The following is a 60,948-nucleotide window of genomic DNA, read 5'->3' on the forward strand; positions in this document are numbered from 1 at the left end:
AAACAAACAAATTGGGGTTCGCTAGACAGAATGGATGGGTTATGGCCTGCTCTGGATGGGATTACACTCCTGCTGAAGGAGCAGGTACGTAGCTTGGGGGCCCTTCTGGATCCATTACTGTTGCTGGAGGCTCAAGTGGTTTCAGTGGCACAGAGTGCCTTCCACCAGCTTCAGCTGGTGGCCCAGCTGCCCCCATATCTGGACAGGTATAGCCTAACAACATGTTCTGGTAAATTCTAGGTTAGACTACTGCAATGTGTCATACATGGGGCTGCTGTTGAAGACAGTTTGGAAAGGGCTAGTGCAGAACCCGGTGGTCAGATTGCTGACGGGTAAGTCGATTCACATATATAACTCCTATTCTGGCACGGCTGCACTGGCTAATGATTAGTTTCTGGACTCAATTCAAAGCGCTGGTTTTGACCTCTAAACCATTCATCTTAGGACCTCAGTATCTCAAGTATGACCTCTCTCTGTATGAACCAACCTGGGCCCTGCGTTCATCATTTGAGGTCCTTCTTTGTGTGCCCCCTCCACGGGAGGTTTGGACAAGGTGACAGCACAAGAATGGGTCTTTTCAATGCTGTACAAGAAAGAATGCTTGTAGTGTGAAATGATTGTCAGTCAATACACAAACCTTGCTTCATGACACAAAAACATACAGGAGAGAAACCATTTAAATATATGGAGATCTTAGTAAATATTGGGGAACACATGAGAAGGCCAACCAGAGTGGAAAACTGGATGTTGCCAGTGGGTCAGATCCAGAACAGGCCCATCTTACATAGACCAATTCTGACACATAGATTTGGGTCAGAGACCTGTCATTCAGCTGATCACCAGGTCCAGGTGACATCCACACAAGAGTTCTTGAAGAACTCAAATGTGAAATTGCTGATCTATCAAAAATATGTAACGTCACTAAGATCACAGAAGACTGGTGTAATGGTTAAGGTGTTGGACTACGACCTGGGAGACCAGGGTTCGAATCTCCACATAGCCATGAAGCTCATTGGGTGACCTTGGGCCAGTCACTGCCTCCCAGCCTCAAGAAAACCCTAGTCATAAGGTCACCATAAGGCGGAATCGACTTGAAGGCAGTACATACATACATACATAAGACCCCTGAGGACTACCCCCCTGGGTGAGAAGAAATGTCTCCCTCGTCTGAGAGGAAAGGGCCAGAGAAGGTGTCGAAGGACATTAGAAAGGGAGAGAAAAGGTGAATACAATTATAATTTGTTTTTAAAAAGCTGGGAGTAATAAATAAATAAACAAACAAAGTGGGGATAGAAAAGAGGGCGATAGGAGAGGACAGGTGTTCTAGGAGGAAAAAGTGAATGACAAAGGACCAGGAAGAAGGGATGAAAAACTGGCAAACTGAGCTGGGTTGGACTTAAGAACAAAGAAATTAGGGGAGATGGATGAAATACTTTGGGCTTAATCAAATGTGGCACTAAGCAGGGTCCCCTCAGTGCCAGGATTCCTGCTTGTGGAACAGGATTTTCCCCTTCTCTCACGTGCCCCTAGCTCTGTTCTAGACTATGGGCTTCCCAACCCTCTGGAGAGGGCATGGAGTGCACAAGGGGAAGGAGAGGGGAAAATGTCCCGTCGCAGAAATCCTTGCGCTGACCAAACAAGAGAGGCACGTGGGTTCAGAAGGGGGATATCTAAAAGTAAAAAGTTTCTCCACTTCGAGCCGCTGGAGGAGCAAATACTGCAGAAAATGGGAAATCAGTGGAAAATCCTCTAGAGCACCTGTCTGTGCTTAAGCTTCAGCAAAGTTAAGCTATGGAACTCCTTGCCACAAGGAAGACTCTGTGGGAAAGCACACAGCAATTTCCAAAAATGGATGAGATCTCAGTTGAAAGCGATGTCAGTAATCGTTAACGGATGCTGCCAAACTCTGCCTCCATCCGCCACCAATTTCAGTGCAGTCAAAAGGTTGGTCTACCGGGAGGGAGGGAGGGAGAGAAAAGCCGCTTCCGGCACTCAGTCCTCCCAACGTGAAATGAACAAAGCTCGGGTTCCTAGAGAGGCAGGAAGTTGTACATCTGGGTGGAGAAAAGAGGGAACGCCCCCTCCTTCCTAGGAGCCTGGGAGGCAAATCGGCCTGGGGAGATTCCATGGCGAGGCTGGAGAGGTAAAAGAGAGAGGTAAAAGTTCCGCGTGGGGAAAAGACGAAAGATGTGCTTTGGGGGCAGAATGGGGGGAAAGGAGGGACAAGCCCCCCAACTCCCCTTTAGGAGTCTTGGGGGTTTATGCATGCCAAGTGGGGCTCAAAGAGCTGCATGATGTGCGTTGCAGGGGTCCTCTCTGAAGTCCCCCCCTTGAAAATCAACCCAGTCCCTGGGGGCAGACAAGGGGCGCCTTGAGGCGGAGGAGCCGGCCTTTGTTTCCTGGCGAGGCAGCGCCCTCTGTCGGTGCCCCAAGGAAACACAAAGAGGCAGGGATTCTTTCCCCCTTTCTCTTACCATTCTCCTACCAGTGGCACTTTCGGCTTTAGCCGAGAAACGGGGATATCTAGGAGGAAGGCATGTTTGCTAGATTTATCTATAGTACTTATGCCCACTCCTCGTTGATTAACTTCAACCCCAGAGCGGGGAACAAAATAATTAAACATAAGCGGGAAAATGTTCAAAAAGTGACAAAATCATATAAACGGGTCCGGCGAACAAATGGAACTATTTTGTCATAAAGCACGCCAGGCAAACTACGGTGAGGACCAGGGTGACGAGCGGGGTTACCGCAGGGCTGGGTCCTGGGCCCAGTACTCATCCACATTTTTATTCATGCCTTGGATGAGGAGGTGCAGGAGAATGCTTATCAAATTTGCAGATGATACAAAATTGGAAGGGATAGCTAATACCGTGGAAGACAGAAACAAAATTCAAACGTATCGTGATAGGCTGGAGCATTGGGCTGCAAACAACAGAATGAAATTTAACAGGGACAAGTACAAAGTTGAACACTTAGGAGAAAGAAATCAGATGCACAGTTATAAGATGGGGGATACTTGGGTCAGCAATACTCCATGTGAGAAGGATCTTGCGATTGTTGTTGATCACAAGTTGAATATGAACCAACAGTGCGATGTGGCTGCAAAAAAAGCAAATGCTATTTTAGGCTGCATTAGCAGAAGTATAGTTTGCAAATGGCATGACATATTGGTTCCCCTCTATTCACCAGTGGTTAGGCCTCATCTTGAGCACTGCATCCAGTTCTGGACACTGCACTTTTAAGAAAAATACAGACAAACGAACAGATTCAGAGGAGGGCAATGAGAATGATCAGGGGACTGGAAAAGCCCTGTGAGGAGAGACTGAAAGAACTGGGCATGTTTAGCCTTGGGAAGAGAAGGTTGAGGGGAGATATGATAGCATTGTTAAAGTACTTGAAAGGTTGTCAAGAGGGCCAGGATCTTTTCTTGATCATCCCAGAGTGCAGGACACGAAGTAATGGGCTCAAGTTAGAGGAAGCCAGATATCTACTGAACATCAGGAAAAATGTCCTGTTAGAGCAGTATGACAATGGAATGAATGACCTAGGGAGGTGGTGGCTTCTCCATCACTGGAGGCCTTCAAGAGGCAGCTGGATAGGCATCGGTCACGGATGCTTTAATTTGGATTCCTGCATTGAGCAGGGGGTTGGACTCGATGGCCTTATAGGTCTCTCTCCTGGTCGGTCACCGCCAGTTCAGACCCCATGAGCGTATATGTGAAATTCAGATTTTTTGCTCCAATATGCATAATTTTACACTTGTTTATATTGAATTGCATTTGCCATTTTTCTGCCCATTCACTCAGTTTGGAGAGGTCTTTTTGGAGCTCTTCGCAATCCCTTTTTGTTTTAACAACCCTGAACAATTTAGTGTCATCAGCAAACTTGGCCACTTCACTGCTCACTCCTAATTCTAGGTCGTTAATGAACAAGTTGAAAAGTACAGGTCCCAATACCGATCCTTGAGGGACTCCACTTTTTACAGCCCTCCATTGGGAGAACTGTCCATTTATTCCTACTCTCTGCTTTCTGCTTCTTAACCAATTCCTTATCCACAAGAGGACCTCTCCTCTTATTCTATGACTGCTAAGCTTCCTCAGAAGTCTTTGGTGAGGTACCTTGTCAAACGCTTTTTGAAAGTCTAAGTATACTATGTCCACTGGATCACCTCTATCTATATGCTTGTTGACACTCTCAAAGAATTCTAGTAGGTTACTGAGACAGGACTTTCCCTTGCAGAAGCCATGCTGGCTCTGCTTCAGCAAGGCTTGTTCTTCTATGTGCTTAGTTAATCTAGCTTTAGTCATACTTTCTACCAGTTTTCCAGGGACAGAAGTTAAGCTAACTGGCCTGTAATTTCCGGGATCCCCTCTGGATCCTTTTTTGAATATTGGCGTTACATTTGCCACTTTCCAGTCCTCAGGCACAGAGGGGGACCCGAGGGACAAGTTACATATTTTAGTTAGCAGATCAGCAATTTCACATTTGAGTTCTTTGAGAACTCTCGGGTGGATGCCATCCGGGCCTGGTGATTTGTCAGTTTTTATATTGTCCATTAAGCCTAGAACTTCCTCTCTCATCTGCCTCTGGGAGGGCCACAGGTGCCTGATGCCTGATGTCTGCTCCTGCCCCTTCCACAATTAAGTGCTTGAAGAGCAGGCTGTTTACACTTTGAGGTTCCTGGAATTTCCATGAATGACTCTCTTGACCCATTCCCGGGTGTCCCAGGGCTGTAAGAATGGGGACTTTGGTGTTTCATGGCTACACTAAGCATGTCTGGTGCCAGCAGTCAGCCAAAGTTGAGCACTGGCTGAGGCCCCAGGACTCAAAAGGGCCCTTAACCAGCCCGACCTTCTGCTTGCTCACTCAAGCGGCAGGAGGAGGGGGGAACTCCACTGTGCTAGCGTTAACTCTAGTGCTGGCACAAAGCATGAGCTAAATACTTATTTCATTTTATTTATTTATTTATTATATTATTTATATCCCGCCCTTCCTCCCAGCAGGAGACCAGGGCGGCAAACAAAAGCACTAAAAACACTTTAAAACATCATAAAAACAGACTTTAAAACACATTAAAACAAAACAACTTTAAAAACATTTTTTTAAAAAAGCTTTGAAGACATCTTTAAAAAAAAAGGTTAAAAACATATTGTTTAAATGAAAAGGTTTAAAAACCTATTAAAAGCAGTTCCAACACAGATGCAGACTGTAAAATCACATGTCGGCAAGAGTAAAAAGGATTAATCCTACCTTACCCCACTACAAGATGAACACCAAAAGAGGCCAGAATCATACCACATTGCCATCAAATTAAGATAAAGTAAAGCCCCATTAAACAGGATAGCTCCCTCCAGACTGGTGTTTTTTGGAAGGTGTATCCTGCAACATGTACTTGACATAATAATAATACATTATTAGGGGTGGATTTATACTGGATAGTGTGACCTATATTACTTGTTCTGCGATGCTTCCTCAATGTTTCTGCGTGACTGCTGTCCAGAATGTCTGTTGTGCAACAAGAGCGGGACAGAAAACAAACAACCCAAGAACTATGGGATTTCAAGTTACAAAAAGTTCCTGATTGGAACAAAGGAGTGTGATTGCCCCAAAACTTTTGCAGGTCGAAATATGGTTCAAAGTGGGATCATGTGTCACCACCCCGATATAATCATGAGCACAAATCCTCATGAATGAACAATAAAAACTTTCCTCTTTCAACAAACCTTTTAGGTTGAAACCTATCCCAGTCTGTGGCTGTGTTAGAATTGCTTAATATGTTTTTTAATAATGTTTTTAACCTTTTTTTAAAGTTGTCTTTTTAAAATGTTTTTAACGCTGTTTTGTTTTAATGTATTTTAAGATCTGTTTTTATGATGTTTTAAAGTGTTTTTAGCACTTTGTTTGCCGCCCTGGGCTCCTGCTGGGAGGAAGGGCCGGATACAAATTAAATAATAAACAAATAAATAAATAAATAATAAAGAGGTCCCAATGGAGGGCCCAATGTTGTGTGTTTTCAAGTAACTTCCCTTCAATCCATTTGCCTTTTGGTTGGGATGGGAAAGAGGGATGTTGTGAATTTCTCAGAATTTTTCCAATCAGAGGTGCCATGAATGACAGTTATGGTGTTTTGTTTTGTTTTTAATCTCATGAAGAAGAGTTTCTCATGCTTTGACATCATCTCCTGGCTTGAAGAAAAAGAAAAACTGTCTGTCTGGGAGAGATTGACAGGTATGTCCTTCAAGATACACCACGGGCCCCTCCAGAGGACCTGTCTATTGAGCACTTATCCTGATTTGCTGGCACAAATCTTACAGGGACTTTAGATGACAAGAACATAGGGACAGCCTGCAGGTTCAGGCCAGTGGCCCATCTAGTCCAGCATCGTGTTCTCACAGTGGCCAACCAGATGCCCATGGGAAGCCCGCAGCAGGACCTGAGTACAAGAGCACCCTCTTTCCTGTGGTTTCCAGCAGCTGGTATTTGGACTCCAACTATGGAGGCAGAGCATAGCCATCGTGGCTAGTCTTAAGTCTTGATAGTCTTATCCCCCGTGAATTTGTCTAATCCTCTTTTGAAGCTATCCATGTTGGTGGCCATCACTGCCTCTTATGGGAGCGGATTCAACAGTTTAACTATGCGCTGTGAGAAGAAGTAATTTGTTTTGTCCGTCTTGAATCTTCCAACATTCAGCTTCATTGGAAGTCCACAACTTCTAGTGTTATGAGAGGAGAAAACCTTTTCTCTATCCACTTCCTCCATTTTATGCATAATTTTATACATGTCATGTCACCTCTGACTCGACCTCCAAGAGATCTTCTGTATCTTTAAAAGTTGTGCAGGGGGAAGGGAGAATTCCACCTTGTGGTTTTTCCCGTTACGGTGTTGCAAGAACACCTGCGCTTGGCTGACTTTCTCTTCTCCTAAAGATACAGGATCAGTCTCAGGCCCTGAGCCTGACAACCCTAGTTGGAATTGCTTTTTAATATGTTTTGAAAGACTTTTTTAAAAAAAGTTTTTAACCTTTTAAAAAAAAGATGTTTTGAAAGCTTTTTTAAAAAAAATGTTTTTAAAGCTTTTATTTTAATGTATTTTAAAGTCTGTTTTATGATGTTTTAAAGTGTTTTTAGAGAGCCAGTGTGGTATAGTGGTTAAGGTGCTGGCAATGAAGCTCACTGGGTGACCTTGGGCCAGTCACTGCCTCTCAACCTCAGAGGGAAGCAATGGTAAACCCCCTCTGAATACTGCTTACCATGAAAACCCTATTTGTAGGGTCGCTGTAAGTCGGGATTGACTTGAAGGCAGTCCATTTCATTTTTCAAAGTGTTTTTAGTCCTTTGTTTGCTGCCCTGGGCTCCTGCTAGGAGGAAGGGCAGGATATAAATCAAATAATAAATAAACAACCCTCTTCAGAAAACTCCCTGGGGGAAAAGGAAAGGAAGCACTTGCTGGCAGACAACAGCATCTTCAGCTTGCAAGGACTCATATTCTGTTCCATTCTTCCCTGCACAGCTTTTTTTAAAAGCAAACCCCAACCCTCCCCCAAAGCTTGCTGCTGGCTGGCAGCCTGAACTTGCAGCGAAAGTAAGTACCTGGGCTGGACTGTCCACTCTCCTCTCTATGCAAACTTCTATCTCCCAGGTCTGGTAACTGTGCAACTTGATTGGCTGTAGAGACAGAGGGACTCTGGGAGGGGGCTGTCTGCAAAAATGTAATGGGTAATGATGTGCCTCACATCTTTAGTCATAACACAGGACCATCGAAAACATACACACACCCAACCTCCTGGCTTACTATCTAGCCTGATGCACAGCTCTAGAGTGGGGTTTCTCAGTGGGGGGAGGCCGGAGCCACCAGGGAGCCCCTCCCAGAAGGCAAAGGGGGTCTGGAGACAGAAGTTCTAGGTGGGTGGGAGGAAAGTCTCCCTCTTCTCACAGAAGACCGGAGGAGGTGTTGAAGGAAATGAGAAAGGGAGGTGAAAGGTGAATATTGGTGTGTTTGTTTCTTTTAAAAAAAATAGACCTGTTGGGAATGATAAACAAACAAACAAACTGCAAACAGAAGGGAGGGGATAAGAGAGGAAAGCTTTGTGTCCTAGGACAAAGAAGCGACTGTCAAAGGACCAGGAAGGAGGGATGGAAAAGTGCATGTTGGCGGGAGGTCAGGAGCCAGGAAATGACAAGAGATGGATGAAAATATGTTGGGCTTTATCCAAAATAGCACTAAGGCTGCAGTCCTTACCTGGGACTAAGTCCCACTGAACCCAGTGGAGCTGAGTAGACATGTCCTGGATTGCAGCCTAAGTCAGGGTCCCATCAGAGCAATGGGAGTTTTACCCCTCCCTTCACAACACTTTCCCCAGATCTGCTCCAGAGGGTTAGGGGAACTCTTGGAACAGTTTTGGAGGGGGGGTCTGGGGAGTGATGGGAAAAGAAGGTGGGGGAAGTCCTGTTCCACAAGCAGAAATCTTTGCACTGACTGGACGTTAGAGGCATGTGGAGGTAGGAAGGGAGAAATATAAAAGAAGCATACCTGCTTAGAGCTGCAGGATGAGCAAATCCTGCCTAAAATGGGGAGGCTGAGCCACAACACTTACAGAGTAAATGTCTGTACTCAGCTGGCAGAAAGCTGAGCTGTCGAACTCCTTGCCACAAGAAAAATGATCTAGTAAAGAACACCGGAATTTCCAAAGATGGATCAGATCTCAATTGGAAGTGATGCCGCTAATTGCCAGCTGATCATGCCAAACTCTGCCTCCGTCTGCACCAGTCGGAATGCGGGAAAGGTTTGGTAGAAGGGGAGACACTGAAATACCTCTTCTGCCACTCAGTCCTCCAAAGGTTATTGAGGTCTGGCTCCTAGAGAGATAGGAAGTTTGAGAAGTGCAGGGAACCCGTAAGGAATGTCCGCTCCTTCTGAGTAGACAGGGAGGGAAGTCGGTCTGGGGAGAAAACTGTGTCGAGGCTGATGCAAGGACAGGACGGGGGAGAGAGAGAGAGAGGTAAAAGTGCCATGTGGGGGAAAGACCCAGAATGTGCCTTTGGGGGAGGGGGAAAGAGGGTAAATCCTCCCCAACTCCCATCTTGGACTTAGAGGTAGGGGGTGAACCATGCAAAGTGGATCTTGTAAGTTCAGGTCTGTGGCTTCCTTTATGGAATCAACCCATCTCTTGTTTGGCTTTCCTCTTTTTCAACTCCCTTCTGTTTTTCCCAGCATTATTGTCTTTTCTAGTGATTCCTGTCTTCTCATGATGTGTCCAAAGTATGATAACCTCAGTTTCATCATTTTAGCTTCTAGTGATAGTTCTGGTTTAATTTGTTCTAACACCCAATTATTTGTCTTTCAAATAAGTTGATTTTTCTCTTATCCACTTGTTTCACTGTCTAACTTTCACACCCATACATAGAGATGGGGAATACCATGGTCTGAATGATCCTGATTAAAGAGGATAGCCCCTCTAGACTGTTTTTTGGAAGGTGTATCTTGCAACATGTTCTTGACATAATAGTAATAGCATTAGTGGTGGATTTATGCTGGATAGTCTAACCATCATTCTGCTATATTACTTGTTCTGCGATGCTTCCTCAGTGTTTCTGCATTAGTGCTGTCCAGAAGAGCTATTGTGCTTTTGTTTGCTGCCCTGGGATCCTGCTGGGAGGAAGGACAGGATATATAATAAATAAATAAATATATAAATAGTAGTTTTTTCAAAAGCAGGACAGAAAATAAACAACCCACCAACCCAAAACATTTGTGATATAAACAATTATGGGATTTCAAGTTACAAAAAGTTCCTGATTGCAACAAAGGAGTATGATTGCCCCAAAGCTTTTGCAGGTCCAAATAGTGTTGAAAGTGGGATTATATATTGCAGCCCCGATAAAATCATGACCACAATTGCTCATGAATGAACAATAAAGAGGACCCGATGGAGGGCCCAATGTTGCCTGTTTTCAAATAACTTCCCTTCAGTCCATTTGCGTTTTGGTTCGGATGGGGAATGGGGAAGAAAGATGCTGTGAATTTCTCAGTATGTTTCCAATCAGAGGTACCATGAATGACAGTTATGTGTTTTGTTTTGTTTTTAATCTCATGAAGAAGAGTTTCTCATGCTTTGACATCATCTCCTGGTTTGAAGAAAAAGAAAAACTGTCTGTCTGGGAGAGATTGACAGGTAGGTCCTTCAAGATACACCACGGGCCCCTCCAGAGGACCTGTCTATTGAGCACTTATCCTGATTTGCTGGCACAAATCTTACAGGGACATTAGATGACAAGAACATAGGGACAGCCTGCAGGTTCAGGCCAACGGACCATCTCGTCCAGCATCGTGTTCTCAGAGGCCAACCAGATGCCCATGGGAAGCCCACAAGCAAGACTTGAGTGCAAGAGCACCCTCTCTCCTGTGGTTTCCAGCACCTGGTATTTGGAAGCATACTGCCTACAACTGTGGCTACTATGGCTTGTAGCCATCGATAGCTCTTTCTTCCATGAATTTGTCTAATTCTCTTTTAAATCCACCCAAGTTTGTGGCCATCACTGCCTTTTGTGGGAACGAATTCGATAGTTTAACTATGTGCTGTGCAAAGAAGTATTTCTTTTTTATCTGTCCTGAATCTTCCAACATTCAGCTTCATTGAATGTCCACGAATTCTAGTGTTACTTGAGAGGGAGAAAAACTTTTCTCTATCCACTTTCTCCATGCCATGCATAATTTTATACACGTCTGTCATGTCACCTCTGACTTGCCTTTTCGCTAAACTAAAAAGTCCCAAATCTGCAACCTTTCCTTATAGGGGAATTGCTCCATCCCCTTGATCATTCTGGTTGCCCTTTTCTGAACCTTTTCCAACTCTACAATATCCTTCTTGAGGTGATGTGATCAGAACTGTACACAGTATTCCAAATGCAGCTCCACCATAAATTTGTGTAACAGCATTATGATGTTGGCACTTTTATTTTCAATACCTTTCCTAATAATCTCTAGCATGGAATTATATGCAGTCTTCATTGAAGATTCATTCTGATTTGTTTAAGAGACAGTTGTAGGACAATGAGTATCCTGTGTTCATCCTGATTTGCTTTATACATCCTCATTCCTTTCCTGTTCCCACATGTTTCTGTGCATTTCCCCATCACTTCCCAAACTTCAAAAAAACTGTATTTTTTAAGGAGGATTTGTTGTGCTAGAGCAACAGAGCCCTTTAATCCACTTTAACTGCAGAAACGTGAAGCTCCCAGTATGGGCTTCAGTTCCTTCCACAAAATATTGACAGTCTGTTGGAACCTGTAGATTGTGGGGGTTTTAAATGTATATTATAGAGCCACAAGAGTGGCTGTATACTATAGCCAGCATGGATTTTTTACATTCCACAATGTTAAATTGAAAATACCCCCATGCCATTCTGATGCTTCCCATAATCTCATTTCACAACAAAACCTTACAAAACTTACAGCCCTGAGCTCAGAAACGCTTGCTTAACAACCCTCTAAATTTTCATGGTGATACACAAACCAGTAAGAGAGAATCAAGAGTTCAAAGTGTAATAAGAAAAAAAAAACCCAGACCCCTTCTGGACTTTTTTTCTGTCAGAGTTCTGTCAGAAATTAATTAAACGTCAGCCATGTTCACAGAGTATCTGTAAGCCTACTACTGACCTTGCCCCATACTCTGACCTTCATCTTCTGCAGTTTACAAGTTAAAAAAATGTCTGGCTGATTTTTAATTAATTTAATCAATTTTACATTGAGCTCAATGATAATGTCAGGCATGCTCAGTAAGAATCAACTGTCAGTGTTTAAAGGCCAGACTCACAACTGCTTGGCTTGGCTAAGCAAGGGGCCATTCCCACCCAGGATATTTATTTCACTTTAGACAGTCATGCTTCCCCCAAAGAATCCTGGGAACTGTAGTTTGTGAAGGGTGTTGAGAGGAGACTTCTATTTCCCTGACAGAACTCCAGTGGCCAGAGTGGTTTAACAGTCATCCACTCTGATTGAAGCTCTGTAGAGGAACAGGGCTTCTCCTAGCAACTCTCAGCACCCTTTACTAACTATACTTCCCAGGATTCTTTGGGAGAAGCCATGACCGTCTAAAGTGAAATAAAGGTCTAGTGTGGATGTGGCCAGGGACAGCTTTGGTTTAAATTTGGGTGGGAGGCTACATGTGCATGCTGTAGAATAAAAAGGTGGGGGAAACCCTGAAAAACAATGATACTGTTCACAATGTTTTCCATTTGGAAAGGAAAGAGGCTTCCCCTCTGCCCAGTGCCCACCCACCCAATCTCCTCCCCCTTCCCTTCCTGCCCTCCCCCTTACTGCCCTCCTCCCCCCCGGCCCCTCCCCCAGGTCATTTTCACCTATCCTAAGCATGATTGCAGAGCTGTAAATCCCATTGAACTCAAAAAGCATGCAAATGATCAAGCCTGCCATCCCCTCCTCCTCCCCCCTATCCACTCTCTCTTGCCCCTTCCCTACCCCTTCCCTCCTCTTCCTTTCCCTCCTCTCCATCCTCCTCCCCCATGGTCAGTTTTTATGTATCTTAAGCATGATTGCACAGCAGTAAATCCCACTGAACTCAATAAGTATGCAAATGATCAAACCTTCCCTCTCCTTCCCTCCACCTCCTGCCTGTTTCCATCCCACTCCTCCCCTCTGCCCTTCTTCCTCCTCTCACTCCCCATCCCCTGTAGTCAGTTTTACCTATCCAAACATGATGGCAGGGGAGTAAATCCCACTGAAATGGAAATGGAAATGGATTGCCTTCAAGTCAATTCCGACTTATGGTGACCCTATGAACTGGGTTTTCACGGTAAACGGTATTTGGGGGGGGTTACCATTGCCTTCCTCTGAGGCTGAGAGGCAGTGGCTGACCCAAGGTCACCCAGTGAGCTTCATGGCTGTGTGGGGATTCGAACCCTGGTCTCCCAGGATGTAGTCCAACACCTTAACCACTACACCATACTGCCTCAACTTGCACAGGATCCCATTTCTTACCTCCCGGATTAAAAAGCAGAGAAATTGACAATAGTCAAAAAACCTTGCAGTTTAAGAGTGTACCTATAGTCCACAGATATTTCTATCAAACTTTAAAAAGCAGGGAAATTGGGCAGTTAGTGAATGCACCAGAGGAGCAGGAGTTCTGACCTCCTCTCTGAAATAATGTACTGTCCTACAAATTTGTAAAAATGCAAACACAATTTGGGTTGGTGTTTCACAGTCCAATCCACTTGCTGTGTAGCTTGGAAGAATTTGGTAACGTGCCTCCAAGCATATGGTGAGAAAGCTTTTTCCTTTGATATTCTTTGAAATTTAGCCCAGCAGAGGCCTTTGTATTTGACTAACGAGACTGTTCCACAGAAAATACAGCCGTCTGCCAGGCATCTGATACGTGACCTCAGGTGTTGTCAAAGAGCATGAAAATGGCTTGGAGCAATTGGGAGCTTCATGTGATCCTTCTGTAGACTCCATCTTACCTTCATCTGTATTTCACACAAGCAGTATTTTTTTCCCCTTATGTCTTCTTGATCTTAATTTATCTCTTCTCTGGGATATATACCGAGAGAAGAAACTGTAGCTTTTAGATTTCATTCTTGCTATTTGTAATAATTTTGCATTGCTAAAGGGTTTTCTGCATGGAGATCTCTACATTTTGTACAGCACTGTTTAATCTTTTTATTTGTTTTGGGAGATTTTTAACTTCTCCATGTTCAGAACGGTTCCATGTGATTTTCACCCAGAGCAATTTTTCCACCTGAGCTTCGGCCTATGGGTGGCTTTTGTTGCACATGTGTCTATTGCCATAGGGAACCTTTCTGTATGAATCTGCCACCCCCCCCCCCACGTGTCCCTCTAAGCAGGCCTCATAGTAGAGGCCTGAAAAGAGAAGAATTGAGAGAGCTAAATCATGGAGGGTAAGGCTATCAATGACTACTAGTAACAGTGGCTGTGTTATCCCTCCACAGTTGGAGGCACTATGCCTCTGAGGATCAGTCACTGGGAATCACAAACAGGGAGAGCAGTTTTACCCTCGTGTCCTGCTTGTGGGCTTCCCATTGGGGCACCCGGTTAGCCATTGTGAGAACTGGATGCTGGACTAGATGGCTCTTTGGCAAGCCTTCTAAGTAAGTGGCCATGATGTTGTGTCAGCCAATTCTAACAACTGAGAAGGATCCATAATAATAATAATAATAAAATTTTATTTAATTAGTCACCCATCTGTCCGCCTAAGTGGACACTCCATGCGCTTTGCAGTAAACTGGTAATAACCGAGGCTAAATATGCATGATCCAGCAGTCAGGCTCTTCTTCTGTTTGGCAGTCCATTGAATTTGAACTATTATTGAACTATATTACTATACATTATGTTAACTTTTTCTTTGAAATGTATTTTTATATAACATATGTTATGAGATAATTATCAAATATGGCGTTGGAGGAGAGCTTTGCGCATACCATGGACTGTGAAAAAGACAAATAACTGGGTGTCAGAACAAATTAAACCAGAACTCTCACTAGAAGCTAAAATGATGAAACTGAGGTTATCATACTTTGGACACATAATGAGAAGACATGATTCACTAGAAAAGACAATAATGGTGAGGAAAACAGATGGGAGTAGAAAAAGGAAGACCAAACAAGAGATGGATTGATTCCATAAAGGAAGCCACAGACCTGAACTTACAAGATCTGAACAGGGTGGTTTGTAACAGATGCTCATGGAGGTTGCTGATTCATAGGGTCACCATAAGTCGTAATCGACTTGGAGGCACATAAGAACAAACAAATATGAATGATAACTAAATACCTGCCTTTAATAGACTCAGTTCACAGATTGCAGGTGAAATACACACCTTACTGGTTGTTAACTGGTGAGGCATTCCCCTTACAGTGCAGGACAGCAGAGCAAATGTCTGCAGTGTAAGTGGAGTGAGAAAAGGGGGGAAAACTGAATAAAGAGAAACTGGTAATTGGGCTTGAACCCTAATACAATCCCTGGTTTTCAATTTGGATTCCTAATTTTTTCCCCTCCCATGCAGTGAATGGACAGGAGAAGGAGAATTATTGAGAGCCATCTGCGGCATCATTGGGAACAAGCAAGTATAACATGGTGAAATGAATGTTTGGAAATGAAAGGGATTTAAAAGGAACGAGGGAAATCAGTGTACGATTGAGAGGAAGAAATCTTCTACTCCTTAGCATGTTGACATCCAGAAAAGCTTGATCCAGCAAGAAGACTGCAAAGAAAACAGAACGGAAAAGCTTCCAGTGTGAGGGAGGAAAAATCAAATATAAATTAAATGAATGGAGTGTAGGAGGAGCTTGAGTCACAGTCATAACCTAATTGAGCATAAAGGAATCCACATGGGGGGAATTAATCTGCATGAATTAAATGCATGAAGTGTACAAAGAGCTTCAGTCATAGCACAAGTTGTATTTCACATCAGAAAATCCACACTGGCGTGAAACTGTTTTAATGTGTTGAGTAGGGAAAGACCTTGGGTGAAGCAGAAAACTTATTTTGCATCAAAAAACCCATGCAGGAAAGAACCCATGTAACTTTATGGAATGTGTAAAGAGCTTGAGTCATAACAGACTTTATGACTAATAACCAGTACGGAGGTCTAGCTATTTAAATGTGTGCAGTGTGGAAAACGTTTCACTCATAGCAATAGCTTTACTGCATATCAAAGAACGTTTGCAAGGATGAAGGCATATAAATGTATGGAGTGTGGAAAGAGCTTCAGTCGTAAACATAACCTTACTACACATGAAAGAACCCATACAGGGGTGAAGCCGTATGAATGTGTGGAATGTGGAAAGACCTTCAGTCAAAGTGGAAGCCTTAATTTACATAAGAGAATCCATACAGGGGTGAAACCACTTAAATGTGTGGAGTGTGGGAAGAGCTTCAGTCGCAGAGATAGCCTTGCTACACATGAAAGAACCCATACAGGGGTGAAGCCGTATGAATGTGTGGAATGTGGAAAGAGCTTCAGTCAAAGCAGAAATCTTAATTTACATAAAAGAACCCATACAGGGGTGAAACCACATAAATGTGTGGAGTGTGGAAAGAGCTTCAGTCAAAGCGGAAGCCTTAATTTACATCAAAGAATCCATACAGGGGTGAAGCCATATGAATGCTTGGAGTGTGGGAAGAGCTTCAGTCGTGGAGATATCCTTACTACACATGAAAGAACCCATACAGGGCTGAAGCCGTATGAATGTGTGGAGTGTGGAAAGACCTTCAGTCAAAGCAGAAACCTTAATTTACATCAAAGAATCCATACAGGGGTGAAACCACATAAATGTGTGGAGTGTGGAAAAACCTTCAGTCAAAGCGGAAACCTTACTTTACATAAAAGAATCCATACAGGGGTGAAGCCGTATGAATGTGTAGAGTGTGGAAAGACCTTCAGTCGTAGAGATATCCTTACTATACATGAAAGAACCCATACAGGGGTGAAGCCGTATGAATGTGTGGAGTGTGGAAAGACCTTCAGTCAAAGGAGAAACCTTAATTTACATCAAAGAATCCATACAGGGGTGAAACCACATAAATGTGTGGACTGTGGAAAGAGCTTCCGTTCTAGTGCACACCTTACTTCACATGAAAGAACCCACAGAGGGGTGAAGCCATATGAATGTGTGGAGTGTGGAAAGAGCTTCAGTCAAAGTGGAACCCTTACTGTACATCAAAGAATCCATACAGGGGTAAAACCACATAAATGTGTGGAGTGTGGAAAGAGCTTCAGTTCGAGTAGCAACCTTATTTCACATCAAAGAACCCACACAGGGGTGAAGCCATATGAATGTGTGGAGTGCGGAAAGGCTTTCTCTCGTAGAGATAGCCTTACTGCACATCAGAGAACCCACACAATGGTAAAACTATTTAAATGTGTTGAGTGTGGAAAGACTTTCAGTCGTAGAGACAGCCTTACTGTACATCAGAGGATCCACATGGGTGAAGCTGTATGAATGTGTGTAGTGTGCAAAGAGCTTTATTGACAGCAGTACCCTTACTACACATCAAAGAACCCATACAGGAGAGAAAACATTTAAATGTATGGAATGTGGAAAGAGCTTCATTCAGAGTGAAAACCTTACTTTACATCTAAGAACCCATACAGGAGATAAACCATATAAATGTTTGGAGTGTGGAAAGAGCTTCCATTCTACTGGAGACCTTGGTTCACATGAAGGAACCCACAGAGGGGTGAAGCAATATGAATGTGTGGAATGTGGAAAGGGTTTCTCTCATAGAAATATCCTTACTGCACATCAAAGAACCCACACAGGGGTGAGACCATTTAAATGTGTTGAGTGTGGAAAGACCTTCAGTCATAGAGACCTTGCTAGACATCAAAAAACGCACAGAGGGATGAAGCCGTTTAAATGTGTCGAGTGTGGAAAGATATTCGGTCAAAGAGCACACCTTGCTACACATCAAAAAACCAACATGGGTGAAACCATATGAATGTGTGGAGCGTGGAAAGAGTTTCACCCGTACACATCCCCTTACTTCACATGAAAGAATGCACATGGGATAAACCATTTAAATGTGTGGAGTGTGGAAAGAGCTTCCGTTCTAGTGCACACCTTACTTCACAGATCCCACACAGGGGTGAATCCATATGAATGTGTGGAGTGTGGAAGAGTTTCACTCATAGCAATTACGTTAGTACACAGTAAAGAACCCATATGGTGATGAAGGCATAGAAATTAATGGAGTTCAGAAAGAGCTTTAGTCAGAGTAGTAGCTTCACCCTACTTCAAAGAATCCATACCAGGGAGAAACCATATAAATGCATGGTTTGTGGAAAGAGCTTCAAGTATAGTGGAAAGCTTACATCATATCCAAGAACCCACGCGCAGGAGAATCTGTTTAAATAAATGTGTGGCACAAACGCATTTTCATACATTGCGTATGCTGTAACATTAATTATCCTAATACATTCATACCTCTGAACTAAAGAGGTAAAAAAGCCCTTACTTCTATGAGATATAGCTGGTGGCAGGAATGACCTAACTAGGCCAAGTGAAGGCCAGCTGTGTGATGTGAAGGAGCTGTGATCAAAAGCAGGAAGGAATCTGCGTCAAGGTTTGCATGGATTCTCAATCTCAGATTTGTGTTGCATTCCTTGAGAGCTTAGAGGCATGTTGGAGCTCAAGCCGCATTCTGAGATATACTTTCCTCTTCACAGATTCCTATGAAAGGAGAGGTGAGAATGAGATGATTTTGTGCTGGGAGAGTACATTTGCTGGCACTCTGAGAAAAAACATTTTTTCTCTTTCTAACACTCTGTTAAACAATGGGATTTTGTACCAGATTCAAGGGAAATCTGCCCTTGGGGAGCTGCCAAAATTATTTTGGGGCTTGTTGCAACTTATATCCTGCATCCGTTTCTTTCCCGTAATCAGGACGGCACAATAGGTTAAGAAAAAGAGGAAGGACAAGTAGCCCAGGGAGGTTTTGTGTTTTCCCAATCTCTGGCCTGGTCCTGAAACTCTAGCTAGACATCTCTTTTTATGTAGACAGGCATACTTAAGTGTATAATTTTTGGATCAGCTACTCAATTTTTTTGATAATTTTGTAATGTTTTTATATTTTGTAGTGTATTATATTTAATTATATATATTAGTGTACATCATGTTATACTGTATGAATGAATGATGTATTGTATGAATTGCCCCACTTGCAGAAGACCATTCAGGAGCGTACTCTAAGGTTCCCAATCATTTTTTTTTATCTGTGAGTTTACATAGGTGTCCTTAGGGAGATCAGTCCCATGGGCCAGATGATGGGCTGAATGTGGCCTACGGGCTGGAGTTTTCCTATGCCTCGTGTTCTAGGACAGCTAGAAATATAGTATGCATTAACCAGAGAGCTGGTAGAGTTTAGGTAAAATTAAACAATGGAAGCTATAATTAATTGTAATTGTGTAACCAGGAGTCATTATAACAGTTTTGTCCCAGTGGGCACGTTTAATTCTGAGAAAGTGCTGGGGTTTGAATCACAAAAATGGCTGCTGTTGGGAGATGGCATTGCATAAAATGGCTATCATTTCTCTGAGTGCTGGGCATCAGGGAGAGACAGGCCCAAAAAAGGTATAATCCTATCCCACCATCAGTGGGTAGAGGGCCCCTCTCCTGTGCTCAGAATGGGTGGGAGGGTATGTGTCCAATCCTGGCATCCAGTGAAATATGGACATGCCTGAGGAGGCTTCGTCAGTGTAGAAGAAGGTGAGCCAGTGCAAACAGGGAGCTGGAAGAGGAAACAGTCTCACATATATTGTGGAATTTTGAGGGGCTATATATTTAGATCCCCCTCTGAAAACCGCTTACCATGGAAACCCTATTCATAGGGTCGCCCATAAGTCAAAATCGACTTGAAGGCAGTCCATTTCATTTTCATATATTCAGATCTCTCCCACTTTATTTCCTCATGTGACTTTACTGTTGCCTGCATACACTGTTTTCCTTTACCTTCTCCAAGAATCATTTATGTATCATGTGGTTTTGATTTTCCTTTGGTGTTCTTTGAGATGAGGTATTAGTCTTTAATAAAATGAAATTCATGGTCTCCTCCTGAAGTAGTTTACATCATATTTCCAAACTAATTCTTGCCTTTCCTCATAAACTGGTCACAACCCTTTTGCCCGCTGGGGCAAATTAAGAACCTCAGTTTCACATATAAGTTCATGGATAGCGGAAAGGGCTTCAGCAGCACAATCCATGAGTGGGAGAAACCACATAAATGGAGTCTTAAAAAAACCAGAAGTCTTACTGTACAGGAAAGAATGCTTACAGTGTGAAATGATCATCAGTCAACACACAAACCTTACTTCATACCACAAAAACATCTAGGAGAGGGACCATGTTACATAGTTATTTAAGAAACACGGCCATACTACCCTGAACATGCCCAATCTCATCTGATCTCGGACGCTAAGCAGGGTCAGGCCTAGTTAATATTTTGCTGGGAGACCGCCTGGGAATACCGGGTGAATACCTCTTACCGTCAAAACCCTATGAACATATATGTGTGTTCTGGACACATTGGCACCACATAGCCTGAACCTGGAGGACTGTATCACCACTACTTAGCTTCTGCCTATGAAGCCCCTCTGAGCATTCCATCCTCAAAACTCTATAACTGCCACCTTGGTAACAGCATTTGTATGTTAGCAGCTGATGAAAGTGGAAGCTGAAACGTTTTGTTAATACAATAAAAACCTCTGTTTAGTTAATCACAATTACGTCTGTCTGTCTAACGAAACAGGTTTTTATTGTTCTACCGAAACTTTTCGGCTTCCGCATTCATCAGTTGTTAACATACAAATGCTGTTATCAAGGTGGCAGTTATAGAGCTTTGAGGATGGAATGCTCAGAGGGGCTTCATTTGCAGAAGCTGCTGGTACTGAGGAACTGAGACAAATAGTGGTAACGAGAGAGGAAGTTCTAGGCTTAATGGACAATATAAAAACTGACAAATCACCAGGCCCGGATGGCATCCACCCGAGAGTTCTCAAAGAACTCAAATGTGAAATTGCTGATCTGCTAACTAAAATATGTAACTTGTCCCTTGGGTCCTCCTCCGTGCCTGAGGACTGGAAAGTGGCAAATGTAACGCCAATCTTCAAAAAGGGATCCAGAGGGGATCCCGGAAATTACAGGCCAGTTAGCTTAACTTCTGTCCCTGGAAAACTGGTAGAAAGTATTATTAAAGCTAGATTAACTAAGCACATAGAAGAACAAGCCTTGCTGAAGCAGAGCCAGCATGGCTTCTGCAAGGGAAAGTCCTGTCTCAGTAACCTATTAGAATTCTTTGAGAGTGTCAACAAGCATATAGATAGAGGTGATCCAGTGGACATAGTGTACTTAGACTTTCAAAAAGCGTTTGACAAGGTACCTCACCAAAGGCTTCTGAGGAAGCTTAGCAGTCATGGAATAAGAGGAGAGGTCCTCTTGTGGATAAGGAATTGGTTAAGAAGCAGAAAGCAGAGAGTAGGAATAAACGGACAGTTCTCCCAATGGAGGGCTGTAAAAAGTGGAGTCCCTCAAGGATCGGTATTGGGACCTGTACTTTTCAACTTGTTCATTAATGACCTAGAATTAGGAGTGAGCAGTCAAGTGGCCAAGTTTGCTGACGACACTAAATTGTTCAGGGTTGTTAAAACAAAAAGGGATTGTGAAGAGCTCCAAAAAGATCTCTCCAAACTGAGTGAATGGGCGGAAAAATGGCAAATGCAATTCAATATAAACAAGTGTAAAATTATGCATATTGGAGCAAAAAATCTTAATTTCACATATACGCTCATGGGGTCTGAACTGGCGGTGACCGACCAGGAGAGAAACCTCGGGGTTGTAGTGGACAGCACGATGAAAATGTCGACCCAGTGTGCGGCAGCTGTGAAAAAGGCAAATTCCATGCTAGCGATAATTAGGAAAGGTATTGAAAATAAAACAGCCAATATCATAATGCCGTTGTATAAATCTATGGTGCGGCCGCATTTGGAATACTGTGTACAGTTCTGGTCGCCTCATCTCAAAAAGGATATTACAGAGTTGGAAAAGGTTCAGAAGAGGGCAACCAGAATGATCAAGGGGATGGAGCGACTCCCTTACGAGGACAGTTTGCAGCATTTGGGGCTTTTTAGTTTAGAGAAAAGGCGGGTCAGAGGAGACATGATAGAAGTGTATAAAATTATGCATGGCATTGAGAAAGTGGATAGAGAAAAGTTCTTCTCCCTCTCTCATAATACTAGAACTCGTGGACATTCAAAGAAGCTGAATGTTGGAAGATTCAGGACAGACAAAAGGAAGTACTTCTTTACTCAGCGCATAGTTAAACTATGGAATTTGCTCCCACAAGATGCAGTAATGGCCACCAGCTTGGACGGCTTTAAAAGAAGATTAGACAAATTCATGGAGGACAGGGCTATCAATGGCTACTAGCCGTGATGGCTGTGCTGTGCCACCCTAGTCAGAGGCAGCATGCTTCTGAAAACCAGTTGCCGGAAGCCTCAGGAGGGGAGAGTGTTCTTGCACTCGGGTCCTGCTTGCGGGCTTCCCCCAGGCACCTGGTTGGCCACTGTGAGAACAGGATGCTGGATTAGATGGGCCACTGGCCTGATCCAGCAGGCTCTTCTTATGTTCTTATGTCCTCCAGGTTAAGGCCATGTGGTGCCAATGTGTCCAGAGAATATATCCAAAAGTTCTCCCTCTCAGTGCTGCTGTCTGACATCTCTACAGCTGTTACAGAAAAGTCCAACAGACTGTGGCCCTCAGTACTGAAATGTTTTGCAACTGGTTGCTCCCCTTGTTTTTGTCAAAATTGCTGATTTGTGGTTTCTGAAGCGTGTGCATAGGTCAGTTGTAGTATTTACTATGTACTGAATATGACATCCTGGTCTTTTGCATTCGATGACATAAATTATATTGCAGGACCTGCAGGTGATCTTCTTTGATGTAATATGTTCTGCCTGTCCTAGTGCTTTTGAAAGTAGCTGTCTCCCTGAGGTATACGCAGGTGATACAGCGTTTGGAGTGACAAGGATGAGACCCAGGATTGCTGACAGGTGGCTTCAGTACAGCTCTCACGAACAGTTACATTAGGAGGCTGGCAAAATGCTACAACAGGAAGCTTGTTGATTACTCTAGCAAAATGTTCAGATATATATAAAAGATTTATAGGGTCGCCATAAGTCATAATCGACTTGAAGGCATATAGCAACAAAATTTATGAAACAGAATAGATGGGAGATTCACCAGACCGGAGGGATGGAGATCTTTGTGGATACCATGAACTGCGAAAAAGACACATAATTGGGTGTTAGAACAAATTAAACCAGAACTATCACTAGAAGCTAAAATGATGAAACTGAGATTATCATAGTTTGGACACGTAATGAGAAGACATGATTCACTAGAAAAGACCATAATGCTGGGAAAAACAGAAGGGAGTAGAAAAAGAGGAAGACCAAACAAGAGATGGATTGATTCCATAAAGGAAGCCCCAGACCTGAACTTACAAGATTTGAACAGGGGGGTTCACAACAGATGCTGTTGGAGGTCACTGATTCATAGGGTTGCCATAAGTCGTAGTTGACTTGACACATAACAACAACAAATCTTCATCCAAACAGGGTTGTAATTGGTATACCATCTTAAGCTGGTAAAAGATGTTTCAGGCCACTGAGGACATCACATCTCTAGTGACAAAGATGGCTGAAGCGGAATTTTCCACTTAACTGTCATGATGGGTGTGGGTACCAGCCTGTAGAGATAAGGGTGGAGAGTTACACTGTGTGCTCAGATATAAGGGTGGTGCACTCGAAGACTCTTGGGCTGTTTTTTGAATGTCAGCAGAGAACTGTGCATCCCTTGTGGAGCATGTCGCAGCTAAGAATTCTCCTGTTTGTTACGTGGGATCACATGTCATTAAAAGGCCATTAGAGTATATAAGACTGTGCTGATGCCTACTCTGGCAGACATGCTTGTGTGATTGCTGTCTCCTTACGTAAGTAATAAAAGCTAGCTTTCTGGAAGTCTCGTGTGCACTAATTTCATGGGAAAAAATCATCTAAAAGGTGGTGTTACAAATTTCCACCACAGTATACCATCCTAAGCTGGTAAAAGATGTTTCAGGCCGCTGAGGACATTTGCATCTCTAGTGACAAAGATGGACTTTCCAGAATGCTAGATATATATCTGAAGGGATTGCACTCCCCCAAACATCTTTAGAGAGCGTTGAATCCCTCCAGAAAGTGGCTCCTTCTCTTCCCTAAAGGGGCTCTGGTCTTGAAAGGTTAATGCTAAAAAGTAATAATATTATTCTTACTGTTTATTGCATTTGTTTCCCGCCCTTCCTCCCTATAGGAGCCCAGAGCAGCATACAGAACACTAAAAACACTCTAAAACATCATTATAAATAGAGTTTAAAATACATTAAAGTAAAACATTGTTAAAATCATCTTTTTAAAAAGCTTCAAAAACATATTGAAAAGCGATTCCAGCACAGACTAATTATACTAATTATAACAATGACTACTCAGCATCAATGTGTGCCATAGATCAGGCAAGGCACCACCAGCGTCAACGGGATGCCAGGATGGACAAGTGGAGTCTGTGATGCCTCCTTCCCTGGCTCTCCCTGTCAGGTTCCTACCTGCTTGTGGTTACTGCCTGTCACTAGGCACCACCAGGGACTCCACCAGTCCGGACTGCTCTCTCTTATGGTTTCTCTCCCCGCTCTAGCACAGATCTCAACAGATCCCCCTGCTAGGCAACCACCAGTCACGTCCCAATACTAGTATTCCCAGAGACTCTGAATACTGGTATTGTTATTCTCTTCACCGCTGCCACCATTTGTTACAGTTTCCCTTCAGCCTTGGTCATTACCTTACCCTCCCTTCTGGTCTGTGAAACCCCAGCCAAGGATCAGACCTTTGGTAAACCAAATTAAGTATTTATTACAGATAACAAAGCTAACAAGATTAACAAGATTTCTTCTTAAGGCACATAAGCATATGGTTTTACTCAATACTAATCCGAACTCCACCTCCCTCCTGGTAAACAACTCTCTAAACCCCACCAAGCAACCCACTCAGTTCTCTTCTCCCCCCAGATTTCACTCTCACTCCTCCCTTTATACATTCAGCCATTTTAAACACTCAGCCAATCATCTCGCATTCTACTGCCCATTCACTCCCCCTCTTTCACTCCACTTACCATGTATCTTCTAAACAACCAACACTTACCATATATACATTAATATAGGAACATCACAGAGTCCACAAAGTTTTTAGTGCCAAGAAAGTCTGGTCCAGGTGTAAATAACAAAATGGAACATGAAAGTCAATGAGGGATGCTGAAAACATACTTGAGGATCACGTTGCTAAATCCATAAAGCCAAGCAAATTCTCTAAATGCATTAGCAATAGGAGTCCAGCTGGGGAGATGGTGGGTCCTTGTATGATGAGTCAAAACATGCTAAAGGAGAATAAGGAGATTTCAGAGAAGCTGAATGAATTCTTTCATCTGTCTTCACAGCAGGGCAGATATCTAGCTGAACTAATTTTCATAGGAAGGGAGTCTGAGGAACTGAGGCAATAATGGCGACAAGAGACAGAATTCTAGGCCTTATTGCTGAAATAAAAACCCACAAATCACCGGGTTGGCATGACATCCCCCCAAGAGTGCATTTTAATATTTTTATAAGGTATTCAGGGGGAATGTGGGAACTTACAGGGCAGTTAGCTTAATGTTAGCACCTACCCTGTGGAATTCATTCCCTTTGAATATTAGGGAGGCGCCATCTCTGCTATCTTTTCGGCACCTTTTGAAGACTTTTCTTTTTCAACAAGCCTTTTAAGTTGAGAGCTATCCCAGTCTGTGTCAGAATTGCTTAATATGTTTTTTTTAATAATGTTTTAACCCTTTAAAAACTTCTAAAAATGTTTTTAAAGCTGTTCTGTCTTAATGTATTTTAAGATTTGTTTTTATGATGTTTTAAAGTGTTTTTAGTGCCTTGCTTGCAGCTATGGGCTCCTGCTGGGAGAAAGGGTGGGATACAAATTAAATAAATAATAATAATAATAATAATAATGTCTCTTCTAAGAAAATTGGTGGAAAGCATTATTAAAGATAGAATTATCTTGGTCATAGGAGAAGTCTTGCTGAAGGAAAGGCAGCATGGCTTAAGCAACGGTAAGTGCTGTCTCAGTAACCTTTAAAGTTCTGAGACTGTCAACAAGCACATACGTAGGCTTTCTGGGATGAAACATTTTCTAGATTCCCCTTCAATCGGGGTTTAGGCTTGGTTTGGCATGGAAACTGCCTTGGTCGCTCTGTGTGATGGCCTTTGTCCAGAGAGAGATGGGGACTGCAACCCTGTTGGTTCCCCTTGATCTGTTGGTGGCTTTCGATACCATTGACCATGATTATTTTCTGGGCAGCTGTCCAAGTTGGCAGTGGGTGATACAGCTGTACAGTGGTTTCCATCTTACTGGGATGGACTTCTTCAGATGGTGGTGCTTAGAGTATGCTGTTCTACCCCATGGATCCTCCAGTTTGAGATGCACAGGGGTTGGTTTTATCTTGCATGCTACTACATGAAACCACTATTAGGGTCATCTGGGGATTTGGACTGTGTTGAGTATGCATATGACACACAGCTCTATTTCTCCTTTACAGCAGCAGATGTGCTAGACCAATGCTTGGCCTCAGTGATGGCTTGAATGACAGCCAATAAACTGAAGCTCAGTCCAGATAAGACCGAGACAAGTCAGTGAGTAGTTCCATTGAACAGATAGTTTGGGTTCAACCTGTTCTGGATGGAGTGGTACTCCTAGTGGCAGGTACGCCTGAACTTCTGGATCTGTTATTGTCTCAGGAGGCACAAGGGGCCTTGGGTGCAGAGTGCCTTCCATCAGCTTCAGCTGGTGGTTCAGCTGTGACCCTTTCTGGACACGGGGATAGCCTATGCTCTCATTATACAGCCACAAGAGTGGCTGTATACTATAGCCAGCATGGATTTTTCACATTTCGCAATGTTAAATTGAAAATACCCCCATGTCATTCTGATGCTTCCCATAAGCTCATTTTGAAACAAAACCGTACAAAACTTAAAGTCCTGAACTCAGAACTGCTTGCTTAACAACCCTCTAAATTTTCATGGCGATATACAAAACAGTCAGAGAGAATAAAAGTTCAAAGTACAAAAAGAAAAAAAAACCCAGACCCCTATTGGACTTTTTTCTGTCAGAGTTCTCATAATCTGTTGAAATTAATTAAAAGTCAGCCATGTTCACAGAGTACCTGTAATCCTACTACTGACCTTGCCCCATACTCTGACCTTCATCTTCTGCAGTTTAAAAGTAAAAAAAATAACGCCTGGCTTATTTTTAATAAATTTAAGTAATTTTGCATTGAACTGAATGATTGTGTCGGGCATGCTCAGTTTTCTAAACTGTCAGTGTTGTAAAAGCCAGACTCACAGCTGCTTGGCCTGGTTAATCGGGGCCACACCCACACCAGACTTTGATTTCACTTGAGACAGTCACAGCTTCCCCCAAAGAATCCTGGGAAGTGTAGTTTGTGAAGGGTGCTGAGAGGAGACTTCTATTCCCCTGACAGAGCTCCAGTGGCCAAAGTGGTTTAACAGTCATCCACTCTGATTGAAGCTCTGTGAGGGGAGCAAGGCATCTCCTAGCAACTCTCAGCACCCTTCACTAACTAACTTCCCAGGATTCTTTGAGAGAAGCCATGACTGTCCAAAGTGAAATAAAGGTCTGGTGTGGATGTGGCCAGGGACAACTTTGGTTTAAATTTGGGTGGGAGGCTATATGTGCCTGCTGTAGAATAAAAAGGTGGGGAAAACGCTGAAAAGCAATGATACTGTTCACAGTGTTTTCCTTTTGGAAAGGAAAGGGGCTTCCTCTCTGCCCGGTGCCCACCCACCCAATCTCCTCCCCTTCCTACTCAGAATAAGTTTAGTCCTCATGAGGACAAACCTTCACAGGGCTGCTGACAGACAGACACATTTCTAAGTGGTCTAGAACAAAAGATTCACACTAAAATTTGAATCCCTCTCCCCTGCAGTTTCTATGAAATGAGCTAGTTGGGTGCTTCAATTCCCGCCCTTTCAGGTTTTTAGCCAATAAGTTATGTTATGTTATGGTTTATTTCTAGGCCGCCTTTCGGCCAAAAAGGCCCCCAAGTCAGCTTACACACAAATAGAAAAACACAAATACAAACAAAAACAATACAATTACAATACAATTTACAAAAATTCAAGCCAACAAAATTCTAGCGTTTCTAAAAAGCAACAACAGCTAAAAACAAAAACCAGTCATTTCTCTGATGGACAGTCTCCAGAAAAATGTCACTGAGGGGTGAGTAGGCAAAGCAGGTGGCCAAGCTTGCCCCTTGATGGTCCCAACACAGTCTCCCCCCTGCAGCAGTACCTCTCATCCTGCAGCTCCTCCTTATAAGGTCCAGGCAGAGAGGTGGGGCAAGGCAGGTGTAAGAGCTTGTCATTTGATAGTCCCAGCACAGTCTCCCCCCTGCAGCAGTACCTCTCAGTCTGCAGCTACGGACTACAAGGTCCAGGCACAAGGGTGGGGCAAGGCAGGTGGAAAAGCTTGCCCCTTGATGGTCCCAGCAGAATCTCACCCCTGCATGTAGCTTCTGCTTGGAGAGAAAGTGCCCTCTGAGGTCAATCTGGAGGTGGGGGTGGGGAAAGCTGCATGTGTGTTGCAGCTGCAATGAGTTAACATGCATCTACATAAAGTCACTGCTGCTTCTTCCTCCAACCTGATTCTGGGATCCCCACTGTGGAACCTTCAGACACCCCCCTTGGTTTCTGCCAAGGTTCCCTGCCCCTCTCATTTTTTGGCTTTTTGTTGGTTTTTTTTGGGGGGTGGCCTGCTTTTGAGGGGTGTGTGATTTATTTGTTTGGGGGTATGTAGGTATTTTGTCTGTTGAAGGGGTGTGTGTGTGAGAGATAGGGTTGCCAGGTCGGAACCATCCAAAAACCTGAGAAAATGGGGGCAGGCCCTAGTGACGTAATGGGGCGGGCCCTAGTGATGTCATGGGGCGGGCCCTAGTGATGTCATGGGGTGGGCCCTAGTGACATCATGGGGCAGGCCCTAGTGACATCATTAAACATGATACATTGTATCAACCACAGTTGCTTGGAGCATACCATTCAAAAAAAAATTCTCTGGAGATTAAAATAGAAATCTTATCTAAAATAGGGTGTTCCTAGGTCCATCTGAAGTGACAAGGTCATTCTTTCTCACAAGCTTAGGGTGATGCAAAATGGAAATGGACTGCCTTCAAGTTGATCCCAGATAGGATCTTCATGGTAAGCAGTATTCAGACAGAGGTGGTTTACTATTGCCTTCCTCTGAGTCTGAGAGGCAGTGACTGGCCCAAGGTCACCCAGTGAGCTTCATGGCTGTGTGGAGATTCAAACCCTGGTCTGCCACGTCACAGTTCAACACTTTTAGGGAACATTTAATCTAGCTTACTTGCTTCTGGCTTTACAAAGTACACAATGTCACCTACATATATTTTCAGGGGACTATTTATATACCATTTCATTGTTCTAAAATAATGCAGAGGTGTGTGTTCTCTCTCCCCCACCCCCCATTTAGGACTTGCCTCCTTAAAAGATAAAGAATATGCATATATGTGTATCACTTATGTTTCCTGCCAGTAGCATACTATCGTCATTATCTGTGGGCTCGTACTGACTGGCCAACAAAGAGGAGTATCCACTGTCCTCCTTTCCATTGTCCATTTCACTAGCATTCCCAACATGCCTCCACAAAATTTGTTGTTTTTCTTCGTTATTATGTAGAGGTTTTCCTTCGCTTTTGATGTCAACACTCTTGGGGCTTCCATAGTGCTGGTCACTATACAGTAGCTTCTGATACTCTTTAGTGCAGTCTTTACAAAACTCCTTATTATAATTAGCAATACAGAGCTCTTCTGATCTTTTTTCTGTTCCAGATGGTTTTAACTGTGAAAGTCCACAGTGAACAGTGTGTCCTTCCCTGTCCACTTTGGAACCCGTTTCCTTGCTTTCGTGTTATGTCTGGCCCCGAGATCTCCCTCCCCTCCCCCGTCGCTTCTCCCTTTCTCTCTCTGCCCGCCCCCTTTCCCTGGTAATAACGACATGTATGCCCTCCTGCCCACATCCTAGCACCCGGGAATGTGGCAAGCGCCGCAGCAGGCAGCTGCTGCCACCCACTCAACTTGCCTTGCCTTGCCTTGCCCCCTCGCACAATGCAACGGACCCCCACCCCGGAATCCTGCGCCCCCTCCTCTTTCCCTTGGGAAAAAGGGGTGAGCCGGCGAGGAAGGGGGCTCTCTTTCAGCCTCCCCCCCTCAATTCAGGGCTCCCAAAGGCTCCCGGTCTCCTCTCCCCGCCTGCCAAGCCCCCGATCGGGGGGGCAAGGCTGGCATCGGCCGGCCTCCCTTCCCTTCCCCTCTCCTGCTGGTCCCCGGCCGGCCCGTGCGGTGCCTGGGGTGCGCGCCTCCGCCACCTGCGATGCAGCCACTTGCGGCTGTCAACCTCTCGCTCAGCCCCTTCCTGCCGTTTGCAGCTCTCACACACTCACACGCACCCGCTCTCACACACACGGCGCCGGGAGGGAGCACGGCGGCACAGTCAGGGCTCCCAAAGGCTCCCGGTCTCCTCTCCCCGCCCGCCAAGCCCCCAATCGGGGGGGGCAAGTCTGGCATCGGCTGGCCAGCCAGCAAGCTACCCACGCCACCCTCCCAGAGCATGCTGCTCGGAGAAGCTGCAGCTGCAGCTCCCGCTCGGACTATAGCAGCGGCTCGGGCTGCCTCGCTCGGTGTGTGGGCACGCACACACGCGCGGTGGCGGCTCCGGGCGTGAGTGTTCGCCCGCCAGCTTCACCGAGTCCGGCTCCGCCTGTCTGACTGTGCCGCCGCACTCCCTCCCGGTGCCGTGTGTGTGAGAGCGGGTGCGTGTGAGTGTGTGAGAGCTGCAATCAGCAGGAAGGGGCTGAGCGAGAGGTTGACAGCTGCAAGTGGCTGCATCGCAGGCGGCGGAGGCGCGCACCCCAGGCACCGCACGGGCCGGCCGGGGACCAGCAGTTGAGGGGAAGGGAAGGGAGGCCGGCCGATGCCAGCCTTGCCCCCCCCTCGATCAGGGGCTTGGCAGGCGGGGAGAGGAGACCGGGAGCCTTTGGGAGCCCTGAATTGAGGGGGGGAGGCTGAAAGAGAGCCCCCTTCCTCGCCGGCTCACCCCTTTTTCCCAAAGAGGAGGGGGCGCAGGATTCCGGGGTGGGGGTCCGTTGCATTGTGCGAGGGGGCAAGGCAAGGCAAGGCAAGGCGAGTGGGTGGCAGCAGCTGCCTGCTGCGGCGCTTGCCACATTCCCGGGTGCTAGGATGTGGGCAGGAGGGCATACATGTCGTTATTACCAGGGAAAGGGGGCGGGCGGAGAGAGAAAGGGAGAAGCGACGGGGGAGGGGAGGGAGATCTCGGGGCCAGACATAACACGAAAGCAAGGAAACGGGTTCCAAAGTGGACAGGGCTAAATCAAGGCAGCCTCACCTTGAACAGTTTCCTGTGCATTTGGGCTCCGCTAGCCGAAGCAATTGGGGTCTCTGAATCCAGGCGAGTGTCGCTGCCTTCTCTACACCGAGCGAGCCAGCTCTGCGGGGCTGCTAAGCTTGAGCTGCCACCGGAAAGAGTTCTTTTCCTTTCCGGAGCAGGGGAACTGGCTCCGGCCCTAAGGAGCCAGCCCAGCCTGGCCTCCACAGCCACCGCCTCTTCACGCATGCATGGCTGAGGGGGCCGCTACAAAGCCGGAGATCCACCAGTTTGACTGACATATGGCCGGAGTCCGGAGACGGCCCCATTTTCCCTGAGACTCCGGGAGAAAACCGGAGACCTGGCAACCCTAGTGAGAGAGCATTGCCCGTTCTTTTCACAAATGGTGGCTGTGGGCCAATAAGTGAATTCAGAGCTGTGATTGATAAGGGTTTTGTTGAACTACAGGCAAAATTTAGAACCCCTTGCAAGTCCTGAAAATAGCTGCCTTTTCCTACTGCATATTAGTTAATGGTGTGCATCTGCACATATCATGAGTTGAGTAAGCTTTCATCAGCAGCACATGTGCCTGCCTGCCCACTTATTTCTGTGCACATCCAGCATGAGGTCCAGAAGAGAAGATCAAAGAAGCACACAGAGCATAGCAGGATATTGTTAGGCATGCAGTAAACAATTTCAGTGCTAATGATAATAAAAGTATACATGCAGGTTTTTAAAAAATGACTTACAAAAATAGCATGTTATACTTTTTTATCTAATAATTTTTGAACAGAAATAAAAAGATGTACATGTAGCTTTTGATGCCATTACAATGTGTGATAGTTTTCTAAATATAAGGAGACATACAAGTTTAAATTTTCCTGGACTGCTGAACAGGGCAGTTTATTTGCCCCTGGACCCACCCAAAATGATGAGGCAAACACAGTACATGGGTTTAACATGGGCAAATTTTTATTAAAACCAATTTAACCAAATGAACCAATTAAAACAATTTAACTCTTCAGCAATTCAGCCAATTAAATGAATAATAAAGCAATTAAGCCCATTATCCAAATTAAGATCTGCAAAGGGAAACTTTGTTAATGCTCAGTGCAGGTTCCCATAAATCTAAGTGCAATGAAACTTAAACCAGCGTCTCGGATTTTTGAGTGAGCTACCTTGGCTCAAGGCCCCAGAGTGGTATGAACTATCTACTCCTGGCCTTTCATTGCTGGCACATTAACTGTGTGTAGGGAATTCTGTCCATCTCACCCTCTGCTCCAGCCTTGAGGTACTAATCCTGTGATCTGGGCAGTCCTCAAGGAGGGCTCCTGTCCCCACCATCTGGCCTTGAGGCTTTGATGGATAGTTCTGAGGAAGCCCCCCTTCATCTTATAGAAGGTGCTTCAAAGTTCTCATCAACTTTCCACTTACCCCCTTTTTGCCTAACCCTGTACTGACCCTGTCATGGAGGGGGCCTAGCCCTTGCTTAGATCACCTCACGCTCCACCAGAGGCAAGGGGGATGCCTGATACCCTGCTGCAGATCTTCAAGGAAGGTGTCGTGCCTCTCATCAGAGAGGTACACTCCATCATCCCTGTACAGGTGCGGCAAGGAGTGTATGATGCCTGGATGACAGAATGAACCCATCCCAACCAGCCAGCAGAGCACACCTCAAGGAACCATTCCCCTTCCTCCTGGCTTCATCCATCTGCTTAGGGGCACCATACATCCATAGTCTGTGCTGAAGCATGTCAGACCAGATGATTCTAACCCCCAGGAAGGCAGATTGGATGGAAGCAAACTCCTCAGCCTGGAAGCAAATGGACAAGCTCTACCTGACTAACAGGTCATTCTCTTCAAGATAAATTAACAAGACGTGAGGCGGGAAGCCACCGTGCAACCACTGAAGCAGGACTGGGGGAAGCTGGCTCCATACCACACCACGCCTGCCAGCCCAGTCAATGCAAACAATCCAACTAAGGCCAAGCTGCGAACCCAGGCCAGACTCCCTAATCCTGCGAGGGGCCCAGAAAATGCTGCAGCTACAAATCAGGATGCATTTAGGTTTGTTGCTCCAGCTAAAACCTGTAAAGACAAAAGACAAATTTAAAATGGAACCAAAGTGCAGAAGTTCCAAAACTGATGTGAGCCAAACTATTTCAAAGGCTGAATGCACTTCTGAAAGGCCCCAAACTTCTGTCTCCCCATTGCTTCTCCGAAAGAGTGATTTCCCAGATTCTCTCAATCTGTCCTTTCAGTGAGAATCCATTCCCAAATTTCCAAGTAGCTGTGCTACTTCCATGTAGGGAACTGCCAACAGGAAACTTACCAGCTCCCTATCAACTGTTTATACATTTTCTGAATAAATATATAAAGGAAAAAAGGAAACAAAATTTAAAAGAAATTAGAAAAGGGGAGGGGGGAATTCTTCCCAGAAGAATCCTGATTCTTGGGGTGAATTCCTCCCACAGGCATAGTTCTGCATAAGTAGACCTACAGAGTAGTCTTTCTAGTGACACGAATTAAAGTATATTTTCCTCCTTCCTATATATATATCAATTCCTGAACACCTCTATGCGCTTATATATTCATGCCATTTATTATTGATGCTGTTGGAATATTTCCATATGCTCCCGCATTGCTATGAATTTACTATAAATATTATTTTATCACTGTATTCACATTTATAATTGTATCTTTAAAATATATATTGGAAATGTTCTTAGTACTGAAACGGTCAGAAACACAGTATTTGAGATAAAGCCAGGAATGTTTATAACTTTCCCCATCTTGTTTGCAAAACAAAGCGCAATGTCTGTTACATTGCTTGTTTGTACTGGGGAACCTGCTAGGTATCCAAGGCCACCAATGACAGATTGGTCTATGTTATAACATGTAGTGGGTGTGAATGAATTTCTCTTTCTAGGGCTATGGCTGAAACTGGAGGCTTGGAGGTGCTGAAGGTTATTAAGACGACAAGAACTGGGGATGTCTGAAATAAATCAAACATAAACAAATGCTATAATTCCAATGTCAGTCTGAGTACCTTAAAAGAGATCTCGTGACCAGTGCCCTTGATGGGCACCAAGCAGTCCTGAGAACACAGATGTGCCAAGAGACTGACATAATACAAGTGCCAGCTGACTGATTGATGGATGAGATACTGGGGATATCTTTGAAGATATCAAAAGAACATCAAAACATTATCTGACTATAACACCCCAGCCTCACCAGAAGATCAGAAAAGTTTTCTACCACAGCCTACTACCTGCAACTGTGTGAGCGCACCTCTCCTCTTTCTGCAAGTCTCTTCTCCCTCTCTACAGTACTGGCCAGCCCCCAGTTACTTGCATGAGTGTGAGAGTATGAAAGATCAAGACCATTGGGCTTATCTTATTTTGCATTTTACCAGCGGTCAGCCATACAACATCCCCAAATTTCAGCCAGTTACCACTTACCATTTTCTTTCAGGAAACAAAAAATATACCACAGAAATTCATTGAATTTAGCAACTGGGGTCCATTTTGACTCCAGCCAATATTAGCAGATTGCGTTTTTTTTAAAAAAAAGTTTTTTCACAAAAAGGAAGGTCAGAGATAGGTAGCCAGAGTGCACAGGGATGGAATTCTCCCTTGCGCCGTTGCAAGGGCAGACAAGCTTGCACTCACATGACAAAACAATAAATAAACTTGCAGTTGCATCTCTTAAGGTTCTTTTGTTGCAGAAGGACAGACCTTTGGCTCTTGGAAGAAGAAAATGTGGCTTCTATAAGCAAAGTAACTTATTTTACAATTGGTGTGAATCAGAGCTTGGAAAAGTTACTTTTTTGAACTACAATGCCCATCAGCCCAATCCAGTGGCCATGCTGGCTGGGGCTGATGGGAGTTGTAGTTCAAAAAAGTAACTTTTCCAAGCTCTGGTGTGAATTATAAAGCCCTTTCTTTCCCCAAGCTCCATCCTGCCCACTGTTCTAGGAAAAGTACCCCCCCCCCCATTTTTATGCCAATCTAGAGCCAGTGTGGTGTAGTGGTTAAGGTGTTCTACTACGACCCGGGAGACCAGGGTTCGAATCCCCACACAGCCATGAAGCTCACTGGGTGACCTTGGGCCAGTCACTGCCTCTCAGCTTCAGAGGGAGGCAATGGTCAACCCCCTCTGAATGCCGCTTACCATGAAAACCCTGTTCATAGGATTGCCATAAGTCGGGATAGCAGAGGAAGAAATGGAAGGGCCTGGAGGACATCTCTAGGAACAGTCCACCACAGAACAACCAAGGACATCATCAGACAGCACCCAGGGCCAACAGGTTTCTTGCAGGTTGATTAACGGGGTCAGAAAATACCCCAGGAAACCATCGACATTAGTTGTTCTTTTTATTATTTATTGCATTTATATGTATGTACTGCCTTTAAGTCGATTCCGACTTATGGCGACCCTATGAATAGGGGTGTTTTTTTTTTATGAGGCTGAGAGGCAGTGACTGGCCCAAGGTCACCCAGTGAGCTTCATGGCTGTGTGGGGACTCGAATCCTGGTGGAGGCTGGCCATTATCAAAGGTGCTATGGACTTTGAAGAAGCACGAGTACAGGGCGAAAGGGACAAACGAGCTAAGCGGAAGGCACGTCAAGCAAATCCTCATCGTGACCATCTTCCATCTGGAAACCTATGTCCTCACTGTGGGAGGCTGTGTGGATCCAGAATTGGCCTCCACAGTCACTTGTTAAAGAACTTACCTTGGAAGACAATCTTACTTGGCCACGAGTGATCGCCAATGAATGAATGAATCAATGACATGGGGCAACCTTCATTTATTCTCTCTGGGCGGTTTACAGCAATTAAAGACATTAAAAACAAATATACAAATTTAAAAACAAATTTTTAAAGCAATTTAAAAACACATGCTAAAATGCCTGGGAGAAGAAAGTCTTGACCAGGCACCGAAAAGATAACAGTGTTGGCGCCAGGCACACCTTGTCAGGGAGATCATTCCGTAATTTTTCTGTTGTAACAAATTAAAGTTGTTTCTAAACAGTTTACAGTGTTATCATGACATTTTAACTTTTGTTTCATTAAAACAGTTTTTATTATTTGTAATTGAAAATAAAAATTGTAAATTTTTAAAGGTCCAGCCATTTTTTTTTACTCAATATGCATAGCGAAGGGGCAAGCGTTCACTGCTCAGAAAAATCCCCCCTCTTCTAAATAAGTGTCTTCTGGCTCTGAGGCTTTGAGTATTGTCATGGACACTTGTGCTGACTCCCCTCCCATGGTTTCTGGGGATACAAAATTACCTCACCTAACCATTAGAAATCTCATTGGGGTCAAAATATATTCCAAAATCTATTGGTGGTGGGCTGGATGAGGGCCAATTGAGTCTGAATCCTAGCAAGACGGGGGTGCTGTGGGTTGGTGATTCTGAAGTTCAGATAATTGGTCAGTTGCCTGCTTTGCATGGGGTCATACTTCCTCTGAAAGATCAGGTTAGTAGTTTGGGGAATGCTCCTCAATCCATCTTTGTTGCTAGAGGCCGAGATGGCCTCAGTGGCTAGGAATGCCTTTTACCAGCTTTGGCTGGTAAGACAGCTGTGGCCATTTCTGGACCAGGATAGCCTGACCACTGTTGTCCAAGCACTGGTAACCTCAAGGTTGGATTACTGTAATGCACTCTATGTGGAACTGCCCTTCAGGGTTGGTCCAGAAGCTGCAGCTGGTGCAAAATGCGGCAGCGTGGCTGCTCACTGGGGCAGGGTATCGCCAACATGCTACTCCACTGCTGAAAGAATTGCAGTGGCTGCCCATTGGCTACCAGGCCAAGTTCAAGGTTCTGGTTTTGGTGTACAAAGCCCTATGCAGTTTGGGACCAAGATACCTGAAAGATCATCTTACCCCTTATATACCCAGTAGATCACTACACTCTGCAGGTGAGGGCCTCCTGCAGATACCATCTTATGAAAAGGTCCATTCTGCACAACATAGGAAGTAGACCTTTAGTGTTGTGGCACCTACCCTTTGGAATTCCCTCCCTTTAAATATTAGACAGGCGCCATCTCTGATATCTTTTTGGTGCCTACTGAAGACCTAGCTCTTTCAAAATGCCTTTTAAGTAGAGACCTTATCCCAGTCTGCATCTGTGCTAGAATTGCTTTTTGTTTTTTTCAAGATGTTTTCAAGATTTTTGTTTTAATATGTTTTAAAGTCTTTTGTTCTTAAGATGTTTTAAAGTGCTTTTAGTGTTTTTCTTTGCCGCCCTGAGCTCCTTCTGGGAGGAAGGGCAGGATATAAATTGAATAAAAATAAATAAAATACTATTCTATGATTCTGTAATCAAGAGCTCTTGACTGATGAATGAATGTTGCACCTCAACATTATAGGCATGATTGCTCCAAAAGAGTAAGGTACCAATCCTAGAAGGTTTCTAGTTACTGCTTTAGAGTGGAGCCCACCACTCCCTCGGCACCAATCAGTCATAGGAGATTTCATTTGCACTGTTAGAGTTTTCTGATTATCTTCCTCTGGTTATTACTGAGATATACACTTACCTGGTAGAAAACCCCATTGAACCCAGTGGGACTTACTTCTGAGTAAGCACGTATGAAGGAGAATTAAATATATAATCAATAAGCAACATATATCCTTTTATAAATGCCTAAGATCTGTAATAGTTTTTTTATATATATAATGTAGCAGGCCAGCAAAAGGAAACCCTCTCCTCTTCTCTTTGGTGCCGTCTCCTTGTGGCCTCTTATTGGTATGCAGAGAGATAAGATAAAGGGAGCAGGATGCTGGTACAGGACTCTCTGTGCCATCCAAGGCCTGAGAGGGGTCAGCTCTGGAATGTAGTAGGTCAAGTCGGCTGGTATCAGATTGACTGAATATTACCTCATTGGCTGCCAAAAAAGTAAGGGGATGATGACCCGGAGTGCCCTGGCTCAACTGCAACCCTGGCTCCAAGGTTCAGTCCCTGGAATCTCCAGGTGAAGCTGGGAATGGCCGCCATCTGAAAGCCTGGAAAGTAACTGCCAGTTAGTGTGGACAATACTATCTTCAGAACAAGACTTTAAAACATATTAAAACAAAAAATGAGCTAAACGGACTAACAGTCTGACTCAGTATAAAGCAGGTTATTAGGTGAACAACGCTGCTCCACCCCTGCCCTCTACTGGGAACCAGACTTGCTTGGGAGGGGGCAGGGGGGATAGCTGTGGTGCTTTTAGCCTGCCAGGGAGCTGGAGGGCTTCACAGCCTCTTGAGTTTCCTTCACCTCCAAAGGGCCTTCCCAATTTCCCTTCTGCTAGGCAAAGGAAAGTGGCGGGAGCTGGAAACTGGGAGCAGGCCCTGATCTGCCCTTCTCAGGCTCAAGTCTCAAGGCAGAGGATGGTTAGGGGTAGTAGGGAAGTGGTAGCCCATCTGCCTCTGGGAGGGCCGCAGATTCCCCGTCCCTGTTCCAGAGAGCAGATGCCCAGGAGGCTTTGCTGGGTGCATAAGAAATGATGGGCATGCATAAGTTAGAAGATGGACCAATGGAAAGGTGGCAGGATGGCATTAGGGGGCCAATTAGAATGTGTCATTAATTTTTGCTTGCAATGTATAAAAGTGTAGCACCCCCATAGGGGTGTGTGCTTGTTTTGCGAATTATTGCCTTGCACCTCTTCTGGCCAGAATGAAATAAAGCTTGTTGGACCCTTCAACCTGGGTGTGGTCATTTGGCTGTACTGAGCATCGGGCAATGAACCCATTTGGGAGACAATGGGTGCAAGAAGAAAAGGGGTAATGATGTGCCCCACAACTTTAGTAATAACACAGGGACATTGAAAACATCCCCCCAAATACACACCCAACCTCCCGGCTTACTGTCTACCCTGATGCAGAGCTCTAGAACAGGGTTTCTTAGTGTGGGGAGGCAGGAGCCACCAGGGAGCCTTGGGCTATATCCAGGTGGGTCTCAGCGCCACAGCTTGCCCAGCGCCACCTCCCTTGCCTGCACCATCCACTAGGCATCCGTCCGCCTTCTGGTTGGACCAATGCCAGCATCAGTCCCTCCTGGAAAGCAGAGCAAAGGGGGCCTGGAGACAAAGAAGCTCTGGGTGGGTGGGAGGAAAGGGCCGGAGGAGGTGTTGGAGATGAGAAAGGGAGGTGAAAGGTGAATTTTGGTTGTTGTTTTTAAACATGCTGGAAATAACAAACAAGCAAACAAACTGCCAGCAGAAGGGATGGGATAAGAGAAGAAAGGTGTTCTAAGAGGAAGAAGCGAATGTCAAAGGACCAGGAGGGAGAGATGGAAAAGTGTTGGCAGAAGACTGGGAGCCAGGAAATGACAAGTGATGGATGAAAATATTTTGGGCTTTATCCAAAGTAGCACTAAAGGCTGCAATCCTTATCTGGGAGCAAGTCCCATTAAACACAGTGGAGCTTACTCCTGAGTAGACATGTCTCGGATTGCAGCGTAAGTCAGGGCCCCATCAGAGCAATGGGTCTTTTACCCCCTCTCTCCCCCCCGCTTTCCCCAGTTCTGCTCCAGAGGGTTAGAGGAACTCCTGGAACAGATTTGGGGGGTGGGGACTCGGCGAGGGATTATACCTCAAATGTTGGGTATGGGTAAACTAAGCGATTTTTACGCAATTTGGGCAGAGGAACCACCAGACTTGCGAGGGGGGGGCGGTGGGCGGGAATAGGTGAGCTTCTTTTACTTTGTCAGAGAGCTGGAGGATTTCACAGCCTCTGAATTTCCTTCTCCTCCGAAGAGCCTCGCCAGTTTCCCCTTCTGGGCAAAGGAAAGCGGAGGGAGCCGTGGAATTCCTTGCCACAAGGATAAACGCTGTGGCAAAGAACATAAGAATTTCCAAAGCTGGATCAGATCTCAACAGAAGCGACGCCGCTAATTGCCAGCTGATCACGCCAAGTTCTGCACCATCTGAATGCAGAGGAAAGTTTTGGAAGGGGGGAGTCTTTGAAATACCTCTCCCGCCACTCAGTCCTCCAAGGGTTATTGAGCTCCGGTTCCTAGAAAGGCAGGAAGTTTGATAAGTGGAGGGAGACTGTAGGGAACGTCCTTTCCTTCCTTCCGAGTAGACAGAGAGGGAAGGCGGTCTGGGGAGAAAACTTGGTCGAGGCTGATGCAAGGACAGGAGAGAGAGAGAGAGAGACAGAGAGAGAGAGGTAAAAGTTCCACGTGGGGGGAAAAGGACCCAGAAGGTGCTTTTGGGGGAGGGTTGGGGTGAAAAGAGGGGAAATCCTCCCCAACTCCCCTCTCGGAGTTTAAGGTAGGGGGTGATCCTTGCAACGTGGGTCTCAAAGTGCTGCAGGGTTTCCATTGCAAGGTCCTCTTTGAAGCCACCCCCCCCCCTTGAAGATCAGCCCGGTTCCTTGGGGTGAAGAGGGGGGAAGCGCTGGGGCAGAGGAACCGGCCGTGCTTGCGTGGGGGAGGCACAGATCTCTGAAACAGAGGAAGGGATTAAGTGTACAGCGTTGCTCCCTTTTCTCGTAACAGCGGGATGTTTATCCTTAGCCCAGAAACGGGGATCTCTCGAGGGACTGCATGTGGTTGTGTGGTGTATACAAATGTTTGGAGAATGGCAATGGGGGAATCACACCTGAGAGAATAAGTATAGGCAAACTACGTGATTTTTAGGCAGTTTAGGCAGAGGAACCACCAGACTTGCGAGGGGAGCCAGCGGGGGAGGGATAGCTGTGCTTCTTTTCGTTTGTCAGAGAGCTGGGGGATTTCACAGCCTCTGAATTCCCTTCCCCTCCGAAGAGCCTTGCCGATTTCCCCTTCTGGGCAAAGAAAAGCGGAGGGAGCTTTAAAGTGACCAGGCTCATCTCTGCCCTTTGCAAGCTCCAGTCTCAAGGCAGGCGATGGTTGGGGGTGGGGGGAGTGGTAGCCCCTCCTGGGAGGGCCACAGGCTCCCCATCCCTGTTCCAGAGCGTTTTGCTCATGCCCCCTCCACAATTGATGACAATTATGTGCTTGAAGGAAGAGGAGGCTGTTTGCGCTTTGAGGCTCCTGGGATTTGCATGAGTGATGCTATTGACCCTTTCCTGGGGTGTTCCAGGGTTGTAAGAAGGGTGGCTTTCGTGTTTTATGGCTCTGCTAATCATGCCTGACACCAGCAGTTGCCCAGGTCAGACACTGGCCACGGGCTTCAGGATTCAGAAGGGCCTTAACCAGCTCTACCCGCTGCCTGCTCACTCGTCCCCAGGACCAGCTTCCATTTGCAGCAGCTGCCTAGCCAACTAGCTTAACCTCCCCCCTCACCTGCTGCCCCCCAAGTGTTGTTATATTTGTTCAACAATTTCTACAAAATGTCTCAAAGTCACTTACAAAAAATATTAAAATATAGAACATCTTCGTGTGGAAGAGCAAAGTCCCCTGGATCATTGCCTCTGTGTAGGGATGTGTATGTGACAGGATGGATGGGAGGGGGGAGGACTTAAAGCACAGATGTTCTGTGTTCTGTAACTGCTCTAACCACAAAGAAGCTGGTTTAAACTGGTAAAATGCTCAAATGCTTGATGCTGTGGGAATTTCCATTGGGTAGCCAAAAAGAGGAAGTAAACTAGCCTTGCAGTCTTGCTTTGTTTCACTGAGAGATTATAAAATCCTACTGACTTGCTGTTAGTCAGAGCTGCCTGGAACAGTGGTGATGCCCCTGCTGTCGGGCAGTTTCTCCCTGCATCCTTGACCCCTTGTTGCAACAATAAAAGGTGCTTCTGGCTGGTTTGTTACCAAAAACATCTTGTGTGCCTCTTTCCCCCCCAGATTTCCTTGGTGTGAGCAGTGGGATGCAAATGCCTGGAGACTGACCAGTGAGGATTGTGGACCGCTCCCTCTCGAACCCTGCTGTGCCACATCTAAGGTGAGAGACCTTTTAAATCTCTAATCCGTAGGCTTACTGCATCCCAAACCTTGAGTCAACAAGCAGTCCAGACTTGCTTCCAGGTGTTAGATCCAAACCAAACACGCGAGCTGTCTCTGTCTACCCCAGCTCACATCCACCCGGGAGGGGTGCGGGAGTTGAGTGCAAAAAGACCCACTACCAGAGATCAATTAAAAACGACACAGAAATCCTTTGCAAAGGGGTCCCACTACTTACAGCTCAAAGCCTTCAGAATGGGAACCTCGTTTATTGATGTCTTAGGGTATATATAGTCTCTTCCCGAGTTTACAATATCGGGGTAACGTCATAAACACAAAAGGAGCTATTGCTTAGTGATTACAGCCTTAAGATATGTAGAAGGAGGTAAAGGGGTACAGGGGAAGGGCATAAGCGGAAACATTGAGATTATCTCTTAGATTCCATGTCTGCATATTTCGCATGTCCTTGAGATAAGCACTTTGCATGAACCGACAAAGAGAAGAGTAAAGGGGTGGCCCGGCTGCAACCGGGCGCCCCATGAGTAGGAGACAGACATGAAAATTACTACGCTTGCATATCAAAGGGTTTCACAAGTCAAGGTCTGTGGGGCAGCGAAACAATTTATAACATTTCTATGCAAGGCACATTTATAACAATAAACAAGGTCATAGGCATGGATGTGATAAAAGAAACACATAATAGTGAAGTTTCCAGCTCAAACTGGCTTTTATTCTTCGAGCCACTGGAATGTAGGTAAGGGTCAGGTCGCCAGGAAATAAACCTTTCTTGATATCAAAAGTCAGTCAGGGGTCACTTTGAATCTAATCTGGGCACTGTTCACATTTATATGGACAGGGTATAAAGCAAACTATCATGTTTAAGGCAATTCTTAAATTTCAACACAACACAGGTATCCATCTTGTGTACATTGTCTAGTACAGGCTGGGCTGGACCTGGTTTGTAGCAGTGCGAATGATCCTGTGTGAATGAGAAAAGTCGGGAGGCAGAATCCAAAATACAGAAGAAAACATGCAAAGAAGGGGTTGTTTTCAATGTAGCAGTAACACAATTGTTCCATCAGCACAAGGATTTCTCTTTGTGTGATGGAACAACCTCCCCCTCTTCTCCACCTGCGCTGTCTCTAAATCTATTCTGTGGCTTCCCCCAACCCTCCAGAGCAGATTTGGGGGTGGTGCAGGGTGCACACAGGAAGGAGGAGAGTGCTTAACCCTAGTGCTAGTACAAAAAAACACCCATCAACAAGAGTAAGAAGGTTGAATCCTATCCCACCCCACTAAGGATCATACCACATTACAATCAAGTTAAGATCCAAAAGCCTGATTAAGCAAGAACATCTTTGCTTAACGGCTGACAATGGGTCCCTCCAGAGTGGTGTTTTTGCAGGTGTATCCTGGAACATCTTGACATAATAATAGTGGATTAGTGGTGGATTTATACTGCACAGTCTGCCCACCACTCTGCTATATTAGTAGTTTTGCGATGCTTCCCCAATGATTGTGCATTACTGCTGTCCAGAAGGGCTTTTGTGCAACAAAAGAGGGACAAACAAACCCACCAACAGGCTTTTGGGATGGAAGATGTTTAGGATTGGGCTTTACAAGGCTTGTATTATTGTTTTATATTATTATTTGTATTATTTTTAATTGTTTTTAGATTTTTAAGTGCTTTTTAAGGTTTTAAGGTTGTGCATAGTTTAATTGTATTTTCATTGTATGTTTTTCCATGTTTTTAATTACATGTAGTTCTATTTGTAAGCCGCCCTGAGTTCCAGTTTGGAAAAAGGGCGGGGTAAAAATAAAGTTTCAATCAATCACCAACCCAAAACATTTGTGATATGAAAAATTACTGGATTTCAAGTTGTGGAAACTCTCCTGACTGGGAGCGAAGCAGTGTGACCGCCCAAAAACTTTTGCAGGTGTAAATAGTATTGAATGTGGGGTAATTTATCACTTCCCCAAAAGCATCATGAGCAGAAGTCCTCATCGGCGAAGAAGAACCCAATTTTGCTTTTTTCAAGTAACTTATCATCAGTCTATTTGTCTGGGACGAGGGTGGAAAAGAGAGAAGTGAATTTCTCACAGGTGCCATGAATAACAGGCTTTTGGTTTCTTTAATTGTCCAGGTCAGAAGGGCCTCTGATGCCCAAAGCTGATGTTGCCTCCTGGCTTGAAGAAAAAGAAAAACTATTCTGGCAGGTTAGTCCTTCAAGATGCACTGTGGGCCCCTCCAGTGGCCAGAGTGGTTTAACAGTCAGCCCCTCTTGTGGAGATTGTAGGTCTGTGAGCGGAAGAGGGCCTCTCTAGCAACTCTCAGCACCCTTCAGAAAATACACTTCCCGGGATTCTTTGGGGGAAGCCATGACCGTCTAAAGTGAAGTAAAGGTCTGGAGTGCATGTGGCCAGGGACAGCTTTGGTTTAAATTTGGGTGGGAGACTACGTGTGCCTGCTGTAGAATAAAAAGGTGGGGTGTGTGATGCCCTTCCCTGGCTCTCCCTGTCAGGTTCCTACCTGCTCGTGGCGACTGCCTTTCACTAGGCACCACCAGGGACTCCACCCGTCCAGACTGTCCTTTTTTATGGTTTCTCTCTCCGCTCTAGCACAGATCTCACTAGATCCCCCTGCTAGGCAGCACCACCAGTCACGTCCTATAACCAATGTTCCCAGAGACTTTGCCTCAGCCTCTCTGTATCTGGTTCCTTTTGTGACTCCGTGCTTCTGCTGTTCCCAACCCCTTTGTATCTATAGATTACACGTATAACTTGTAATGTTATTACTCTCCTCTTCACCGCTGCCACCATTCGTTACTGTTTCCCTTCAGCCTTGGTAATTACCTTGCCCTCCCTTCTGGTCTGTGAAAACCCCAGCCAAGGATCAGGCCTTCGGTAAACCAAAATAGTATTTATTAAATATTAGAAATAACAAGATTACTTTTATAAAGGTACATAAGCATATGGTTTCATCTATTCCTGTGATACCTGTCTTATTATCAACTAGAACTCCAGTTCCCTCTTTCTCCACACTCTCCTAACATCCACTACTAAACACTTTCTTCCTCTCACATCTACCAAACTCAGATTCACCACACCTCTACCGTCCACACCGTCCACCCAGATTCAACTGTCATTCTTCCATTTATACTCCCAGCCATTCAAACGCTCAGCCAATCATCCAGCATTCTACTGCTCATCTACTCCCCCCTCCTCTTTCACGCCACTTACCACATATCTTCTATACAAACAGCACTTACCATATATACATTAATACAGGAACATCACAGGGGGAAACCCTGAAAAGCAATGATAATGTTCACAATGCTTTCCTTTTGGAAAGGAAAGGGGCTTTCCTTCTGCCCAGTGCCCGCCCATCCTACCTCCTCCTCTCCCCTTCCCTGCCTCTCCCCCAAGTCAGTTTCGCCTGTGCTAAGCATGATTGTACAGGGGTAAATCCTACTGGACTCAAAAAGCATTCAAATTATCAAACCTCCCCTCCCCTTCTCCCTCCTATCTTCTCCATTTTGCCCCTTCCCTCCCCCTTCCAATCACCTCCTTCTTCCTCCTCCTCATGGTCAGTTTCACCTCTCCTAAGCATCATTGTGTGGGAATAAATCCCACTGAACTCAATAAGTATGCAGCTGACCAGACCTTCCCTCACCTTCCCTGCCCCTCCCTCTTGGTTCCATCCCCCTCCTCCCCTCTGCCCTTCTTCCTCCTTTCCCTCCCCATCCCCCTGTGGTCAGTTTCACCTATCCTAAGCATGAATGCAGGGGAGTAAATCCCATTGAATACAATAAACATGCAAATGAGCAATCCATTCCCAGCAAATTTACAGAGGATCCCATTTCTTACCTCCTGGATTAAAAAGCAGAGAAATTCACTAATAGGCAAAAAAACCCCTTGCAATTTAAGAACATACCTATAGCCATCAGATATTTCTATCAAACTTTAAAAAGCAGGGAAATTGGGCAGCTATAATGAATGCACAGGAAGTGGATTGGACTGTGAAAGACCAACCCAAATTGTGTTTGCATTTTTACACATTTGTAGGGCAATCCAATATCTCAGAGAGGAGATCAGGTCTTATGCTCCCCTGCAGCTACACTCCTTCCTCTCCCTTCCAGATGAACGAGAGAGCCCTGCCAAGCTCGTTCTAGCACAGGTGGAATCTCTAGGCAGTTTCCACATATGGTCAGAAGCCATGGCCTGGTTGATGCTTGGTAGTGTGGATTGGGGCCTTCCTAAAGGGTAAGGTGCTGGAAAAGGACCGTCGAACCCCTGCGGCTCATCACATGTCATGATCAACACTGTGTATTATGATGATGATGATGAACTCAGTTTATTAATCACTGGACACATGAGTCTCCAAGCAACTTGCAACCTTTTAAGTGCATGATTGGGGATGGAGAACTTTTTTCAGCCCAAGGGCCACAATCCCTTCTAGGCAGCCTTCTGGGGGCCGCTTGCCAATGGTGGGTGGGGCCTGATGCAGAAGTGGGCGGAGCAGCAAATGTGAATTTCGCCTTGATATACTTGACTAGTTTCTGTATACACCCACACGCTCCTCTTCATCCAAGCATTTTCAGAGTTCAAGGACATATTTCAGCTAGGCAAAAAAAGTCAATGGAGGGTGCAAAGCAAGGAGGCAAGGGGTGTGACCCTTGGGGAGGGCTGGATAAAGAGGGCTGGAGGGATAAATTTGTGCCCTGGCCTGAGGTTCCCCATTGCTGCTATAAGGCACACCATAAAATCAGAATTAAAAAGGAAAGATACATAGCAGTACAAGCCGTGCAATCCCCGATGAAACAGACCCTTTGAACAGCAGCACAAACTTCAGCAGCAAAAGCACTCCATCAATGGACATCAAAATCATCACAATCTGCCAGACACCTGGGAGGAAAGATGAGGTTTTCCTTGGCGCCGAAAGGGTGTTAATGATGGCGCCAGGCAGACCTCCCTGGGGAGAGCATCCCACGGGCAGGGAGCCAGGGCTGAAGGGGCTTGTGGCCTCCTCCCAGGAGGCACCCAGAGAAACTGGATGCTGGATTGGATGGGCATTTGGTGTGATCCCACTTCAGGGCTCTTCTTACATTTGTACTTTCTCTGTCCCCTTTGAATTGACACCCCCACACCCCTGGCAGCTCTTAGCCTGGAGGAATCTCTCTCTCTCTCTCTCTCTAGCCGAGAGATGGGGATATCTAGAGGGAAGGCAGGCTATGGTCTGAAGGCACATGAGGCCAGCACTCTGCTGAAGCTAAGCAGGGTTAGGTCTGGTCAGTGCCTGGATGGGAGACTGCCTAGCAACCATATGCAAGTCGCCTTTGGTTTCTTTGATGAAAAGAAAGACGGGGTATAAATGTAATAAATAAATAAATAAATGTTTGCTATATTTATCTATAGTATTTATGCCCACTCTTCATTGAATAATTTCAATACCAGAGTGGTGAATAAAATAATGGAAGATAAACAGGGGAAAATATACAAAAAGTTACAAAATCATATAAACAAATCCAATAAACAAGTCCAATGAACAAATGGAACAATTCTGTCATAAAGCAAGCCAGCCAAACTACAGTGAGGGCCACTTTGTTGGCCCTGGGAAGTATAGTTTGTGAAGGGTGCTGAGAGTTGTTTCAAAATTCAAAATTCTCCAGTTCCCCCCACAGAGCTACAATTCCCAGAGTTCTTTGGGGAAAGGGACTGGCAGTTAAACCACTCTGGGAATTGTACCTCTGTGAGAGGAACTGGGTTTCCTAACAACTCTCAGCACACTTCACAAACTACACTAACCAGGATTTTTTTTGTGGGGGGGGAGCCAGGAGTGTTCAGAGTGGACTGACAGTGGAATAAATGTCAAGAATAAGAAGGATTAATACTACCCCACCCCACTAAAAGATGGACACTGAAAGAGGCCAGGATCATACCACATTACTATCAAATTATGATCCAAAAGCCTGATTAAACAGGAATGTCTTAGCTTAAAGGCTGAGAGTGGCCCCTTCCAGACTGGTGTTTTTTGTAGGTGTATTTTGCTAATCCTTGCCATAAGGAAAATGCTGTGGCAAAGAATATATCTGTCTGGGAGAGACTGACAGGTAGGTCCTTCAAGATACACTGTGGGCCCCTGCAGATGACCTGTTTATTGCGCATTTATCCTGATTTGCTTGCACAAAGAACATAACAGTCTGCATAGAATCATAGAGTTGGAAGGGCCCTATAAGGCCATCAAATCCAACCCCCTGCTCAATGCAGGAATCCAAATTAAAGCATACCCAACAGGTGGCTGTCCAGCTGACTCTTGAATGCCTCCAGAGTTGGAGAGCCCACCACTTCCCTAGATAATTGGTTCCATTGTCGTACTGCTGTAACTGTTAGGAAGTTTTTCCTGCTGTTCACTTGAAATCTGGCTTGAGCCCATTATTCCGTGTTCTGCACTCTGGGATGATGGAGAAGAGATCCTGGCCCTCCTCTGTGTGACAACCTTTCAAGTACTTGAACAGTGCAGGATCAGGCCAGTGGCCCATCTAGTCCAGCATCGTGTTTTCACAGTGGCCAACCAGATGCCCACAGGAAGGCCGCAAGCAGGACCTGAGTTCAAGAGCACTATCTCTCCTGTGGTTTCTAGGAACTGGTATTTGGAAGCATACTGCCTCCGACTATAGAGGAAGAACATAGCCATCATAGCTAGTAGCCATTAATGGCCTTATCCTCTATGAATTTGTCTAATCCTCTTTTGAAGCCATTCACGTTTGTGACAATCACTGCCTCTTGTGGGAGCGAATTCCATAGTTTAACTATGTGCTGTACAAAGAAGTACTTATTTTTTGTCTGTTCATTCAGCTTCATTGGATGTCCACAAATTCTCGTGTTATCTGAGAGGGAGAAAAACTTTTCTCTATCCCCTTTCTCTGTGCCATTCATAATTTTATACATGTCCGTCATGTCACCTCTGACTTGCCTTTTCTCTAAACTAAAAAGCCTCAAATGCTGCAGCCTTTCCTCATAGGGGCATTGCTCCATCCCCTTGATCATAAGTTTTCAAGGCTTAGGCATGTGTTTGAGAAAGTGGCTCTCGGTTATTAGAGAAAGTGGCTCTCGGTTATTAGAGAAAGTGGCTCTCGGTGTTTAAGCCTTTGTCATTATCAGTACATTGAATTATAATTATTAATTGGGTTTATTGATCACTCGGCACATAAGGAGTCTCCAAGTGACTTACAAAATTTAAAGTGCATAAAGCATGGGGCTTTATAATTTTTGGGGGGGGGGGTTAGAAAAGAAGTATTGGTTTCCCCTATTCGGCACTGGTTAGGCCTCATCTTAAGTACTGCATCCAGTTCTGGACACCGCACTATAAGAAGGATGCAAACAAACTGGAACGGGTTCAGAGGAGGGCAACGAGGATGATCGGGGGTTGGAAACAAAGCCCTATGAGGAGAGACTGCAGGAAGTGGGCATGTGTAGCCTTGAAAGGGGAAGACTGAGGGGAAATACGATAGCTGTCTTCAAGTACTTGAAAGGTTGCCACACAGAGGAGGGCCAGGATCTCTTCTCGATAGTCCCAGAGTGCAGGACACGGAATAATGGGCTCAAGATACAGGAAGCCAGATTTTGACTGAATATCATGAAAAACTTCCTAACTGTTAGAGCTGTACGACAATGGAACCAATTACTTAGGGAGGTGGTGGGCTGTCCAAAATTGGAGGCATCCAAGACGCAGCTGGACAGCCACCTGTCGGGTATGCTCTAAGTTGTATTCCTGCATTGAGCAGGGGGTTGGACTTGATGGCCTCATAGGACCCTTCCAACTCTATGATTCTATGAAGAGCAAGGGGGGAAATGACAGATGTGTATAAGATGATGCACGGAGTGGAGAAGGTGGGCAGAGAGAAGTATCTTCCTATATAATATTTTCATAAGCGTCATGCTACATGCTTCTGCGCAGGCAGCAGCCTGAGGCACCCGGTGGCAGCAGGAGCAGAGGTACCCAGTAGCAGTGGTGGCCCCAAGCAGGTGAACGAGACATTGCGGTGGCGGTAGAGGCGAGCAAGGCGTCCAGTGGCGGCTTGGCCTGACCCTTAGTGGGACGGCTGGTCAGCCGGTGCAGGGGGAGAGGGAAGGAGACCCGGAGGGGAGACCCATGGGGGGGAAGGGGTGTGCTGGTGATCAATGGGGAGGAGGGGGAGCACTGGCAGCCCATGGGGTGTGTGCTGGCGACAGTAGGTGAGATGGGAGTGAAGTAAGCAGATGCAGAGCCTCTAGTCTCTCATAATACCAGAACCTGGAGCTGTCCAATGAAGCTGAATGTTGGAATATTCAGGACAAAAAAATGAAAATATTTCACACCACATGACTGCAGTGACCAACCAGAAGAGGTGGTGACAGTCACCAACTTGGACGGCTTTAAAGGCAGATTAAAGTGCTATATTCTTTGCCTCAGCATTTTCCTTATGGGAAGGATTAGACTAATTCACGGAAGGTGAGGCTATCATTGGCTACTAGCAACAATGACCTTGTTATCCCTCCACTGTCGGAGGCACTATGCCTCTGAATATCAGTTGCTGGGAATCACAAGTAAGGAGAGCAGGGTTGCACTCAGGTCCCTTTTGTAGGCCTCTCATTGGGGCACCCGGTTAGCCATTGTGAAAACCAGATGCTGAACTAGGTGACTGATCCAGCTTCAGGGCTCTTCTTACGTTCCCATCTTCTCTAGTCCCCTTTACACTGACATCCAGCTCCCCCACACTTCCCAGAGCAGAGTGTTGAATGTAATGAAGCAAGCCTTCTAAGTGGCCATGATCTTGTGGCAGCCAATTTCACCATCGAGGTCAGTAGCCAAGTAACCTTTCCTCATAGGGGAGCTGCTCCATCCCCTTGACTGGCTTGGCTGCCCTTTCCTGAACCTTTTCTGGCTCTACAATATGCTTTTTCAGGAGAGGCAACCAGAACTGCACACATTATGCCAACTGTGGTCGTACCACAGATTTGTATAACCACATTTTGACAATCAGCAGTGATTTTCAATTCCTGTCCTAAAGATCCCTAGCATGGCATTTGCCTTTTGCAAAGCTGCCAATCACACACTGGCCACATCCCTGACCCTTGGCCATGCTGGCTGGGGCCAATGGGAGTTGGAATCTGACAACATCTGGAAAGACACATGCTTCCAGCCCTGTTGTATTTACAATGTCTTTCGGAGTTCTGCAGACTCCCACTGAATGTAGAGGAGCACAAGACAAAGGAGTCCCTCCTCAACCCACAGTGAATAAATCCCCACTCAAGTGGAAGCACAGAGGTTACACAAAGCAAAGTACTTCTGTGATGTTTGTGCTGAAAGTTACTTCTGCTGTCAGGAATTGCAGGTCCACAATAAATCATTTCCTAGGAGATGCATGAAAACAGCTGCAGAGAAAGTTTCAGCTAACATCAAGATCCAGTGGAGAGACTCAGGTCCTGGGGTGAAGCATTTGAGAAGAAACCTGCCATTTGGTTGCAATTTATTAAGTTTCATTAATCTCCTTTCGACAGGAAACCTGTATCCAAGGCAATTTACAATGCCGAACAGGAAAAAAAATCAACAGCAAATTTCAAATCCCCCCCCTTTGAGAGCCAATAACCCAGGCTAAAAACGCCTGATCCAGCAGTCAAGCTCTTCTTAAGTTCTGTTTACACCACGGTTGCGTACCTTGAGACAGGAGGTGAGACGACTAGAATGCCAGTGGCGGAAATCCCGCTCCGAAGGTGTCCGGACACAAGTTAGAGCAGCAGCAGCTGCCTACCAAGTGGCAATAAAGGCAGAAAAGAAGGCTTTCTTTACTGCCTCTATTGCGTCTGCAGAGTGCTGTCCCAGGAGGCTGTTCCAAGCGGTCCGAAGCCTGGTCGGTCCAGTTGCTCAGGAACCCTTGGAACAGTCAAAAGCCTCCTGTGACATTTTGGCAAAGCACTTCGCTGATAAAATCGAACGCTTACGGAGCTCGATCCTGTGCACCGTGGATACGGTAAATGAACCAGAGTTGGCCAGTTGCATGTCGGTATGTTTGGATCGCTTTCAGCCTCTATCTTCTGAGGATGTGGACAAGGTGCTCTCGACTGTAAAGCCTACCACCTGTCTAACTGATCCTTGCCCATCGTGGCTCCTTATGAGCTGCAGAGAGAAGTTGGGCGAGGGGATCAAAGCGGTGGTAAACGCATCCTTGAAGGAGGGTGTGATGCCATCAGCCTTCAAGGAGGCAATTGTAAGGCCCATCTTGAAGAAGCCCTCCTTGGATCCCCAAGTTTTCAATAACTTTCGCCCGATTTCGAATTTACCTTTCTTGGGCAAGGTCATTGAGCGAGTGGTGGCCAATCAGTTGTCGACATACTTGGATGAAACGGATTACTTAGATCCATACCAATCAGGCTTCAGGACTGGTCATGGAACTGAAACAGCCTTGGTTGCTCTGGTGGATGATATGAGGAGGGTATTAGATAGGGGAGAATTCACCTTTCTTGTCCTCCTCGATCTTTCAGCGGCTTTTGATACTGTTGACCACAGTATCCTTTTACATCGCCTGGAGGGACTGGGAATAGGAGGCACTGTATTACAGTGGTTCCGTTCCTTTCTCTCTGATAGGCACCAACCGGTGGCATTGGGGGAGGAGGTTTCAGACCCTTGGCCTCTTAACTGTGGTGTGCCACAGGGTTCTATCCTCTCTCCCATGCTATTTAACATCTATATGAAGCCGCTGGGGACAATCATTAGGAGATTTGGGCTGCAGTGTCACCAATATGCAGATGACACTCAGCTCTATCTCTCGTTTAAATCCTCACCAGAGTTGGCTGTGGAGACCTTGTCCAAGTGCCTGGAGCCCGTGAGTGGATGGATGGGAAGGAATAAGCTGAAACTGAACCCCGACAAGACCGAGGTACTGCTTGTGGGGGACAAGAGAAGGTTGGGGAATGTTGACCTGAAGTTTAGTGGGGTGAATCTACCCCTTAAGGACCAGGTCCACAGCCTCGGGGTTGTGCTTGATTCCAAGCTGTCCATGGAGGCTCAGATTTCGGCAGTGAGCCGGGCAGCTTGGTATCAACTTCACCTTATACGTAGGCTGCAACCCTACCTTCCTGCTCATCAGCTCCCACTGGTAGTACACGCCCTGGTCACCTCTCGATTAGATTATTGTAATGCGCTGTACGTGGGGTTACCCTTGAAAACGGTCCGGAAACTACAACTTATACAAAATGCGGCGGCTTGACTACTTACAAATAGTCGCCGCAGGGACCACATCACACCAGTGTTGTTCGATCTACACTGGCTCCCAGTTGTTTTCCGGGCCCAATTCAAGGTGTTGGTATTAACCTTTAAATCCCTATATGGTCTCGGCCCAGTTTATCTAAAGGAGCGCCTTCAACACCACCAATTATGCCGCCTGACAAGATCAGCCACACAGGGCCTTCTCTCAGTCCCGCCAACTAAATCAGGTAGGTTGGCGGGAACCAGAGAGAGAGAGCTTTCTCAGTGGCGGCCCCCACCCTCTGGAACTCCCTCCCACAAGATCTCCGGCTTGCCTCTTCCCTGAATATATTCCGCAAGGCCTTAAAGACCTGGCTCTTTCAACAGGCTTTTGGGACTTTTGGGGAGGGCTGACTTTTTTTGATTGAAATGCCTCCTACCCTGTAATGTTTTTATCATAATTTTTATTGCTATATTGTATTTTGCTGTATTGTATTTTTTGTACTTCCCATATGTATGTCGCCTAGAGTGGCCATCGGCCAGATAGGCGACACATAAATTAAATTTATTATTTTATTATTATTATTGTTTGGCAGTTCATTGAATTTGAACTATTATTGAACTATATTATTATACGTTATGTTAACTTTTTTTGGAAATGTATTTTTATATTACATATGTTATGAGATGATTAACAAATATTTGAAATTTGAAATGTGGCGTTGGAGGAGAGTTTTGCGCATACCATGGACCGCGGAAAAGACTAATAATTGGGTGTCAGAACAAATTAAACCAGAAATATCACTAGAAGCTAAAATGATGAAACTGAGGTTATCATACTTTGGACACATAATGAGAAGACATGATTCACTAGAAAAGACAATAATGCTGGGAAAAACAGAAAGGAGTAGAAAAAGAGGAAGGCCAAACAAGAGATGGATTGATTCACTGATTCATAGGGTCGCCATAAGTCGTGATCGACTTGAAGGCACATAACAACAACAAACAAATATGAAATATAAATACCTGCCTTTAATAGACTAGATTCACAGATTTCAGGTGAAATGTTACTGGGTGTTAACTGGTGAGGTATTCCCCTTACAGTACAGAGCAACAGAGCAAAGCTCTGCAGTGTTAGTGGAGTGAGAAAAGAGGGAAAACTGAATAAAGAGAAGCCTCTAGTTGGTCCCTGATACAATCCTTGGTTTCTGATCTGGATTCCTAATTTTTTTCCTCCATACAGTGAATGGGCAGGAGAAGGAGAAGGATTGAGAGCCATCTGCAGCGTCACTGGAAAGAAGTATAACATGGTGAAATGAATGATTGGAAGTGAAAGGGATTTAAAAGACATGAGGGAAATCAGTCTAAGATTCAGATGAAGAAATCCTCTACTCCTTAGGGTGTTGACATCTATGAATGCCTGATCCAGTAAAGAGACCTCAAGGAAAACAGAAGGGAAAAACGTCCAGTGTGAGGGGGAAACATCAAATATAAATTGACGCCACAGAATTCACACAAGGAGAAAACATGTAAATGAATGGAGTGTAGGAGGAGCTTGAGTCACAGTCCTGGCCTAATTGAGCATAAAGGAATCCATATGAGGGGAATTAATATGCATCAATTAAATGCATGAAGTGTGCAAAGGGCTTCAGTCATAGCGAAAGCTGTATTTTACATCAGAGAATCCGCAAAGGAGTGAAACTGTTGAGTAGGGAAAGTCCTTCGGTGACAGCAGAAAACTTATTTTGCATCAAAAAACCCATACAGGGAAGAAGCCATGCAAACTTGTGGAATGTGTAAAAAGCTTCAGTCATTACAGACTTTATGACGAATAGTCATTACAGGGGTCTAGCCATTTAAATGTGTGCAGTGTGGAAAGCATTTTCCTCATAGCGATAACTTCACTGCATATCAAAGAACCCACACAAAGATGAAGGCATATAAATGTATGGAGTGTGGAAAGAGCTTCAGTCGTAGAGCTGTTCTTACTTCACATGAAAGAACCCACACAGGGGTTAAACCACATGAATGTGTGGAGCGTGGAAAGAGTTTCAGTCGTAGTGACAGCACTACTTTACATCAAAGAACCCACACAGGGGTGAAGCCATATGAATGTGTGGAGTGTGGAAAGACCTTCAGTCAAAGCAGAAAACTTAATTTACATCAAAGAATCCATACAGGGGTGAAACCACATAAATGTGTGGAGTGTGGAAAGAGCTTTCATTCTAGTACACAACTTACTTCACATCAAAGAACCCACACACGGGTGAAGCCATATGGATGTGTGCAGTGTGGAAAGAGCTTCAGTCAATATGTACAACTTTTTCACCATGAAAAAACCCACACAGGGGTGAAGCCATTTAAATGTATGGAATGTGGAAAGAGTTTCACTCGCAGGGATGTCCTTACTATACATCAAACAACCCACACGGGGATGAAGGCATATAAATGTATGGAGTGTGGAAAGCGCTTTAGTCAGAGTAGTGCCCTTACGTTACATCACAGAATCCATACAGGGGTGAAACCACATAAATGTGTGGAGTGTGGAAAGAGCTTCCGTTTGAGTAGCCATCTTACTTCACATCAAAGAACCCACACAGGGGTGAAGCCATATGAATGTGTGGAGTGTGGAAAGAGCTTCAGTCAAAGTGCAACCCTTAGTGTACATCAAAGAATCCATACAGGGGCAAAACCACATAAATGTGTGGAGTGTGGAAAGAGCTTCCGTTTGAGTAGCTATCTTACTTCACATCAAAGAACCCACACAGGGGTGAAGCCATATGAATGTGTGGAGTGTGGAAAGAGATTTAGTCAAACAGGAACCCTTCATGTACATCTAAAAACCCATGCAAAGGTGAACCCATATGGATGTGTGCAATGTGGAAAGAGCTTCAGTGAATATGGACAACTTTTTCACCATGAAAAAACCCACACAGGGGTGAAGCCATTTAAATGTATGGAATGTGGAAAGAGTTTCACTCGCAGGGATGTCCTTACTATACATCAAACAACCCACACGGGGATGAAGGCATATAAATGTATGGAGTGTGGAAAGCGCTTTAGTCAGAGTAGTGCCCTTACGTTACATCACAGAATCCATACAGGGGTGAAACCACATAAATGTGTGGAGTGTGGAAAGAGCTTCCGTTTGAGTAGCCATCTTACTTCACATCAAAGAACCCACACAGGGGTGAAGCCATATGAATGTGTGGAGTGTGGAAAGAGCTTCAGTCAAAGTGCAACCCTTAGTTTACATCAAAGAATCCATACAGGGGCAAAACCACATAAATGTGTGGAGTGTGGAAAGAGCTTCCGTTTGAGTAGCTATCTTACTTCACATCAAAGAACCCACACAGGGGTGAAGCCATATGAATGTGTGGAGTGTGGAAAGGGCTTCTCTCATAGAAGTAACCTTATTAATCATCAAAGAACCCACACAATGGTAAAGCCATTTAAATGTATCGAGTGTGGAAAGGGCTTCAGTCAGAGAGGAAACCTTGCTACACATCAAAAAGCCCACATGGGGGTAAAACTGTATGAATGTGTGGAGTGTGGAAAGCGTTTCACTCGTAGAGAACACCTTACTTCACATCAAGGAATTCATACAGGGGTGAAGCCATTTAAATGTGTGGAGTGTGGAAAGAGTTTCAGACGTAGTGACAGCCTTCATTTACATCAAAGAATCCACACAGGGGTGAAGCCATATGAATGTGTGGAGTGTGGAAAGATCTTTATTGACAGCAGTACCCTTACTAAACATCAAAGAACCCATACAGGGGAGAAACCATTTAAATGTATGCAATGTGGAAAGAGGTTCAGTCAGAGCGGAACCCTTACTTTACATCTAAGAACCCATACAGGGGATAAACCACATAAATGTGTGGAGTGTGGAAAGAGCTTCTGTTCTAGTGGAAACCTTACTTTACATGAAAGAACCCACACAGGGGTGAAGCCATATGAATGTGTGGAGTGTGGAAAGGGTTTCTCTCGTAGCGATAGTCTCACTACACATCAAAGAACCCACACAGGGGTGAGACCATTTAAATGTGTCAACTGTGGAAAGACCTTCAGTAATAGAGGAGACCTTGCTAGACATCAAAGAATCCACACAGGGGTGAAACCATATGAATGTGTGGAGTGTACAAAGACATTCAGTCAAAGAGCACATCTTGCTAGACATCAAAAAACCCACACAGGTGAAACCATATGAATGTGTGGAGTTTGATGCAAAGCTGTTGCCTTAGTACACATCAAAGAACCCACATGGGGATGAATGCATAGAAATTAATGGAGTGCAGAAAGAGCTTTATTCAGTGTACTAACTTTACCATACTTGAAATAATTGATGCAGGGGAGACACCATATAAACGTATGGTTTGTGGGAAGAGCTTCAAGTATAGTGGAAAGCTTACATCATAGAATCATAGAGTTGGAAGGGGCCTGTAAGGCTATCAAGTCCAACCCCCTGCTCAATGCCGAATCCAAAGCATTCCCAATATATTGCTTTCCAGCTGCCTCTTGAATGCCTCCAGTGTCGGAGAGTCCACTACCTCTCTAGGTACTTGGTTCCATTGTCGCATGGCTCTAACACTTAGGTTGTTTTTCCTGATGTTCAGTTGAAATCTGGCTTCCTGCAACTTGAGCCCATTATTCCATGTCCTGCACTCTGGGATGATAGAGAAGAGATCCCAGCCCTCCTCTGTGTGACAACCTTTCCTGTTCTTGAAGAGTGCTATCATATCTCTCCTCAGTCTTCTCCAGGCTAAACATGCCCAGTTCTTTCAGTCTCCCCTCATAGGGCTTGGCTTCCAGTCCCCAAAACATCCTTGTTGCTCTCCTCTCAACCTGTTCCAGGTTGTCTGCATCCTTCTTGAAGTGCGAAGACCAGAAGTGGACGCAGTACTCAAGATGTGGCCTAACCAGTGCTTAATAGAGGGAAACTAATACTTCATGCGATTTGGAAACTGTACTTCTGTTAATGCAGCCTAAAATATTATTTACCTTTTTTGCAGCCACTTCGCACTGTTGGTTCATATTCAGCTTGTGATCAATGACAATTCCAAGATCCTTCTCATATATCATATTGCTGAGTCAAGTATCCCCCATCTTATAACTGTGCATTTGGTTTCTCTTTTCTAGGTGTAGAACTTTTGCATTTATCCATATTGATTTCATTCTGTTGTTTTCAGCCCAGTGCTCCAGCCGATCAAGGTCCCGTGTAATTTTGTTTCTGTCTTCCACGTTATTAGCTGTGCCCCCCAATTTTGTATCATCTGCAAATTTGATAAGCATGCTTTGTACCTCCTTATCCAAGTCATTAATAATAATAATAATAATAATAATAATAAATTTAATTTATGTGTCGCCTATCTGGCCAGTGGCCACTCTAGGTGACGTACATACAATAAATATGGCAGAATACAATACAAAAATACAGTGAAATAATATAAATTATAAGAGCAAACAATACATAATAGGAGGCATTTAAAACAGAAGAATATTAAGCCTCCCCAGAAGTCCCGAAAGCCTGCTGAAAAAGCCAGGTCTTTAAGGCCTTGCGGAACATATTCAGGGAAGAGATGTGCCGAAGATCTTGTGGGAGGGAGTTCCAGAGGGTGGGGGCCGCCACTGAAAAGGCCCTCTCTCTAGTGCCGGCCAACCTAGCTGCTTTGGTTGGCGGGACTGAGAGAAGGCCTTGTGTGGCCGATCTTGTCAGGCGGCATGATTGGTGGCGTTGTAGGCGCTCCTTTAGATAAACTGGGCCGAGACCGTGTAGGGATTTAAAGGTTAAAACCAACACCTTGAATTGGGCCCGGAAAACAACTGGAAGCCAGTGTAGATCGAACAACACTGGCGTGATGTGGTCCCGGCGACGACTATTTGTGAGTAATCGAGCCGCCGCATTTTGAATAAGCTGTAGTTTCCGGACCGTTTTCAAGGGTAACCCCACGTAGAGCGCATTACAGTAATCTAATTGAGAGGTGACCAGGGCATGTACTACCAGTGGGAGCTGATGAACAGGAAGGTAGGGTTGCAGCCTACGTATACGGTGTAGTTGGTACCAAGCTGCCCGGCTCACAGCCGAAATCTGAGCCTCCATGGACAGCTTGGAATCAAGTACAACCCCGAGGCTGCGGACCTGGTCCTTTAGGGGTAAACTCACCCCATTGAACTGCAGGTCAACGGTTCCCAACCTTCTCTTGTCCCCCACGAGCAGTACCTTGGTCTTGTCGGGGTTCAGTTTCAGCCTATTCCTTCCCATCCATAAACTCACGGACTCCAGGCACTTGGACACGGTCTCCACAGCCAACTCTGGTGAAGATTTAAATGAGAGATAGAGCTGAGTGTCATCCGCATATTGGTGACACTGCAGCCCAAATCTCCTGATGATTGCCCCCAGCGGCTTCATATAGATGTTAAATAGCATGGGAGAGAGGATAGAACCCTGTGGCACACCACAATTGAGAGGCCAAGGGTCTGAAACCTCCTCCCCCAATGCCACCGGTTGGTACCTATCAGAGAGAAAGGAGCGGAACCACCGTAATACAGTGCCTCCTATTCCCAATCCCTCTAGGCGATATAAAAGGATACTGTGGTCGACAGTATCAAAAGCCGCTGAGAGATCGAGGAGGACAAGGAAGGTAAATTCTCCCCTATCTAATGCCCTCCTCATATCATCTACCAGAGCGACCAAGGCTGTTTCAGTTCCGTGACCAGTCCTGAAGCCCGATTGGTATGGATCTAAGTAATCCGTTTCATCCAAGTGTGTCGACAACTGATTGGCCACCACTCGCTCAATGACCTTGCCCAAGAATGGTAAATTCGAAATTGGGCGAAAGTTATTAAAAACTTGGGGATCCAAGGAGGGCTTCTTTAAGATGGGCTTTACAATTGCCTCTTTGAGGGCTGATGGCATCACACCCTCTTTCAAGGATGCGTTTACCACCGCCTTGATCCCCTCACCCAACTTCTCTCTGCATCTCATGATGAGCCACGATGGGCAAGGGTCAGTTAGACAGGTGGTAGGCCTTACAGTCGAGAGCACCTTGTCCACATCCTCAGAAGAGAGAGGCTGAAAATGATCCCAGCATACCGGCATGTAACTGGTCAACTCTGATTCATTCACTGTATCCACGGCGCACGGGATCGAGCTCCGTATGTGTTCGATTTTATCAGCAAAGTGCTTAGCCAAAGTGTCACAGGAGGCTTTTGACTGTTCCAAGGGTTCCTGAGCAACTGGACCGACCAGGCTTCGGACCACTTGGAACAGCCTCCTGGGACAGCACTCTGCAGACGCAATAGAGGCAGTAAAGAAAGCCTTCTTTTCTGTTCCTATTGCCACTTGGTAGGCAGTTACTGCTGCTCTAACTTGTGTCCGGACACCTTCGGAGCGGGATTTCCGCCACCGGCATTCTAGTCGTCTCACCTCCTGTCTCAGAGTACGCAGCCGTGGTGTATACCACGGTGCTAACTGAGTTCTATTCAGGGGGAGAGGACGTTTCGGAGCCACCCGGTCTAACGCCCCGGTGATCTTTCCATTCCACTCCATCACCAGGGTTTCAACCGGGCAACCTTCATAAGAACATAAGAACATAAGAAGAGCCTGCTGGATCAGGCCAGTGGCCCATCTAGTCCAGCATCCTGTTCTCACAGTGGCCAACCAGGTGCAGGTTCCAGTTCCCCTAGCGCAGTCAGGAATCCATCAGGATCCATCAGGCGCCTGGGGCGGACCATTCTAATAGGTCCATCACCCCTGCGGAGAGGGTGTGGTAACGTGAAGTCCATGTTTACCAGATGGT

At 45.3% G+C, this 60,948-nt stretch overlaps 3 protein-coding genes across 5 annotated transcripts; all 3 read left to right on the forward strand.

Moving 5' to 3' along the window:
* Positions 1-2,070: 2,070 nt before the first annotated feature.
* On the forward strand, positions 2,071-16,972 carry LOC133381326 (zinc finger protein 420-like). 3 transcript variants are annotated; one of them, XM_061620314.1, is made up of 4 exons: positions 2,071-2,156; positions 6,153-6,228; positions 10,096-10,171; positions 15,034-16,972. In XM_061620314.1, the coding sequence occupies exon 4, from the start codon at positions 15,701-15,703 to the stop codon at positions 16,970-16,972; it is 1,272 nt and encodes a 423-aa protein (XP_061476298.1). In that variant the 5' UTR covers positions 2,071-2,156; positions 6,153-6,228; positions 10,096-10,171; positions 15,034-15,700. The 3 variants fall into 3 exon arrangements, with proteins under 3 accessions (XP_061476298.1, XP_061476300.1, XP_061476299.1); XM_061620315.1 differs by having other exon boundaries at positions 2,078-2,143; XM_061620316.1 differs by lacking the exon at positions 6,153-6,228 and having other exon boundaries at positions 2,072-2,156.
* An 88-nt stretch (positions 16,973-17,060) lies between these two features.
* Positions 17,061-17,632, forward strand: LOC133378896 (zinc finger protein 774-like). The gene is made up of 2 exons (XM_061613511.1): positions 17,061-17,457; positions 17,529-17,632. The coding sequence occupies exons 1-2, from the start codon at positions 17,061-17,063 to the stop codon at positions 17,630-17,632; spliced, it is 501 nt and encodes a 166-aa protein (XP_061469495.1).
* Positions 17,633-40,111: 22,479 nt separating this feature from the next.
* On the forward strand, positions 40,112-58,645 carry LOC133381293 (zinc finger protein 850-like). The gene is made up of 4 exons (XM_061620230.1): positions 40,112-40,226; positions 41,830-41,926; positions 44,070-44,142; positions 54,393-58,645. Exon 4 carries the CDS (start codon positions 55,080-55,082, stop codon positions 57,357-57,359), a length of 2,280 nt encoding a protein of 759 aa, XP_061476214.1. The 5' UTR covers positions 40,112-40,226; positions 41,830-41,926; positions 44,070-44,142; positions 54,393-55,079; the 3' UTR covers positions 57,360-58,645.
* Positions 58,646-60,948: the final 2,303 nt, after the last annotated feature.

Source organism: Rhineura floridana, chromosome 3 (genome assembly GCF_030035675.1).
Source record: "Rhineura floridana isolate rRhiFlo1 chromosome 3, rRhiFlo1.hap2, whole genome shotgun sequence".
In the NCBI taxonomy this organism is placed as follows: Eukaryota; Metazoa; Chordata; class Lepidosauria; order Squamata; family Rhineuridae; genus Rhineura; species Rhineura floridana.

Coding starts and splice junctions, on each gene's coding strand:
- LOC133381293 (XM_061620230.1), top strand. CDS start 55,080: ATGAAGGCATATAAATGTATGGAGTGTGGAAAGAGCTTCAGTCGTAGA.
- LOC133378896 (XM_061613511.1), top strand. CDS start 17,061: ATGGAATGTGGAAAGAGCTTCATTCAGAGTGAAAACCTTACTTTACAT. Junction 17,458..17,528: donor ACATCAAAAAACCAACATGG/GTGAAACCATAT, acceptor TTCACATGAAAG/AATGCACATGGGATAAACCA.
- LOC133381326 (XM_061620314.1), top strand. CDS start 15,701: ATGAAGGCATATAAATGTATGGAGTGTGGAAAGAGCTTCAGTCGTAAA.